Source organism: Mustela lutreola, chromosome 8 (assembly GCF_030435805.1).
Source record: "Mustela lutreola isolate mMusLut2 chromosome 8, mMusLut2.pri, whole genome shotgun sequence".
NCBI lineage: Eukaryota > Metazoa > Chordata > Mammalia > Carnivora > Mustelidae > Mustela > Mustela lutreola.
Window position 1 is genome coordinate 11,958,911 of NC_081297.1, and position 70,770 is coordinate 12,029,680.

Here is a 70,770-nt window from a genome sequence, read left to right on the forward strand (position 1 = left end):
TGGTTTTAATTTGAATCTCCCTGTTGGCTAGTGATGATGAACATTTTTCCATGTGTTTGATAGCCTTTTGTTTGTCTTCATTGGAGAAGTGTCTGTTCATATCTTCTGCCCATTTTTTGTTATGATTGTCTCTTTTGTGTGTGTTGAGTATGAGGAGTTCTTTACAGATCCTGGATATCAACCTTTTGTCTGTACTGTCATTTGCAAATATCTTCTCCCATTCTGTGGGTTGCCTCTTTGTTTTCCTGACTGTTTCCTTTGCTGTGCAGAAGCTTTTGATTTTGATGAAGTCCTAAAAGTTCATTTTCACTTTTGTTTCCTTTGCCTTTGGAGACATATCTTGAAAGAATTGCTGTGGCTTATATCGAAGAGATTACTGCCTATGTTCTTCTCTAGTATTCTGATGGAGTCCTGTCTCACATTGAGGTCTTTTATCCATGTAGAAGAATGAAACTCGACCATTCTCTTAAACCATACACAAAGATAAACTCAAAATGGATAAAAGACCTCCGTGTGAGACAGGAACTTCTCTTTTTAAATAGAACTAAATTATCTTTTTTTTTTTTTAAATTAGAAATTAACAATGTTTTTATTGAACATACCTAAATTTGGAGTAGGGTGGGGTCACAGAGTGGGGTCAGGGCACAGGGGACACGGTGCTACAGAAGGGACGGGTGCAGGCCAGGCCTCACTCTCGGGGGTCCGTTAGGACTCCTCGCTCGGCCGCGGCGCTGCCTAAGATGAAGCCCAGGGCCAGGGACACGGTCTGGTCGAAGGAGCCGCACAGCTGCTCCACGTGCTGGTTCAGGGTCAGCAGCTGGTCGCATAGGAGGCCCAGGATGGCCACGATGTCGCCCAGGTGCCCCAGGGTCTGCAGAAGGGCTGCGTTCAGCGACGGGGTCGCGGACTGCGGGGGCGCGTGGTCCTCGGGGCGGCTGGGCAGCGAGTCTGGGTCCTCCCGGGCGGGGTCCAGGACCGGCGGCGGCGGGGATCCCGGAACGCGGAAAGGCTCGCGGTCCTCGGGCCAGCCCGGTGCGGGGCTGGCCGTGGAGAGCGCCGTAGGGGAGCCGGGAGCTCTAGGGGCGTCCGCAGACTTGGGCGGGGTCGGGCTGAACCTGAGCGTCGAGGCCGGGTCCGCGACGGGGCCGCGCGTGGACCGCGGCGGCGGGACGTCTGGCTTGGCGGGCGAGAAGGGCACGGCGGGGGCCGGGCGGCGTCCGCGCGGGGGGCTCCCGGGCCCTGGGGAGCGGCGGCGGCCGCCGCGCGGGTTTCCGTTGTCGCCCAGCAGCCCCATGAGCTCGCGGATCTGTGCGTCGAAGGGCCCGGGCGGCTGGCCCTGCGCGTCACGGAGCTTGTCCTTGAGGAACTTGTAGCGGCGGCGGCACTGCGCGGGCGTGCGGCGCACCTGCTGGCGGGCCAGCGCGGCCGACACGCGGCGGTAGGTGGGCAGCGCCTGGCGGGGGTCCAGCAGCAGCGCGGGCCACACGGCCGGCTGCAGCAGCGTGCCCAGCAGCAGCAGCTCCGTCTCGCGGGCGCTCCAGGGCGTGCGCTGCGCCGAGCCCGGGGACTCGGGCGACCCGAGGAGGCCGGGGGACCCGGGGGACGCGGACGCCGCCAGCGCGCCGGGTGAGGTGGGCCGCCCCGGCGGGGTTCCCGGTGCGCCCCCGGCCGGCTGCGGCTCGGGGTCCGGGCTGGCTGGCGATGCCGGCGCGGGGGGCGCGGGGGGCGCGGGCGGGGGCGGCCGCCGCGGCCGGAGCAACATCCCGGGGCTGGCGGAGCTCGCAGGGTCGCGGCGGCGGCCGGCCTAAATTATCTTTTCTAATGGAGGAGTAATTACTAGTATGTGGAAAAAACAATAATTTTCCATTCTTTCTTGAATAATTTCAAAATTCCTTTCCCTACAGTATCTCCCAGAGATGTCTTCCAGAGATACTAGTACTAAGCAGCATAATGCTTTTTCATTGCTTCTTTTCAACTATGTATGTCTTTTGGAAGAGATTGAAGTGAGAAATTACAAACATGAGCCCGAGAAAGGAAAATAATTGAGAACATAGAAATTTCATTTGGATAATAAACCAGCATATGTGGCACCAGATCATAACATGAGCTTTTTATTGTTTACAGAACAAATTTTAAAATAAGCACATTTATTTGCAGATTTACTCTAAAACAAGAAAAACAAAAAAGAATAAATGCTGAACACTTATATGGAAGAATTCAGGAGGAACTAACAAAAAGAGAAGAGCAGTATAAGAAAGAAGTTGAAATGAAACAAGAACTTGAATTTAATCTTAGAGCACTAGATGTGGAATTGAGGACTCTAAGAAATAATGTCAATCAGGTAAGTCTTTGATAAAAATTGCATATTTCCATCACTATTATTTATAATATCCCTTTGATTTAATGTATATTACTTAGGTATAAAATAGATAAAAAATTTAGTTTTATACTAATAGGAACTATGATATTTATAGCTAAAATCATTAATTTATTGGAATTCTTGGCTTCTCATATAAACCCTATGTGTATTTTCTGAATGAAGGGATGGAGGGTAAATTGAAATAAATATGCATGTTGGCTATTTTTAAAAAAATATTTCATTTATTTTTAGAGAGAGAGAGCATGAGTAGGGGATGTGTAGAGGGGGTGGGAAAAGGAGGGATAAGAATCTCAAGCAGACTCTGAGTGCAGAGCCTGACTCAGGGTTGGATCTTAAAACCTTGAGATCATGACCCGAGCTGAAACCAAGAGTAGGACACTTAACCAACTGAGCTACCCAGGCACCCCAGTTTTGGATCTTTTATATTAAAATATAGGTTAAATCACCTTGAGACTATGATGGAATTAGTTAAGTGTTTTGTAAAGAAATTTTATTTCACATACTATATCTACCTGTATATCTATGACAAATTTAGCTGTCATTTTTATTAAAATTTGTGTTATTCATGTAGGATAAAAATCCTTGTATTTAAAAAGGCTACTTCTTTTGAACATTTTTTTAAGTTCTCTTAAACTTTTACTTTTTTAACATATATTTATAAAATATAAAATAAAAATATATATTATATATAAAATATATGTATATATGTATATGTATATATGTATATATGTGTATATATGTTTGTATATATATATATTTTCTCCATGTATATATGTATATATATTTTAAAAGCCAACACTGCAAACATAGAGGATTTTTAAAGCATGCATATTTTGAAATTGAGATACAATTAAGTGGATTAACTTGACAGTTATCTCCAGATTTCCCAAGTGAACTGAATAAAAAGTACCGTATCTCAGTACTTTTTATACATATATACAAGTATATATTTATAAGTATAAATATATGTATATATGTATATACATATATACTTTAATATATGTATACATTTATGCAAACTATACATAGTACCTTTATATACATTTTAGGTTGGCTCGATTTTATTCTTATTTATATAAATTTGAATTTTTAGTCTGAAATCGTGTATCCTTATGACCTTTCAGTCCTTTGAAGGCCCTTCCTTTTCATTAAATCATAATTTGGGGCAATTATGATGAGCTTTAGCAAAACTATATTTGATTTAATCTTCCCACTGCTATTTATAATTTTTTAAGCAATTTTACAAATAATTTTCTCATTTCAAATCTCAGTTACTATCATTTGGGCCTAAGTTTATCCAACAGAAAGAGAATTGTATCTCTGTAATTTATTAATTGGGCATTGGATCTCCATTTTCAGATTAATGAGGGGTGGCAGGATTCTTGTGTAGCAGGAATGGAGGTCAGGGAGAGAGGTGAAAGCCAGGTCATCTAGGGTCTTGAAGGCCATTAGAATGACTTCACTTATGTTCTGAGATAGTTATCTATTAAAAGGATTTGAGCAGAGGATTGAACATGTGAGGAACTCTGACATTAATTGAAGCCTCTAATAAAAAAGAAGGAAAACATTTCATACTGTAGAATTTACCAATGCTAGTCCCACCTATATACCCATTTCTTTTTGAGACTTCAGTCGATTGGGAAGCTTTGGGAAAATTCACCTACAAGGAAAGGATAGTGGGGCTGAATTAATTAACTAAGTAACATAATACTGACTAGGCAGATAACATCTTTTTGTGTATTTAACCAAATTCATTAAACAGCCATAATGTGTACATGTTAGGAAAAGGAGATGAATCGATGTTTGTAGTGAAATTTTCCAGGTACATAGGTTAAAGTTATATATTGTTAACATATCTTAATAGTAAGATGATTTATAAAACCAGTAACAGAAATGTCTTATTAGTTTTCTGTGAGACAACTTCAAGAAGAACTGGCCAATACCCTAAAAACACTGTCTATGTCAGAGGCTTCACTGGAGGTGAAATCACGTTGTTGTACGAATTTAGAAGATGAGGTAAAAGACTTAAAGGAAAAACTGGCTCAGAGTAAGAATCAGGTATGTATGAAATGTAACATGTCAAGTTAATCTGTAGTTGGTTAAATAATATGAAGTGTTTTAGGATGCTTATTTCCATGGACCACTTCCTTCTCTTTTTCATTATAATTAATTTAGTATAATTTTAATATCTTCACAATATACTTATTTCTTAAACTTTGACTTTCATTCTGTTATTTGTTTTATACATTTTTTTCTTATGGTAGTTACCCTTAGGAAAGTTAAATCTTATACATTATTCTTCACAGAAATTGGGACTTTTTTTCCTACTAAATAATTTTTTTAAAAGACTTATTTATTCATTTATGGTGGGGGCGGTTGGAGAGGCATAGGGAGATGGAGAGAATTTCAAGCAGACCCCTGCCCAGCAGAGAGCCCCAAGCTGGCTTGATTCCATGACCCATAAGATCATGACCTGAGATAAAATCCTGAGTTGGATGCTTGACCAACTGAGCCACCCAGGTGTGCTAAATAATGTTTTTTTAATGATCTCTCTGTTACCATCATGAGCTAAGCCATGTAAAAGCAGAAGATAATGTTTAATAGAATGTTTCAGAAAATTGTCTTATTTCTCATCTTCTTTTTTTGAATGGATACAGAATCTGTACTGATTTCAGGATAACTTGTACAGAAAAGTGATTTCACAAACCAGTTGAACTTAGGCATTTCCTTCATTTTCTTTTCCTTTTCAATATATAATAATTGCACAGAAATATTTAGATCATGTATACTATATACACCCAAAAGAGAGAATTAAGAAAATTATCTTGGCCTTGCCATTGGATTTTTTTAAAAGCTGTATTGAGATGGAATGCACATTCCATACAGTTCACCCATTTAATATTTGTAGTTCAATGTTTGGGTATATTGATAGAGTTGGGCAACCATTACTGCCATCAAGTAGAACATTTTAATTACCCTGAAAAGAAACCCTTAATCCTTGCCCCCAGGCTCAGGCAACCACCAGTCTACTTTCTGCCTCTATAGAGTTGCCCATTCTGAATATTTCATATATGGGGAATCACACAATGTGTGGTCCTTTGTGACTAGCTTCCTTCGCTTAATGTTTTTGGGGTTCATCTGTGTCATAGCATATATCAGTGCTTCATCCCTTATTATCAAACGGTACTCCATTATGGGACAAAACCCTTGTTCATTCATCATTTGATGCACCTTTGGGTTGTTTCCACTTTTTGGCCATTAATAATGCTGCTGTGAACGTTCATTTAGTTATTGTCTGGACATCTCTTTTTATTTTCCTGCCATCACATTTTATCCTCTCAGTTATTTGGGTTGATTTCACCATCTCTCAGTCCTTTTTTTTTAAAAAAAAGGGGTACAGGTCTATGATTCATTAGTCTTACAGAATTCACAACATCCAGCATAGCATATACCCTCCCCAGTGTTCATCACCCGGCCACCCCATCCCTTGCACCTCCCTCTTCACCAGCAACCCTCAGTTTGTTTCCTGAGATTAAGTTTGTTTCCCTCCCTGGTCCCATCTTGTTTCATTTTTTCCTTTCCTATTCCCCAAACCCCCCAAGTTGCCTCTCAAATTCCTCATATCAGAGAGCTCATATCATAATTGTCTTTCTCTGATTGACTTATTTCACTCAGCATAATACCCTCCCTCTAGTTCTATCCACGTCATTGCAAATGGCAAGATTTCATTTCTTTTGATGGCTGCATAGTAGTCCACTGTGCGTATATACCATATCTTCTTTATCCATTCATCTGTTGATGGACATCTAGGTTCTTTCCATCATTTGGCTGTTATGGACATTGCTGCTATAAACATTTGGATGCACATGTCCCTTTGGATACCTACATTTGTATCTTTAGGGTAAATACTGAGTAGTGTGGTTGCTGGGTCATAGGGTAGCTCTATTTTCAATTTCATGAGGAACCTCCATGCTGTTTTCCAGAGTGGCTGCACCAGCTTGCATTCCCACCAACAGTGTAGGAGGGTTCCCCTTTCTTTGCATCCTTGCCAACACCTGATGTTTCCTGACTTGTTAATTTTAGCCATTCTGACTAGTATGAGACGGTATCTCAGTGTAGTTTTGATTTGTATTTCCTTGATTCCAAGTGATGTTGAGCACTTTTTTATCTGTATGTTGGCCATTTGGGTGTCTTCTTTGCAGAAATGTCTGTTCATGTCCTCCGCCCATTTCCTGATTGGATTATTTGTTCTTTGGGTGTTGCATATGATGAGATCTTTATAGATTTTGGATACAGCCCTTTATCTGATATGTCATTTGCAAGTATCTTTTCCCATTCTGTCAGTTGTCTTTTGGTTGTGTTGACTATTTCCTTTGCTGTGCAAAAGCTTTTGCTCTTGATGAAGTCCCAATAGTTCATTTTTGCCCTTTCTCCCCTTGCTTTTGGGGAAGTTTCTAGGAAGCAGTTGCTGTGGCTGAGGTCAAAGAGGTTGCCGTCTCTGTTCTCCTCAAGGATTATGATGGATTCCTGTCTCACATTGAGGTCTTTCATCTATCTGGAGTCTGTTTTTGTGTGTGCTATAGGACGATGGTCCAGTTTCATTCTTCTGCTTGTGGCTGTTCAATTTTCCCAACACCATTTGTTGAAGAGACTGTCTTTTTTTCCATTGGACATTCTTTCCTGCATTGTCGAAGATTAGTTGACCATAGACTTGAGGGTCCATTTCTGGGCTCTCTATTTTTTTTCATTGATCTGTGTGTCTGTTTTTGTGCCAGTACTACACTGTCTTGATGATGACAGCTTTGTCATAGAGCTTGAAGTCTGGAATTGTGATACCTCCGGCATCAAGCCCTGCATTAGGCTCCCTGCTCAGCAGAGGGCCTGCTTCTCCCTCTCCCTCTGCAGCTCCCCCCTGCTTGTGTTCTGTCTGTCAAATACACAAACAAAATATTAAAAAAAACCCACAAAAACTTAATTATGTTGAGCATGTCATCTTTTTATGTGTGTTATTATCCATTTCTATATCTTCCTTATAGACTGAATCAATTATTTTGCCCATTTCTTTATTGGGTTGTCTTTTCATTATTGTAAGAGTTATTTGCGTATCCTAAATACAGATCCCTTATCAGATATAAGATTTTCAAATCTTTTCTCTTATTCAGTAGCTTGAGTTTTCACTTTATTGATTGTGACGTTTGAAGCAAAGACGTTTTTAATTTTGATGAAATATACTTAATCATTTTTTGTCTTTTGGTGTCATATCTAAGAAACTGTTGCCAAATCCAGTCACAAATGATACACCTATGTTTTTTTCTGAGAGTTTTATAGTTTTAGCTCTTATGTTTTGAGTTAATTTTGTATATATGTTATGAGGTAGAGTTCTAATATTATTACTTTGCATGTGGATATCCATTTGTCCTAGTACCACTTGTTAAAAAGACTATTCTTATTCCATTTAATTGTTTTATACCCTCATTGTACATCAGTTCACCATAATGTAGCATTTTCTTTTTAGATGGTCTATTCTAATACAATGATCTATATGTCTATCCTTATGCCACTGTCCAATCAAATTTTATGAGACATCTTCCCTAGTCCTCTTGCAAATTACCACTCACTTATGTAATAATAAAAAATCACTGTAGTAGAACTTAACCTTACTCCTGTAGACATTTTTTGCTTCTTAAAAAGGAGAATTTTACCAACTTATGCCTTGCTGACTCCATGATCCGATGAGAAGTTAGGCTCAGAAAGCTAGAGTCTTGTTTCTTTTCTCCATTCATATCTTCAGTCTCTCATTCAGTGCCTCCCATATGCATTTTCATCAAATCTTGGTTGTAGGATCTGCTGTCTACTATTTACTTCATTACGTTTTATGAACTTGTTATAATGTGTAGACTCATCCATAAATTTCACCATCTAGGAAGGAAAAGATGAACTCTGGGCCTTTAACTTTCCTGTTTTGAAATCTTGCTAATCCAAAATTGCAACTCACAATTAGATACTCTTTTGACCTGGTTCTTGTGTATAACACTGGTGTTGATCCTGTTCTCGGCACAGATCCTACATTCTCAGAAAACACAGTTGCCTTTACCCGTCTTCTTTTAGTTTAAATAGAAAGATATGTACTTTAATAGCTCAATACATAATTAATGGAATAAACATTTATTACATTATTTCAGGATAGAGCTGTAAATTATCAGGTTTTATTTAATGGAGTTCTCAGGGACAAATAGTAGATAATCAGTTTGAATAATTTCCAAGCCTGTTTGTTTTATATGGGAAAGCTTTGTGGCACAACATAAAGATGAGATGGTCTTACTTACCTCCCCACATAAATAAGCTTGGAGTAAGATAAAGGAGAAGTTATACTCAATTTAAATAAAGCCAAAGGACAGTACCTTTGGTTTTCTACTGAAAAGATTAAAAATGATTCCATAATGTTCTCTTTATTTCCTCACTGATGAAAGAAGAATAAAGATTGAGTATTAGATCGATTAAAAACTACTCAAAGCTGTCTATTTCTTTTAGAATTTCAGTTAATGGAAATCAGGTAAAAGGTCAAATTTTGGTTACTGAACCATTTCTAGTTTTTCAGCTATTATACTTCAAATCATATCGTCTCTCTGCTTGCGAGTTTTTCTTTTCCCCTAACTTGAGGGAGAAATCTGAAAAGGTGTTCCTGCCAGTTGTAATAATTTGTAATTGATGGGAAACTTAGAAAAATATCTCAAGAGAAAAGAAGATGGTGGCAGAGTAAGAGAAGCCTAGGTTCACCTAATCCCTGAAGACTAAGAGAACAAAGTCCACTATTAGAGAGGAGGCCACACCAAAGAAGGTAGGAAGTACAGAAATGTGGTTTAGGAGAGAAACAGATCCTGGCTGCTGCAGAGGAGAGGGAGTCATGGTCATGGAGAAAAGCAGGAGGGAGACACGGGACTGTGCAAAAAGAACACTTTCCTGTAGCCACTGGCTACACTGGAAAGTGAGAGGAGCTTAATTTCATGAGTTCTTACAACTAGGGGGGCTTAAAACCTGGAATTCTACAGGTCATTGGGCTTGGCTGTGATAGAGCTTGTAGTGCACTGTGATGCTCTTGGAGAAAAGGCAGGCAAACAACTCGGGAGCATACAGCATGGAAATAATGATCTGAACAGTGTCTGGGGCATACGGTAGGGAAATTACTCACTCTTTTCAGAGCATTTCCCTGAGAGGAAGTGTTCACAGAGACAACTCTCTAGTAACAAAGGAACCAGTTGGTACCATTTCCCTCCAGTGCCCCTCAGCACAAGCACAAGAGCCACCTGAGCGAAGCAGTGCAGCTCTTACACTGTGCTCTGCCTACACTGAGCACCATCCCCTTGCATTCCAGTGGAACTGCCCTGCTCAATCATTCTGATTGAAGTGAGGCAAGCCTCAGTTCCACCACAGCAGGCCTTTCCCCCAGAAAATCAGCACAAGCCCCTGCCCACACCTCATCTGACCAGATTCAGGAGGGCCTCAGTACCAGTGGAGGTGGTGACAGGTCTCATTTCACAAGCACACCAGGGCACACCTAGGTAAAAGTTGCTACATTCAGGCCAGGTACAAAACACTGCCCACAGCAGTGAGGGAGAGCCTCTGCAGATATCTGGCCTGAAGGATAGAGCAGCCAGAACACAACATCAGAGTGCATGCTGCACACACTAGATATACTCCCCTAAGCACGAGACCCTGGGTGCTACATGACGTCTTCTGTCATAAGTCCATTACTTTTGGGAGCAGATGACATAACTGGCTTTTCTAACACAGAGAAGCTGGTAGAGACTTAGATAAGATGAGAAAACAGAGGATTTTATCTCAAATGAAAGAACAGGATAAAGCCACGGGTCCAGAGATTGAAGTGAGACAGATGTAAATATCACGGCTGATGGAGGATTTAAAGCAGTGATCATAGGGACACTCACCAGACTTGAGAAAAGAACGACAACATCATTGAGACCCTTACAACAGAGATAAAAGAGTTAAAAAAGAATCATAGTTGAAGAGTAGAATAAATGAGTTAAGAAACACACCTAATGCAATGAATAGCAGGCTGGAAAAAACAGAGGAACAAATTAACAACTAAGAAGTCAAAGTAATGGAAAGCAATGAAGCCAAAGAAGGGGGAGAAAGAAGAATTATGCAGAGACCAGACCTAGGGAACTCAGTGACTCCATCAAATGTAATAACATTCATGTTATAGGAGTCCCAGTAGAAGAAGACAGAAAAAAGGTGTAAGAAATATAGCTGAAAATGTCCCTAATCTAGGGAAGACAACAGACATCAAGATCCAGGAGACACAGAAAACTATCAACATCAACAATAGTAGACTAACACCAAGACCTATTGTAATTGAATTTTCTAAATATACTAATAAAGAAAAACATCTTAAAAGCAGGAAAGCAAGTCAGTAACTTCCAGGGGAAACCCCTTAAGGCTAGCAGGAACTTTTTCAGCAGAAACTTTGCAAGCCAGAAGGGAGTGGTATTATCTATTCAACGTGGTGAATGGGAAAAATCTGTAGCCAAGAATACTCTATCCAGCAAGCCTATTACTCAGAATAGGAGAGATAGAGTTTCCCAGATAAAAACTAAAGGAGTTTGTGACTACTAAACTAGCCCCACAAGAAATATTAAAGGGGACTCTTTGAGTGGAAAGAAGAGACCAAATGTGACACTATAAAGGCAGGAAACACAAAAGTAGCAAAAATGAACATTTATATAAAAAATAAGTTTAGGAACTCAAGAAAAACGGATATAAAATATAATACTTTACCTAAAGCATGGGGAGAAGAAGTGAAAAGAATGGGCTCAAACTTAAAGACCAGCAGCTTAATATAGACTGCTATATGCAGAATAGGTTATATACAAATTATATATCAAAACCCACTAATAGTGGTGCCTGTGTGGCTTAGTTGGTTAAACATCTGACTTGATTTCAGCTCAGGTCATAATCTCAGGATTGTGAGATTGAATCCTGCACTGCACTCTATTCTGGCCATGGAGTCTGCTTAAGATTCTCTTTCCCTCTCCCCACTCCACTCATGCCCTCTCAAAAAAAAAAAAAAACCCACTGATAAACACTCAAAGAGGAGAAAGAAATCCAAATATATCACTAAAGAAAATCAGTCAAACATTGAAGACACAAAAATGATCAGAGAAAATCTCCAGAAACAACCACAAAGCAAGTAGTAAAATGACAAATACATATCTATCAATAATTACTTTGGATATAAATGGGGTAAGTGCTCCAATCAAAATACATAGGATGTCAGAGTGGATTAAAAAAAGGAAGAAGAAGAAAAAACAAAAAAAACAAGACCCATGGTATAAGCCACTTGCAAGAGTTTTATTTTTGTCATAAGGACACCTGCAGATTGGAAGTCAGGGGATGGAAAAAACATGTATCCAGCAAATGGATATAAAAAGAAAGCCAGAATAGTAATACTTATATTGGACAAAATAGAATATAAAAGAACGACTGCAGTAAGAGACAAGAGCACTATATCATAATGAAGAGGACAATCTGACAGGAAGAAGAACTATCGTAAATATTTATGCATCCAACATGGGATCACCCATGTACATAAAACAATTAAAGACTAACATAAAAGATAATAATACAATAATAGTAGGGTCCTTTAATTTTATTATATATGTTTTAAATGAAATTCATTTCTTTTATTCCCACTTGCAAAAGTATCCATGAAGACAATGTACAATTCGGATATTTTAGGAAGTAATAGAAATAATCAATAGTTGGGTACTTTAACTCACCACTTACATCAATGGACAGATCAGAAAGTCAACAAAGAAACAGTGGCTTTATATGATGCACTGGACTAGATGGACTAAGGAGATATATTCAAAATATTCCATCCTTAAACAACAGAATAACACATTCTGGAACATTCTGTAGAATAGATCGCATGTTAGGCAACAAAACAAGTCTTTTTTTTAAATTTAATTTTTTTTTCAGTGTTCCCAAATTCATTGTTTATGCACCACACCCAGTGCTCCATGCAATACGTGCCCTCCATAATACCCACAAAACTGGTCTTAATAAATACAAAAAGACTGAAGTCATACCATGCACCATTTCTGATCACAATACTATTAAATTTGAAGTCAGCCATAGGTAACAATCTGAAAGACCACAAATACATGTTGGTTAAGTAACATTCTACTAAACAATGAATGGACCAACAAGGAAATAAGAGAATAAATTTTTTAAAATACATGGAAGCAAATGAAAATGAAAACACAATTGCCCAAACTTTTGAGATACAGTAAATATGGTTCTAAGAGGGAAGTATATAGATAGCAATGCAGGCCTACCTCAAGAAATAAGAAAAATCTACAACAACCTAACCATCACCTAAAGAAGCTAGAAAAAGAACAACAAATGAAGCCTAAAGGCAGCAGAAGAAAGGAGATAATAAAAATTAGAGCAGTAGTAGTAGTAGGTAGCTCAGTTGGTTAAGCAGCAGACTCTTGATTTCAGCTCAGGTCATGATCTCAGAGTCCTGGAATTGAACCCTGCTTTTGTCTCTGTGCTCAGCAGGGAGTCTACTTGAGGATTCTCTCACTCCCTCTCCATTTGACCCTCTCCCCACTTTCTCTCTCTCTCAAATACATTTTTTTTTAAACTAGAGCAGAAGTAAACACTATAGAAACCTTAAAAGGACAAAAATAGGAGAGATCAATGAAACCAGGAGCTGGTTCCTTGAAAAAATTAATAAAACCGATAAGGCTTTAGCCAGAGTTATCAGAAAGAAGAGAAAAAGGACCCCAATAAAATCACAGATGAGAGAGGAGAAATAACAATCTACACCACAGAAATGCAAACAATTATAAAAGAATATTATGAACGACTATATGCCAACAATTTGGATGATGTAGAAGAAATGGATAAATTCCTAGAAACATATAAATTACCAGAACTGAAACAAGAATAGAAAATTTGAACAGACTGACAACCAGCAAAGAAATGGAATCATTAATCCAAAAACTATGAACAAACACAAGTCCAGGACCAGAGGCAAATTCTACTGAGCATTTTAAAGGAAGAGTTAGTACCTATTCTCAAACTATTCCAAAAAACAGAAAAGGAATCTGAGAGTTTTGAAGTGGCGGGGGGTGAGGTGGGAGGTTGGGGTACCAGGTGGTGGGTATTATAGAGGGCACGTATTGCATGGAGCACTGGGTGTGGTGAAAAAATAATGAATACTGGTTTTCTGAAAATAAATTAATTTAAAAAAACCTTCAAAAAGTAGGTTTAGAAGGAATATACTTCAACATAATAAAGGTCATATATAAAAAATGCATGGGTAATGACATCCTAAATGGGGGAAAACAGAAAGAAAAACTTCTTAGGTCTTGCTTCTAGTTATGGGCGTCTTCTCATTAGCACTGTTTGTCATTATTAAATTAATCTTAGGGTCACTTCAGTGACTAAGATGGTTAAGTGTCTGCCTTCGGCTCAGGTCATGATCTCCTGGTCCTGGGATGGAGTCCTATTTCAGGCTCCCAGCTCAGCAGGGAGTCTGCTTCTACCTCTCCTCTGCCACTCCCCCTGCTGGTTCTCTGTCTCTCTGTATCTCTCCCAAATGAATAAATATTTTAAAATTAAAAAAAAAATTAATCTTAACCTTTTTTACTTCCCACTTAAATGGAGACCAATTTCTAATATATAAATTATGTATCTTATTAACTCTTTTTGTCATCCATTTTTCTATCTGTTTGTTTTTTCTTAACAAACTTCCCAAAGTTTAGTGGCTTAAATAAATAACATTTATTTTGTTCACAAATCTACTGTTAGGAAAAGTGTGGCTAGGACGGCTTGTTCTCTTCCCCTAGCTTCAGGTGGGGCAGCTGAAAGGCTTGGGGCTGGAACTGTTTGAATATTTGTTCACTCACATCTGGTGGTGTTGATGCTGGCTATTGTCTAGGACTATAGTTGGGGCAGGCAGCCAAAACACTTACACGGGCACACCTAGACACTTTGTGGCCTGAATTTTCTTACAAGATGGGGGGCTAAATTCCAATCCAAAAAAGCTGCCTGAGCTGCAGAGCAAGGCAGAAGCTCTATTGTCTTTTGTAACCTACCCTTGGAATATACAGAGCATCACATTCACCATATTCTGTTAGGAGAAAGTCACAAAGGTAGGCCCATGGTCTTTTTTTTTTTTTTTTTTTTAAATGGGATGAATATTTAAAAACCTATGGACACATTTTAAAAGCAGCATGAATTACCCACTGGCCACAATTTTTTGTATTCCTCCCACATGAAAAATACACTCGCCTCCCCCCTCCCATACCTCCCACAAATCTCAGTTCTCCATTGGGTTTGGACTTGAGTCCAAGATCTTACCATCTTAATCAGGTACAGCAGGGATAAGGTGCCTGAAGTAGAGTCCCTTGAGTGCAAGTCCCCTCCATCTGAACACTTGGGAATTAAGGAAGACAGTTCTCTACCACTCAAAATGGAACACTCTGGTAACCTGCTAAGGACTCTCCCATTGAAAGAAGATGGGAGGCACACTAGTCCATAGCAGTTTTGAAACACAGCCTGCAGCATGCTGTCAGTTCTTCAGTGAGGACTTAGTCCTAACCATGGGAATGCTTCTCCATGTTGTTTGCTTTACTTTTTGAGCTCTTGGTTCTGTCCTTTTCATGAGGAATGACCTGTGTTTGTAGCTGCTTTTTCAGCCTGCTTCCTCCTGGTGGGAATTCTAAGACTCAAGGCCTATTTTTAGTTTGTACTATCTTGGTCTCTTTTAGTCCAAGCTCGCAAACAGTGTTTTTGCTACTATAATTCTCTTAGTTTTTTGAGTTTTCCATGAATATGATTTGATTTCATGCCATTAGAAAAGCCATTCTCCTGGGTCTTTTTTTTTTTTTAATTTTTTATAAACATATATTTTTATCCCCAGGGGTACAGGTCTGTGAATCACCAGGTTTACACACTTCACAGCACTCACCAAATCACATACCCTCCCCAATGTCCATAATCCCACCCCCTTCTCCCAAACCCCTTCCCCCCGGCAACCCTCAGTTTGTTTTGTGAGATTAAGAGTCACTTATGGTTTGTCTCCCTCCCAATCCCATCTTGTTTCATTTATTCTTCTTCTACCCACTTAATCCTCCATGTTGCATCACCACTTCCTCATATCAGGGAGATCATATGATAGTTGTCTTTCTCTGCTTGACTTATTTCGCTAAGCATGATACGCTCTAGTTCCATCCATGTTGTTGCAAATGGCAAGATTTCATTTCTTTTGATGGCTGCATAGTATTCCATTGTGTATATATACCACATCTTCTTGATCCATTCATCTGTTGATGGACATCTAGGTTCTTTCCATAGTTTGGCTATTGTGGACATTGCTGCTATAAACATTCAGGTGCATGTGCCCCTTTGGATCACTACATTTGTATCTTTAGGGTAAATACCCAATAGTGCAATTGCTGGGTCATAGGGCAGTTCTATTTTCAACATTTTGAGGAACCTCCATGCTGTTTTCCAGAATGGCTGCACCAGCTTGCATTCCCACCAACAGTGTAGGAGGGTTCCCCTTTCTCCGCATCCTCGCCAGCATCTGTCATTTCCTGACTTGTTGATTTTAGCCATTCTGACTGGTGTGAGGTGATATCTCATTGTGGTTTTGATTTGTATTTCCCTGATGCCGAGTGATATGGAGCACTTTTTCATGTGTCTGTTCGCCATCTGGATGTCTTCTTTGCAGAAATGTCTGTTCATGTCCTCTACCCATTTCTTGATTGGATTATTTGTTCTTTGGGTGTTGAGTTTGCTAAGTTCTTTATAAATTCTGGACACTAGTCCTTTATCTGATATGTCATTTGCAAATATCTTCTCCCATTCTGTCAGTTGTCTTTTGATTTTGTTAACTGTTTCCTTTGCTGTGCAAAAGCTTTTGATCTTGATGAAATCCCAGTAGTTCATTTTTTCCCTTGCTTCCCTTGCCTTTTGCGTTGTTCCTAGGAAGATGTTGCTGCGGCAGAGGTCGAAGAGGTTGCTGCCCGTGTTCTCCTCAAGGATTTTGATGGATTCCTTTCGTACATTGAGGTCCTTCATCCATTTTGAGTCTATTTTTGTGTGTGGTGTAAGGAAATGGTCCAATTTCATTTTTCTGCATGTGGCTGTCCAATTTTCCCAGCACCATTTATTGAAAAGGCTGTCTTTTTTCCATTGGACATTCTTTCCTGCTTTGTCGAAGATTAGTTGACCATAGAGTTGAGGGTCTATTTCTGGGCTCTCTATTCTGTTCCATTGATCTATGTGTCTGTTTTTGTGCCAGTACCATGCTGTCTTGATGATGACAGCTTTGTAATAGAGCTTGAAGTCCGGAATTGTGATGCCACCAACGTTGGCTTTCTTTTTCAATATCCCTTTGGCTATTCGAGGTCTTTTCTGGTTCCATATAAATTTTAGCATTATTTGTTCCATTTCTTTGAAAAAGATGGATGGTACTTTGATAGGAATTGCATTAAATGTGTAGATTGCTTTAGGTAGCATAGACATTTTCACAATATTTATTCTTCCAATCCAGGAGCATGGAACATTTTTCCATTTCTTTGTGTCTTCCTCAATTTCTTTCATGAGTACTTTATAGTTTTCTGAGTATAGATTCTGTGTCTCTTTGGTTAGGTTTATTCCTAGGTATCTTATGGTTTTGGATGCAATTGTAAATGGGATGGACTCCTTAATATCTCTTTCTTCTGTCTTGCTGTTGGTGTAGAGAAATGCAACTGATTTCTGTGCATTGATTTTATATCCTGACACTTTACTGAATTCCTGTATAAGTTTTAGCAGTTTTGGAGTGGAGTCTTTTGGGTTTTCCACATATAGTATCATATCATCTGGGAAGAGTGATAATTTGACTTCTTCTTTGCCGATTTGGATGCCTTTAATTTCCTTTTGTTGTCTGATTGCTGAGGCTAGGACCTCTAGTACTATGTTTAATAGCAGTGGTGATAATGGACATCCCTGCCGTGTTCCTGACCTTAGCGGAAAAGCTTTCAGTTTTTCTCCATTGAGAATGATATTTGCGGTGGGTTTTTCATAGATGGCTTTGATGATATTGAGGTATGTGCCCTCTATCCCTACACTTTGAAGAGTTTTGATCAGGAAGGGATGTTGTACTTTGTCAAATGCTTTTTCAGCATCTATTGAGAGTATCATATGGTTCTTGTTCTTTCTTTTATTGATGTGTTGTATCACATTGACTGATTTGCGGATGTTGAACCAACCTTGCAGCCCTGGAATAAATCCCACTTGGTCGTGGTGAATAATCTTTTTAATGTACTGTTGAATCCTATTGGCTAGTATTTTGTTGAGTATTTTCGCATCTGTGTTCATCAAGGATATCGGTCTATAGCTCTCTTTTTTGGTGGGATCCTTGTCTGGTTTTGGGATCAAGGTGATGCTGGCCTCATAAAATGAGTTTGGAAGTTTTCCTTCCATTTCTATTTTTTGGAACAGTTTCAGGAGAATAGGAATTAGTTCTTCTTTAAATGTTTGGTAGAATTCCCCCGGGAAGCCGTCTGGCCCTGGGCTTTTGTTTGTTTGGAGATTTTTAATGACTGTTTCAATCTCCTTACTGTTATGGGTCTGTTCAGGCTTTCTATTTCTTCCTGGTTCAGTTGTGGTAGTTTATATGTTTCTAGGAATGCATCCATTTCTTCCAGATTGTCAAATTTATTGCCGTAGAGTTGCTCATAGTATGTTCTTATAATAGTTTGTATTTCTTTGGTGTTAGTTGTGATCTCTCCTCTTTCATTCATGATTTTATTTATTTGGGTCCTTTCTCTTTTCTTTTTGATAAGTCGGGCCAGGGGTTTATCAATTTTATTAATTCTTTCAAAGAACCAGCTCCTAGTTTCGTTGATTTGTTCTGTTGTTTTTTTGGTTTCTATTTCATTGATTTCTGCTCTGATCTTTATGATTTCTCTTCTCCTGCTGGGCTTAGGGTTTCTTTCTTGTTCTTTCTCCAGCTCCTTTAGGTGTAGGGTTAGGTTGTGTACCTGAGACCTTTCTTGTTTCTTGAGAAAGGCTTGTACCGCTATATATTTTCCTCTCAGGACTGCCTTTGTTGTGTCCCACAGATTTTGAACCGTTGTATTTTCATTATCATTTGTTTCCATGATTTTTTTCAATTCTTCTTTAATTTCCCGGTTGACCCATTCATTCTTTAGAAGGATACTGTTTAGTCTCCATGTATTTGGGTTCTTTCCAAACTTCCTTTTGTGGTTGAGTTCTAGCTTTAGAGCATTGTGGTCTGAAAATATGCAGGGAATGATCCCAATCTTTTGATACCGGTTGAGTCCTGATTTAGGACCGAGGATGTGATCTATTCTGGAGAATGTTCCATGTGCACTAGAGAAGAATGTGTATTCTGTTGCTTTGGGATGAAATATTCTGAATATATCTGTGATGTCCATCTGGTCCAGTGTGTCGTTTAAGGCCTTTATTTCCTTGCTGATCTTTTGCTTGGATGACCTGTCCATTTCGGTGAGGGGAGTGTTACAGTCCCCTACTATTATTGTATTATTGTTGATGTGTTTCTTTGATTTTGTTATTAATTGGTTTATATAGTTGGCTGCTCCCACATTGGGGGCATAGATATTTAAAATTGTTAAATCTTCTTGTTGGACAGACCCTTTGAGTATGATATAGTGTCCTTCCTCATCTCTTATTATAGTCTTTGGCTTAAAATCTAATTGATCTGATATGAGGATTGCCACTCCTGCTTTCTTCTGATGTCCATTAGCATGGTAAATTCTTTTCCACCCCCTCACTTTAAATCTGGAGGTGTCTTCGGGCTTAAAATGTGTTTCTTGGAGGCAACATATAGATGGGTTTTGTTTTTTTATCCATTCTGATACCCTGTGTCTTTTGACAGGGGCATTTAGCCCATTCACATTCAGGGTAACTATTGAGAGATATGAATTTAGTGCCATTGTATTGCCTGTAAGGTGACTGTTACTGTATATGGTCTCTGTTCCTTTCTGATCTACCACTTGTAGGCTCTCTCTTTGCTTAGAGGACCCCTTTCAATATTTCCTGTAGAGCTGGTTTGGTATTTGCAAATTCTTTCAGTTGTTGTTTGTCCTGGAAGCTTTTAATCTCTCCTTCTATTTTCAATGATAGCCTAGCTGGATATAGTATTCTTGGCTGCATGTTTTTCTCGTTTAGTGCTCTGAAAATATCATGCCAGCTCTTTCTGGCCTGCCAGGTCTCTGTGGATAAGTCAGCTGCCAATCTAATATTTTTACCATTGTATGTTACAGACTTCTTTTCCCGGGCTGCTTTCAGGATTTTCTCTTTGTCATTGAGACTTGTAAATTTTACTATTAGGTGACGGGGTGTGGGCCTATTCTTATTGATTTTGAGGGGCATTCTCTGAACCTCCTGAATTTTGATGCTCGTTCCCTTTGCCATATTGGGGAAATTCTCCCCAATAATTCTCTCCAGTATACCTTCTGCTCCCCTCTCACTTTCTTCTTCTTCTGGAATCCCAATTATTCTAATGTTGTTTCGTCTTATGGTGTCACTTATCTCTCGAATTCTCCCCTCGTGGTCCAGTAGCTGTTTGTCCCTCTTTTGCTCAGCTTCTTTATTCTCTGTCATTTGGTCTTCTATATCACTAATTCTTTCTTCTGCCTCATTTATCCTAGCAGTTAGAGCCTCCATTTTTGATTGCACCTCATTAATAGCTTTTTTGATTTCACCTTGGTTAGATTTTAGTTCTTTTATTTCTCCAGAAAGGGCTTTTATATCTCTCGAGAGGGTTTCTCTAATATCTTCCATGCCTTTTTCGAGCCCGGCTAGAACCTTGAGAATTGTCATTCTGAACTCTAGATCTGACATATTACCGATGTCTGTATTGATTAGGTCCCTAGCCTTCGGTACTGCCTCTTGTTCTTTTTTTTGTGTTGAATTTTTACGTCTTGTCATTTTGTCCAGATAAGAGTAAATGAAGGGGCAAGTAAAATACTAAAAGGGTGGCAACAACCCCAGGAAAATATGCTTTAACCAAATTAGAAGAGATCCAAAATCGTGAGTGGGGAGAAAGGGGATAAAAAGAGGTTCAAAAAGGAAGAAAGAAAAAAAAAACAAAAAGAAAAGAAAAGAAAAGAAAAGAATTTTTTAAAAAAGAAAACACCTAAGAAAGATGTAAATAAGAAAAAATATATATATATTAGATAAACTAGTAAAAAATCGTTAAAAAAGAAAAAGGTAACAGTTAAAAAAAAATTTTACCCGAAGGCGAGAAAAAAAAAATGAAAAAGAAAAAATTAAATTAACTGCAAGACTAAAAAAAAATCACAGGAAAAAAGCCATGAGTTCCGTCCTTGGCTTTCTCCTCCTCTGGAATTCTGCTGCTCTCCTTGGTATTGAAACCGCACTCCTTGGTAGGTGAACTTGGTCTCGGCTGGATTTCTTGTTGATCTTCTGGGGGAGGGGCCTGTTGTAGTGATTCTCAAGTGTCTTTGCCCCAGGCGGAATTACACCGCCCTTACCAGGGCCGGGGTGAGTAATCCGCTCGGGTTTGCTTTCAGGAGCTTTTGTTCCCTGAGCGCTTTCCGTAGAGTTCCAGAGGACGGGAATACAAATGGCGGCCTCCTGGTCTCCAGCCCGGAGGAGCCGAGAGCCCAGGGCCCCACTCCTCAGTGCGCCCTCAGAGAACAGCGCCCAGTTACTCCCGTCTGCCTGACCTCCGGCCGCGCTCCGAGCTCACCGAGCCTGCGACCGGTTCAAGGTAACACGGAGCTGCGAGCTTACTGTCGGCTCTGTCTCTGTAGCCGGCTTTCCCGTTCCAATACCCGCAAGCTCTGCGACACTCAGACACCCCCGATCCTTCTGTGACCCTGCGGGACCTGAGGCCACGCTGACCCCGCGTGGGCTTCGCCCCGGTTTAGCCTCTGGAGCGATGTCCCTCAGCGGAACAGACTTTTAAAAGTCCTGATTTTGTGCGCGGTTGCTCCGCCGCTTGCCGGGAGCCGGCCCCTCCCCCCGGGGTCTATCTTCCCGTCGCTTTGGATTCACTTCTCCGCCGGTCCTACCTTTCAGAAAGTGGTTGTTTTTCTGTTTCCAGAATTGCTGTTCTTCTTCTCTTCGATCTGCCGATGGATTTTCAGGTGTTTGCAATCTTTAGATAAGCTATCTAGCTGATCTCCGGCTAGCTGAAGCAGTCTCAGCTTGCTACTTCTCCGCCATCTTGACTCCTCATCCCACCTGGGTCTTTTGAAATAAGCTTTCACCTCAGGTTTCCTGTGCAGCTCTCATTTGACAATGCCTTTCAAATCCTCACACTCTTTAGATCCTTAAAGAAATTTGAGGCACACCTTAAGTCCTTCTCAAGTCTTAATAAAGGGTTTATAGTTTTGGTTTCATCCATAGGCCATGTCTACCTGAATTTGCTTTTAACCCAGAAGCCATTTTTAATTTTAGCATTATTTGACAATACAGCATGTGGAGAGGCTGTAAATGAGGAACAGATAGATGAACCCAGTAAGTCCTGGTTCCTTCATATTGAATCGTCTTTCTTTAGCTTATCTCTCTTACCAGTTTTACTTTCATGTGGTTTGTGGCACGAGTTCCTTTTCCCTCTAGTGTCATTTTCTTCACTTGTCTAGAAACCTTTGCTGTAAGCCCCTTCAAGGGCCATCAGGTTTCCACTCACAGTCTCTTGGAAGCCCTTTTGGTTTTCATTCTTACTCTTCTCTACTTCTCACTCTTACTCTTCTTTCAGGTTCCACCCACCTCCTGGTTCAAAGAAGGTTTAGTTTCAGTTTTTTGGTTTTCTTTTTTAATGGCAGCACCCCAATTTAATGTCAGTATCTGTGCCCGTTATTTATTGCCATATAATAAACCATCTCAAAACCTAGTGGCTCAAAACAGCATTTATCTTGTTCACAAATCTTTGGACAAGGCTGAGTAAGACCAACTCATTTCTTCTTCATTTGGCATCACCTGGGATGACTGGATGCTGGGAACTAGAATCATCTAAAACCTTGTTCATGCACATGTTTGGCTGTTGAGGCTGGCTTTTGGCTAGGATGTTAGTGAGGGCAGTCTCAGCTGGAATATTTGCATGAAGACTCTCTAGGTACCCTGGGCTTTCCCACAACAGCTGGATTCTAAGGGTGAGGTTTCCTAGAAGAAGAAAGTCAGATGGAAGCTATATCACATTTTCTAACCTCACCTTAAAAGTCACACAGCAGCTCTTCCATATTCTGTTCACTAGGAAACAGTTACTAAGGCCTGCACATATGAAGGGGAGGGATTGTCATGGGAGAAGTGTCAGTTTATAAACCCACCACATCCACTTGTCTTTCTAGTCATATTTAAAGGAAAGGAGTTCTTCCCAACTCAGCATCACTGAAACTCCAGCCAGTTTTTTGGTTGTTTTCATTGCTTAGTATATTCTCTTAGTTTGTGGGAAGTAACAAAAGATTGTAACACTGTTGAGTTAAAGAATATTTTTTAATCCAAAAATATATGAGTCATCTCACTAAATTTTTCCTCACTACTATTTTTCTTTTTTTACTGAGAGATGTGATTTCTTAATCTTGTGAATCATTTCTCCTCAGAATGCAATTCAAATTAGCATAAGACATTTGTAATTCAGAAAAAGGCTTATGGCAATAGAATCAGCATTTATAGATTCATTAATTAGTCTTATTTTCAATGTCTTATTTTGGTAAGCATTTATTGGCTCAGACCTACATAAGTCAATATGGTATTCCTAAAACTTCTTTAAAAATTATGGAGTACATGGGCACCTGGGTGGCTCAGTTAAGTGCCTTTGGCTTGGGTCGTGATCCTGGGATGCTGGGATTGAGCCACATGCTTGGCTTCCTGATCAGTGGGAAGTCTGCTTCTCCCTCTCCCTGCTCTTGTGCTCTTGCTGTCTTGCTCTCTCTCCCTCTCAAATACAGATATAAAATTTTTAAAAATATTATGGAGTGTTAAGATGAGGGAAGGGTTAAGAGACTTTCTACTAAGACGTGACTTACAGTTATCTTATGGAGGAAAAATCTGAAACAATCAGAAAAATAAAAGTATAACAATTAAATAGAAATGTGTGGCAAAGAGGATGACAGCAGAGATCGATTTTAGCAACTCTTAGTGGTTTGAATTTTGTTCTTCATTTTCTGAGTTATTTGAGTTTCTGCATTCCAAGACTGTACTACAATATAGATAACGTTTTGTTGAAAATGAACTTATTTTAAGATTTGAGCACCTGCCCGGAGCAGTCAGTAATGTATGTGACTCTTGATCTTGGGGGTGTGAGTTCAAGCCCCATATTTGGTGCAGAGATTTAAAATCTTTGAAAAAATTTTGGGGTCTTAGTTTTGCATTAGACTCTTTTCACTTTACTTCCAAACTGTATTATTTTATTCATGCAGGTGGATGATCTGACAGCAAAACTGGAAACTGTGTCTTCAAGAAACCAGGTTCTTATTCAGGAATTATCATCTATGAAAGAAATACAAATGAAATGTGAAGAGCTAGAAAAGGATAAAAAGAAGTTGGAACAACAAGTAGTAAAGCTCAGAAGTTGTGTAGAAGTCAACATGTTAAAATATAGTGAAATGGAACAATATAAACGGGATTTTGAAGAAACTACAAGATTGAACGTAGCAGAAAAATTAAAAGAAGTTGATCTATTTTTAGAGGTTAATTTATTTGTCTATAAAATGTTTTAATTCATTTCACTGCAAATTACATTTTGGTTATATGCAGTGTAGAGTTTTCCTCTACTTCCTTTATAGCAATTTGGTAAATTTCTGGAAGCATTTGTTCCTTCCCTTTAAAAATTTCAGTTTTCATTATTATTCACACTAATTGATCTTTCAGAATGATTCACAGTAGAAAGTCATTTTATTTTTTAAGACCAGTTAGTATAAAACAAGGCTATTGAGAGGAAAAGAAAAAACTGTGCTTTAAAAATTTTGATCATGTGGTACAGGGGTGGCTCAGTCAGTTGCTTGTTTGGGCTCCATTCTGGGCATTCCTACATAAAAGAAATGGTACCGTACTTGGATTATTCATTTTTTAAAATATTAAATATCTTATTTATTTATTTGGAAAGCAGGAGTGGGGCATGGACAGGTAGAGAGAAAATTCCAGGCATATTTCATGATGAGTAGGACACAGGGCTTTATCCCAGGACCCTGAGAACACTATCTTAGCAGAAACCAAGAGTCAGGCACTCAGATGACTGATTCAGCCAAGCACTCCAGGTACCTCGATTATTCTTAAGTTGTATTGTTCACTTTTTAAAAATTTAAATGATTTTATTATTCTTTGAATTATCAGATTGCATGAGCTCTAATGTAAGAATGAACATTATTCACATTTAATTCAGGTTCACATTAGTGATAAATATTTTACATTTCAGCTTTCTTTTTCACTTTAAAAATTGCTCTCTGAATCATTGATACAAAACTAAAAGAAAGAAATATACTGTAATTACCAAAGTTGTAACAATTTTAAAACTATGCTTTTGATTTGCTTTAGATGCAAGTAGCATTTCAAGAAAGCTTAGCACAGGCAAGAGAAAAAAAATATGCTTCAGGAAGAAGTCAAATGCAACTCAGAATTAAAGAGCTGGAATTTGAATTATCCAAAATGAAAAATTCTCAAGATGCTACTAAAACAGAATTGGACCTATACAAGCACCTCTACCAAGAAGAAGTAACACATCGAATGTCATTGACAAATGAACTGAACAAGTAAGTTAAAACAATCATAAAGTAGAGTTAGCTTATTAATTTACCTCTAAACCATAATTTTTATGGAGCCACGTTCATGAGATCAGTAGTAAGTGAAAGCCAACTAGATAGTATAATTTTGAAAAATGATGTTTGTAAATGAACTTATTGTCGAAATGCTAGTCCAAGTCAGTTTGCATTTCTCTCTCTCTCTTTTTTTTTTTTTGGTTTTAAATGATTTTATTTTTTTCCCTTGCATATTTTCAGTTAATCTGATCTCCTAGTCTTTAAACTAATTGTTGGAAGGTTTATAATTTAGACAGCATATTATTACAAAATTGTCAGAATTACCCTAAATAGAAATGAGTTTATTAATAATTATTTATTAATGTTAGTTTATTTTTGGAAGAGTACATCTTTAACCCAAAATGTCAAGATGGAAATGGTAGATTCCACCCCCAGTACCTTGGTATTTGTGTTATAACCTATTTGCTGTTTCAGTTCTTTCTGATCACAACTCTGCCATCTACTTGTCCTCTAGCAATTGTTCGTCTAAATTTTTCCTCAGTCCCAAATGCTCAATCTCTCTGAGGTAATGTGTGAAATGTACAAGAGTGGTGAAAGCCAATGCTTGAAAAATGTCTTTGAGGGATTTTTAAAATTTTTATTTTCCTTTAAAGATTTTACATATTTATTTGACAGAGAGAGAGAGAGAGCGAGCAAGGGAGCAGAAGCAGAGGGGAGCAACAGGCAGAGGGTGAGGGAGAAGCAGGCTTCCCTCAAGCAGGGAGCCCAGTGTGGGGCTCAATTCCAGGACTGTGGGGTCCTGACCTGAGTTGAAGGCAGATGGTTAACTGACCGAGCCACCCAGACCCCCAGGATAGTTTATTTTTGCAGCTCTAAACTGGTTTACTAAATATAAGTATGTATCATGGCATCCCCAAGAATCTTTTAAGTACAACCATTCCAAAAGGCAGCAGGTATAACCTGTTAGGCCATGAACATCACTGATAGCCATTTCTCTCCCTCCTTAATTTGAATTACTTGTTAGTTAGGAACCCTAGAAATATATGTACTTCTTTAGAACAGTTTTAAACCTATAATTATACATAGTGGGTCTTCTCTGTCACATTTACCATGTTAAAATACTATTTAATGTCACATTCTGTTTACTATTATGGAAACTTAAAAAATGCAAGTAATTTAGGACTGATTTGGGGAGAAATGAAATACTAAGCATTGTGTTTTGTTATCTGAACAGGACTAGTGCGGCCAATATGAGGCCAGCCCCAGATCTGCCTTATGGTATAAATGTTAATAATAATAGCTCGCTATTCAATAGAGATGTTTCTCTAAGAGAAAACATGGTGATTCGTACCTCAAACTCAAGGCGTTCAAGTAATGACATCGATACTTACATCACCAAGGTTAGTTATATTATTTTTCCTTTTTTTCCTTGGGTTTCAGATTCCTGATATAATTTTTGTTTTTAATTTGGTAAAATTCTGAGTTGTTTAGCTAACTAATACACACTAAGTAAAAGTCATACTTATTTGTGCTAATAAAGAAATGAGACAGAAATTTTGATTTTTTTTCTTAGATCCTGGAACTCTTACTTTCAAGAGATACCTATTATAACCTTTATCAATAAATATAACTAAACTGACATATTTTATTATTTTTTTCAAGATTTTATTTATTTTAGAGAGAGAGTGTACAAGAGGGGGAGAGAGTGTGAGATTCTCAAGCAGACTTCCTGCTGAGTGTGGAACCCTACATGGGGCCCAGTCTCACAATTCTAAGATCATAACGTGAGCCAAAAACAAGAGTCAGACACTTGACTATGTTACCCAGGCACCCCAAAATGGACACATTTTAAATTTCTTAAAAACCTACATCTAAATTCGATTTTAGAAAGTAACTTTTATTGCTCACTAATGAAATGTATACTTAGATGCTTTGATTAATTTCCTTGTTGGCAATGGTTCATAACAATTTTAAAGTTCGCCATTATTCCCACCCCTATGTATAAGTGAACAATAAGAATCCAAACACTTAATCACATATGGATATTTATTATTTAAAAGAGCCTATGATGAGTCCTTTTTATAAATAAAATAAAATAAAATAAAACAAGAGATTAATTTTTCTTTTTCAGTTGTGATTGCTGTCATTTTCTCACCTGAGAGTACATCCTTAATTGTTGTGTTACTTGGAGCATTTTTTAAAACTTATAACACTTCTATTTCAATTTTTACAAAATGTCCTGCTGAGCAATTGGTAGAGCATTTTCTAAATCGCTAAATCAAATAAAAAAGATACAGGATTCTTCTTCTCTCTCTCTCTCTCTCTCTCTCTCTCTCTTTTTTTAGAGAGAGAGTGAGAGGGTGAGAGAGAGTATGTGCAAGCTGGCAGTGGGGGGTGAGGTGCAGAGGGTAAGCAGGCTGCATACTCAGTGCAGAGCCTGATGCAGGGCTCAGTCTCAACAATCCCAAGATCATGACCTGAACCAAAGTCAAGATCAGATCCTTAACTGACTGAGCCACCCAGGTGCCCCACAACTGGAATTTTTAAAATGAAGTTCACATATATCTACCTTGCCATCACTTGAATGACTGATGACTAAGATGGGAATAATAGGGAGTCTTTAAGTAGCAGCTGGTTTCCATTGTGTATCATTGTTATTAAAATATCCATTTCAATCAATGTACATAGGTTTATGGTTTTGAAAGTATATTCATGGTCTTACTAATGTAGACAAAAGTAGCATAGGCTTATGGTAAGTGAGGCCTCAATCTTGTTCTTTCATTTGGTTTCCTTATTGTCTTGCTCTCTTCCCTCCTAATTTGAGGACTTTCTTTAGTGTTATGATTGGTTGCCTTTCTTTTTCTTTTTTATATATTATAGATTTTTGTGATCACAATGAAGTTCATATATAACATCCCATGTATATAGAAGTCTACTTTAAGTTGATGGCTACTTAAGTTCAAACACATTTTAAAACCACTATATTTTTCCACCCCACCTTGTTTTATGTATTTGATGTCTTAGTTTACATCTTTTTATTTTGTGTATCTCTGAACTAATTACTGTAGATACAATTGTTGTTACTACTTTTGTCTTTTAACATTCATACCGACTTTATAAAACTGATCTATTACTTTTATTGTATGTTTGCTTTTACTAAGAAAACTCTTTCTTTCATAATTTTCTTATTTCTAGTTATGGCCTTGTCTTTCTTTCTTCTAATCTATTTTTGAGAGCAAGCAAGAGAGAACACAGATGGGAGGGGAGGGCCACAGAAAGAGGGAGAAGCAGACTCCCTGAGCGTGGGCCTGGTGTTGGGCTTGATCCTAGGAGGTCTCTTAACCTGTCCTCATTTTAAATTTTTTTGTTTGTTTTTTGGCTTGGATGACTTCTGCGGCCCTGTCCCGTAGATCACTGATCTGTTCATCTGCAGCTTTTAATCTGCTGTTGATTCCCTCTGGTGTATTTTTTCATTTCAGTTATTGTATTTTTCAGCTCTGATTGGTTCTTCATTATATTTTCTCTTTGTTGAGGTTCTCACTGAATCCATCCATTCTCCAAAGTTTGCTGAGCATTTTTATGACCATTTCTTTGAACTCTTTATCAGGGAGATTAGTTATCTCTGTTTCATTAGTTATTTTTCTGAAGCATTATATTGTTCTTTCATTTGGAACATATTCCTCTATCTCTTCATTTTGTCTGACTTTCTGTGTTTATTTCTGAAATTGTTCTTTTCAGCTTTTTTCCCTCTTTAAAGTATGTTGCTTTGAATAATGAATGTTAGGTATAAAGTCAAGGAAGAAGAAACCATTTCTATGTATTGTCTGATCATTTTTCTTGTTGGAACTATGGTGGAGTAGGTGGCAGATGACATTGCTCTTCTTTTTCTGAGTTGAGAACACAGGAGTCAGGCAGCTGGAGATAAGCTTAGTGACTTGAATACATAGTAACAACTTGGAGGATGTGGCTTAGGTATGTAGCCACAGCGAACTTCCTAATACTTTATTTCAAATTAGGCACTTCCACACCGAGTTGTAAATGGAAGGAACAGATGTTTGATGCCCATCCCACAAAGATGAAAGCAGACCTCAATTCATGTTACTATGGCAGGCATAGTTTTACAAAGAAGAGATTTGGAAGCACATAGCATTGCTTAGTGCCTTCTCCCAAATTCACCCACTAGGTAAATCTCCTTTCCTGTCATGAAGAAGGTAGAGAAGTGTTCTCACATGGAAATGAAGGTTTACCTATAATTTCTGAGTGGATTTAATTTATAATTAAAGTTAATCATGTCTTTTGTACATATGGACTAATGGAGAAGCTAGATGGCAAAGAGAAATCTGTTCAGTGTTTTAAATTCTGCTATAAATAACTCACAACATAGGTAACTCATTTGTTGATTGATTTTGATAAACCAAGTTTTATTTGAAGGAAATGAATAATTCTTTCAATGAAGAATTTCCTCAGTTTCAGGTTCTTTGGTTCAATTAAAGATTTTCTTCTTCAAGTTCTCTGTCCCTTCAAGTTAAAAAAAAATGTGCTTTTAGGGCACCTGGGTGTCTCAGTGGGTTAATCCTCTGCCTTTGACTCAGGTCATGATCCTAGGGTCCTGGGATTGAGTCCCACACGGGGCTCGTTGCTCAGCAGGGAGCCTGCTTCTTCCTCTCTCTCTGCCTGCATCTCTGCCTACTTGTGATTTCTCTCTGTGTGTCAAATAAATAAAAATCTTTAAAAAAATTTATGCTTATAAATTGAATATATTGACTGTTACTAATAGGAGTTAAGGTAACTTCCTTCCTTTATTACTGTTCATGACTGTAAAAATTTATGGTTAGAAAGCTGTTTTCTGCCTAATGCCTTAACTTTATTGAACCACACGACAAATGTTTATGTATTCATTTTCTTTGAGTTCTAGTTAAAAATGCATGTATTTTTCCTGAATATGAGGAAGTAACTCTCATAAAACACTAGGCTCAGTAAGACCTAAAACACATGCCTGGCTTGCAATGAGATGGTTTTTTGACCTCAGGCAAACTACAGTCTTTCTGAAGCCTTTTTGTCTCTTATGTAAAATTAGGGACTTTGACTAAGTTAGTGACTTTTATACCGCTGGGGGAAAAATTTTTTTTTTTTAAAGATTTTATTTATTTGACAGAGAGAGATCACAAGTAGGCAGAGAGGCAGGCAGAGAGAAAGGAAGGGAAGCACGCCCCCTGCTGAGCAGAGGGCCCAATGCGGAACTCAATCCCAGGACACTGAGATCATGACCTGAGCTGAAGGCAGCAGCTTAAAACACTGAGCCACCCAGGTGCCCTGGGGAAAATTTTTTTTTCCAAAGAATAGAACTTAGCTTTTTTAAAAAAAATTTTATTTCTTTTCAGCATAACAGTATTCATTGTTTTTGCACCACACCCAGTGCTCCACGAAATCTGTGCCCTCTCTAATACCCACCACCTGGTTCCCCCAACCTCCTACCCCCCACCCCTTCAAAACCATCATATTGATTTTCAGAGTCCATAGTCTGGGTATTTACCTTAAAGATAGAGATATAGTGAAAAGAAGGGCCATCTGCACCCCAATGTTTATAGCAGCAGTGGCCACGGTCGCCAAACTGTGGAAAGAACCAAGATGCCCTTTAGTGGACGAATGGATAAGGAAGACATGGTCCATATACACTATGGAGTATTATGCCTCCATCAGAAGGATGAATACCCAACTTTTGTAGCAACATGGACGGGGCTGGAAGAGATTATGCTGAGTGAAATAAGTCAAGCAGAGAGAGTCAATTTTCATATGGTTTTACTTAGTTGTGGAGCATCGAGGACAAGGGGAGATGGAGAGGAGAAGGGAGTTGAGGGAAATTGGAAGGGGGGGTGAACCATTTTGCATTAAACGGTATTATATAAAACAGAGACAAGTAGAGCTGTTTAGCTAAAGGAGAAAGGAGACTACACCTATAGACTTCCTTGTCCCTCAATCCTGCTATGTCCCATTGGACCCTTAGATTTCTATGAGCCATAGTTTGAAAACTAACAGTTATGGGAAAATCCTTCTAGTTAATAATTCTTTGAATTAAAATTTGCTGATACATTGAACATTGTTTTTCTGTGTATAATTTTCTTACCCTCCTAATTTTTTGATAAATGGAAAAGTATAAATAAAATTGCAAATGCGTTCTCCTTATTAGTGGACTTCAAGCTATTTCTACATCTAAACACAGTTCTCTCCTGGAAATAAAGGTCACAGAAGTAAATATTTAGTAAATTATGGGGGAAAAGATAGTAACATTACATTGGTAATTCCTTAAGTCATGTCATATAAAAATATTTTATATTTTACATAAATATAATGGTATTATAAAATTGCTTCAATAAAAGTTTTTCCCATCAAGTGGTATTGAGTTATTAGTTTTAAAAGGCTGTCTAGTAATATTGTCAGATTATTAATTTTATAAGGCCTGAATAGAATGGTATTGTCAAAAAATGTTATGATTCCTCAAAAAATTAAAAATAGAAATGCAGTACAATTCAGTAATTCCACTACTGGGTATTTACCCAAAGAAAATGAAAACACTAATTTGAAAAGTTATATGCACCCCTATGTTTTTTGAAACATTATTTACAATAACCAAAGTATGGAAGCAACCTCAGTGTCCATCAATAGATGAATAGATGAATAAAGAAGATGTGATATATATATATATATACATATAAAAAAGCTATAAAAAAGAATGGGATCTTGCCATTTGTGACAACATTGATAGACCTAGTATTATGCTAAGTGAAATAATGCAGAGAAAGGCCTATATCATATGATTTTGCTTCTGCATGGAATCTAAAAAAACTATACTACTAATAGCCTACTGGTGACTGGAAGCCTTACTTATAACATAAATAGTTCATTAACACAGGTTTTGTACATTACATATATTATATACTATATTCTCACAATAAAGCTAGAGAAAAAATGTTAATGAGAAAAACATAAGAGAAAATACACTAAAATACAGTATCAAAAAAAGTCCGTGTGTAAGTAGACCTGCACCATTCAAACCCATGTTGGTCAAGAGTCAGCTGTATATTATAAGTATTCCCATTTAGAATTTTCTTACTCATGAAAGGTATCCTCTCACTGAATGCCCAAAATGGGGTCTAATGTAGGGTACCAAGTGGTGCCTGGGTGGCTTAGTTGGTTAAGTGACTGCCTTCAGCTTAGCTCATGATTCCTCGGTTCTGGGATAGAGCCCCACTTCAGGCTGTCTGCTAAGTGGGGAGTCTGCTACTTCCTCCCCCTCTGCCTCTTCCCCCACTCATGCTCTCTATCTCTCATTTTGTCTCAAATAAACAAATAAATAAATAAATAAAATTGCTGGCATAAACATTGGTGTTCAGGTGCCCCTTTGGATCAATATATTTATATCTTTGAGGTCTATCCATAGTAGTGCAATTGTGTGTCTTTGGGTATCTCTATTTTCAGCTCTTTGAGGAACCACCATACTGTTTCCAGAGTAGCTGTATCAGCTTATATTCCCACCAACAGTGTAAGCGGTTTCTGCTTTCTCTTCATGCCTGACAACATCTGTTGTTTCCTGACTTGTTCATTTTAGCCATTCTGACAGGTGTGAGATGATATCTCATTGTGCTTTTGATTTGTATTAATTTCCCTGATGCCAAGTGATGTTGAACATTTTTTTCATGTCTGTTGCCCATTTGTGTGTCTTCTTTGGAGAAATGTCTGTTCATTTCTTCTACCAATTTCTTGACTGGATTGTTTGTTTTTTGGGTGTTGAGTTTGATAAGTTCTTTATAGATTTTGGATACTAGCCCCTTATCTGATATGTTCAATTGCAAATATCATTTTCCATTCTGTACGTCATCTTTTTATGTTGTCATGTGCTTCCTTTGCTATGCAAAACCTTTTTATCTTGATGAAGTCTTTGTTTCCCTTGCCTTTGGAGATGTTTGTAGCAAGAAGTTGCTTTGGCCAGAGTCAGAGAGAATACAACCTGTGTTCTCTTTTAGGATTTTTTTTAAATTTTTTCAATTTATTTATTTTCAGAAAAACAGTATTCATTATTTTTTCCACCACACCCAGTGCTCCATGCAATCCATGCCCTCTATAATACCCAACACCTGGTACCCCAACCTCCCACATCCCCGCCACTTCAAACCCCTCAGATTGTTTTTCAGAGTCCATAGTCTCTCATGATTCACCTCCCCTTCCAATTTACCCCAACTCCTGTCTCACATGTAGGTCTTATATTCATTTTGAATCTTATTTTTGTGTGTGGTGTAAGAAGATGGTCCAGTTTCATTCTTCTTCTTGTGGTTGTCCAGTTTTCCCAACACCATTTGTTGGAATGACTGTCTTTTGTTCCATTGGACATTCTTTCCTGATTTATCACAGATTAGTTGACCATAGAGTTGAGGGTACATTTCTGGGCTCTCTATTCTGTTCCATTGACCTGTGTGTCTGTTTTTGTGCCTGTACCATACTGTCTTGATGATGACAGCTTTGTCATAGAGCTTGAAGTCCGGAATTGTGATGCCACCAGCTTTGGTTTCCTTTTTGACATTCCTTTGTCTATTTGACGTGTTTCCTGGTTCCATACAAATTTTAGGATTATTTGTACCAGCTCTGAAAAAAATGCTGATGGTATTCTGATAGGGATTGTGTTGAACGTATAGATTGCTCTGGGAAGCATAGACAATTTAACAGTATTTGTTCTTCCAATCCATGAGCATGGAAGGTTTTTCCATTTCTTTGTGTCTTCCTCGGTTTCTCTCATGAGTGTTTGATAGTTTAATGAAGAGGCAAGTACTGATCCCTTGCCTCTTTGGTTGGGTTTATTCCTAGGTATCTTAATGGTTTTTGGTGCAATTGTAAATGGCTTTGACTCCTTAATTTCTCTTTCTTCTATCTCATTGTTGGTGTATAGATATATAACTGATTTCTGTGCATTAATTTTATATCCTGCCACTTTGCTGAATTCCTGTAGGACTTCTAACAATTTTAGGGTGGAGTCTTTGAGGTTTTCCACATAGAGTATCACATCATGTGCGAAGAGTGAGAGTTTGGCTTCTTGCTGATCCAGATGCCTTTATTTCTTTTTGTTGTCTGATTGCTGAGGCTAGGGCTTCCAGTACTATGCTGAACAACAGTGGTGAGAGTAGCCATCCCTGCCGTGTTCCTGACCTTAGGAGTGAAGCTCTCAGTTTTTCCCCATTGAAAAATGATACTCGCTGTGGGCTTTTTGTAGATGGCTTTATGATATTGAGGTATGTTCCCTCTATCCCTGCACCATGAAGAGTTTTAATCAAGAAGGTATGCTGTAAGTTGTCACGTGTTTTTTCTGCAACTATTGAGAGTATCATATGGTTCTTGTTCTTTCTTTTATTAACATATTGTGTCACATTGATTGAGTTGTGGATGTTGAACCACCCTTGCAGACCAGGAACAAATCCCACTTAGTCATGGTGAATAATCCTTTTAATGTACTGTTGGATCCTGTTGGCTAGTATCTTGGTGAGAATTTTTGCATCTGTGTTCATCAGTATTGGTTTGTAATTCTCCTTTTTGGTGGGGTCTTTGTGTGGTTTTGGGATCAAGGTAATGCTGGCCTCATAGAAGTTTTCTGTCCATTTTTATTTTTGAGACAGCTTCAGAAGAATAGGTGTTCATTCCTCTTTAAATGTTTGGTCGAACTCTCCAGGGAAGCCATCTGTCCCTGGAGTTTTCTTTGTTGGGAGATTTTTGATGACTGCTTCAGTTTCCTTGCTGGTTATGGGTCTGTTCAGGTTTTTCTGTTACTCTTTCTTCCAGATTGCCTAATTTGTTGGCAAATAGTTGTTCATTATAGGTTCTCAAAATTGTTTGTGTTTCCTTGGTGTTGGTTGTGATCTCTCTTCTTTCATTTGTGATTTTGTTAATTTGGGTACTTTCTCTTTTCTTTTTGCAAAGTCTGGCCAGGGGTTTATTGATCCTATTCTTTCAAAGAGCCAGCTCCTAGTGTTGTTGCTGCATTCTACTGTACTTTCCGTTTCTATTTCATTGATTTCTGCTCTGGTTATTATTAATTCGCCTCTCCTGCGGGATTTAGGCTTTCTTTGCTGTTGTTTCTCCAGGTCCTTTAGGGGGAAGGTTAGGTTGTGTATTTAGGACCTTTCTTATTTCTTGAGAAAGGCTTGTATTGCTCTATACTTCCCTCTTCAGGACTTCCTTGGCTGTATCCCAAAGATTTTGAATGGTTGTGTTTTCAAATTCCTTTGTTCCATGAATTCTTTTACTTGTTCTTTAACTTCCTGGTTGACCCATTCATTCTTTAGTCGGATGCACTTTAACCTCTGTGTATTTGAGTTATTCCCAAATTTCCTCTTGTGATTGAGTCAAGCTTGAAGCGACTGTGTTCTGGAAATATGCAGGGAATGATCCCAAACTTTTGGTACTGGTTAAGACCTGATTTGTGACCCAATATGTGATCTCTACTAAAGAAAGTTCCCTGTGCACTGGAGAATATGTATTCTGTGGCTTTGGGATAGAGTGCTCTGAATTTATCTGTGAAGTCCATCTGGTCCAATGTGTCATTCAAACCCCTTGTGTCCTTGTTTACCTTCTGCTTAGATGACCTATCCATTGCAGTGAGTGAGGTGTAGAAGTCCCCTATTTATTGAATCATGCTCGATGTGTTTCTTTAATTTTGTTATTAGTTGGCTTATGTAATTGGCTGCTCCTATGGTAGGAGCATAAACCTTGACAATCTTCTTTTTGGAGAGACCCTTTAATTATGATAGTGTCTTTCCAAATCTCTTATGATGTCCTTCGGCTTAAAATCTAATTTATCTGATAGAAGGATTGCCACCCTGGCTTTCTTTTAATGTCAATTAGCATGGTAAATGTTTTTCCACCCCCTCGCTTTCAATCTGGAGGTGTCCTTGGGTCTAAAATGAGTCTCTTGCAGATAGCATATTGATGGGTCTTGCTTTTTTATCCAATCTGATACCCTATGTCTTTTGATTGGGGAATGTGGCCCATTAATTTTCAGGGTATTATCGAAAGATATGAATTGAGTTGCCATTGTATTACCTGTAATGTCATTGTTTCTGTATATTGTTTCCTCTCTGGTCTGTCTCACTTCGAGGCTCTCTCTTTGCTTAAAGGATCCCCTTTAGTATTTCTTGCAGGGCTGGTTTGGTGGTCACAGATTTTTTAGTTTCTGTTTGTCCTGGGAACTCTTTATCTTTCCTTCTATTTTGAATGAGAACCTTGCTGAATAAAGTATTCTTGGCTGCATATTGTTCTGGTTTAGCACCCTGACTATACCTTGCCAGTCTTTTCTGGCATGTCCTGAGCTGCTTTCTGGATTTTCTCTTTGTCTCTGAAATTTGCAAGCTTCACTACTATATGTCGAAGTGTTGGCCTATTCTTATTGATGTTGAAGGGGTTTCTCTGTGCCTCCTGGATTTGAATGCCTTTTTCCTTCCCTGGATTATGGAGGTTCTCTGCTATAATTTCTCAGATATACCTTCTGCCACACCTCCTTTCCTCCTCTCCTGGGATCCCAGTTATTCTAATATTGTTTTGATTTATGGTGTCACTTATTTCTTGAATTCTCCCCTCGTGATCCATTAATTATCTATCCTTTTTCCTCAACTTTTTTATTCTTCATCATTTTGTTTTCTATCTCACTAGTTCTTTCTGTTTAGTTTATCCTACCCGTTAGAGCCTCCAATTTTTAAAATTTGAAATAGTTAATATTTATTAGTTAATTATAGCTCAGTAAGTCTATAAAAGATAAGAAGTGTTTTATTTCACCATTACCCATTATGTATGTGATGAATTTTTTAAAATTTCTATTCAATTAGCTGATACATGATATATCAGTTTCAGATATAATGTTCAGTTAACCATCAGTTGTATATAATACCCAGTGCTTTACACATCACATACCCTCTTTTATGCCCATCACCCAATTACCTACCCCATCCTACCTCCTCTTTAGCAAACATCTGTTTTTTTTTCCTATAGTTAAGAGACTCTCATGATTTGTCTCCCTCTTTGATTTCTTCTATTTAGTGTTCCCTCCCTTCCCTTATGATTCTATGCACTTTTCTTATATTCCCCATATGTATGAAACAATAAGATAATTGTCTTTCTGTTATTGACTTATTTCTCTCAGTATAGTGACCTACATTTCCATCCACATCAATGTAAATTGTAAGAGTTCATCCTTTTTGATGGCTTTTTAATATTCCATTGTATTTATATATACACCACATATTCTTTATCCATTCATCTGTTGATGGACATTTGGGCTCTTTCCACAGTTTGGCTATTGTGGAGATTGCTTCTATAAACATTGGTGTCCAGGTGCCCCTTCAGATCAGTATGTTTGCATCTTTGGGGTAAATACCTTGCAGTACAATTACTGGGTCATATTTTTAACTTCTTGAGGAAACTCCATACTGTTTCTGGAGGCAGAGCCTTCATTTTTTTTATTGCATCTCCTTAATAACCTTTTGATTTCAACTTGGTAATATTTTTGTTCTTTTATTTCTGCAGAAAGGGATTCTCCAGTGTCTTTTGTGCTTTGTTCAAGCCTGGCTAGTATTTTCATAGTTGTTATTCCATGTTCTAATTCTGTCATCTTACTTATATCCATACTGATTAGGTCCCTGACAGTCAGTAGTACCTCCTGTTCTCTTATTTCAGGTGAGTTTTTCCATCTAGTCATTCTCTCTAGAGAAGAACAGAAAATGAGAGAACAAAATACTAAAATAATAACAACCCCAGAGGAATAAAATTTTACCAATCAGAAGAGACCAGAAACCAAAATAAATAAATAAATGAATAAAATAAAAATTAAAAAAGAGAGAGAATATAATCAGGTGATGAGAACAGAACAATACACTAGATTCTGTGTATATTTTGGTCTGTTTGCTGGAGGAAACTACATCCCAAAATTGTAAAGAAAGAAAAAAAAATATAATCAAAAATAAAGTTAAACACTATGAAAGGATAGAATGTAGCTATAAAAATTGAAATAAAAAAATTTAAAAACCCGAGTTGATAAAATGAGAAATTAGTTGAAATGGGGAAAAAAAAGAAAAGTAAACTAGAAAGATTAAGGAGCCATGATTCCTATAGAGTATTTTCCCCCAGCACTAGAGTTTTGCAGTTCTCTAGGATTGGTTAAAGTTGATCCTAGTGCTAAGTTCTTGCTGATTTTCTTGGGGAGGAGCCTTTGAGCTTTAGCTGATTCTTGGAGGTCTTCACCCTGGTGGTATTGCACTGCCATTGCCAGGGGGGCAGGCTAAGTAAGGGCTTCCAGATTCCTCTTTGTGGCTTTTGTTCCCTGACGGTTTTCCACACCACTTGAGAGGATTAAAATGAAAATGTGAGCCTCCCAGTGTCCGGCCCTAGAGCTGAAAGTGGGCACATTCCACTCTTCAGTGTGCCCTCACAGAAAATCTGTCAATCACTCTTGTCTCCCTGGTTTCTGTATGCACTCTCTGCATGCTCAACCTTTGAGCATTTTTATCTCAGCCATGCTACCCCCTTTGGAGTTTCCAAACTTTGCAGTCTCCTGTGGCAAGCATTCATGCTGCTCCTCCAGGGGAAGGGAGGGATGTTTTGCCCTGGCTTTTCTGTGTGTTGGGCCTTTACTCTAAGAGCAGTTACCCAACGGGATGTGGTTTGTGGTTAATGGCAACACTGAGCTGAAAGCCCCCTCCTCTGCTCTTTGATTGCAACTGGCTTCCCTGCTGAAACACCTGGGAACTCTCCCATACTCAGGCACCCCATTCTTTCTGTGACCCCAGGGATCCTGAGATCAGGCAGTTCTACCGAGGATTCCGACCTACTTCTCCACCTCAGTGATTTTCAAACAGGGATGTCTCTCATCAGATTAGATTTATAAAAGTTTCAGTTTGCATGCCACTGCTATATCACTTTCTGATAGGCGGTTTATGCACCCCACCCCACCAACAGTTTATCTTCCCATGTATCACCTTGGATTCACTTCTCCATGCCACACCTCCTACCTTGCAGAACATGGTCACTTTTCTATTTGTAGAATTATAACAGTTCTTTTCTTAGATCTCAGGTTGAGTTCACAGGTGTTCAGAATGATTTGAAAACTCTAGCTGAATTCCAGGGACTGGACAAAACTATGGTCCCCTACGCCTCAGCCATATTTCTCCTCTTCCAGAAATTTTGTATATTTAATAGACCAGTATTAATTGTACTTTTTATCAGATTTATCTAAATAGCATTACTTGTATTTCTTCTGTTACCTAAGATTAAAATAATTAGGGGTTTATTTTACTTATGTGATTATCTTTCTATTTAAGCAATCCCTAACAGTCTCTAGTAGTGGTTTTTTTTTTATTAAAGTTTTTTTATTAATTTCTTTTCAGTGTAACAGAATTCATTGTTTATTCACCATACCCAGTGCTCCATGCAATCCATGCCCTCCATAATACCCACCACCTGGCTCCCCCAACCTCCTACCCCCAGCCCCTTCAAAACTGTCAGATTGTTTTTCAGAGTCCATAGTCTCTCATGGTTCACCTCCCCTTCCAATTTCCCTCAACACCCTTTTCCTCTTGAGAGTCCATTATCATATGGTTTCACTTATTTGTGGAGCATAACAACATGGAGGACATAATAGTGTTATTTTAAGTTCACATTTCATAAGATATATGTAATTCCTACAGTAATGTCTCTTGTTTAACTTGAACATTATAAATAATATTTGACTAATTTCAGGCGCAGAAGGAGTTGGAAGAAACTCTAACTAAAGCAGCAAAGGAAGGTATGTTGCCAAATTTCTGAATTAAGGTGGTCATTGATTTCTGAAGTAAACTATGAATACTAAATGGCATTGCTTTCCATTGTTTGGATAATGGTACTATGTTAAAATTTTTAATAGATATCTAATAAAAATGTAAAACATAAACATAATGAGATATATACTTATTCCTCATTTATTCATTGTTTCAGACTTAAAAAAATCTCCAAATGCCTATTTATCTGTTATTTCAAGCTGTAATCTTCCTTCACCTCAGCCATCCCTCTGGAACTGTAACCTAAATATGTGGGCTTTCTCAAATCCTTGTTTCTGCTAATGATATAAATACCCTTCCCCCCAAAAAAAGAAGTCTTGTATTAGGTAATAGTTAAGCAATTATAGTTCAAATAGCTGTCACTTGACAGGTGACATTTAAATCTCCAGTCATTGATTTTGTCATTGATTTACCATTTGACATTAGGTAAAATTCCAAGCTCCATACATGGAATAAAAACACCCAAATCAGTTTGGTTCTTGCCAGATTTTTCAGCCTTCTCTATTTCTAACATTTACCCTACTCTGCAGCTTTGCTCTCCCACCTCTTCAGCATCAACTACTTGCAATTGCACAAGTGTTCTTTCTCACTCTCTGTGTACATTCTTTGTATATGCATCTTCCCCCTACCTACATGCTTCTTCCCTGTCCTTCAGGTATCAGCTTACATATCCCCTCCACCAAAAAGCAGACAATATTGATAGAAAACTAGGATTTTCCTTCTGTGAGTTCTTATGTTCAACGCTGAAACTTGCTTGCTTGATTTTTCAGTCTGTCCTATATGATTGTTCATGGGTGGGCTCTGTTATCATCTTGTAATGAGAAAAACAGAAGCTCTGATATTTATCCACAATAGTAATTACCTCAGTGGGCAACCATGAGCAAAATATATTTAAAAGTGATCTTGTAGAAACAATCAGGTGGCTTTTTGGTCTGGAAGGTTCCCCTCTCTTCCTAAAGACAAGAGACTTTTCTGCTGGTCTTGACCATAAAAATCCAACGGGTCCAGCCATACTTGACCACAGAGATAAGAATAGATGAATGAGGTAAGCAGGATGGCTGGGAAGTAGGAGTAGGCGCCGTTTCAACCTGTATCCTAAAGTGAGCTGATTACCTTCCAAAGAACTCCAATCACCCACAAAATCAGCCTGATATCAGAATTATACACATCTGGATCTCTACCGGAGCAGAAGACGCCAGTGGGCAGTCTTTTTGTTTATCTGTTTTTGTTTGTATACTTCATCAATCTTCCCTTGGGGCCCATTTGGGCTGAACCTTCTCTTTTATCTTCCATTTCTTCCCTGTCTCTCTCTCTCTTATTTTTCTTTTCTTTTCTTTTTTCTCTCATTTGGGTGGGGAACCCTGATTGCTCAGAAGCGTTCCAGGGTGCACCTTGACTGCACCACGGTTGATACATCCAGCTACATCCATTCAGCCATCTCTCACCAAAATGACTAGGAGGAGTAATGCTCAACAGAAGAAAAATATAGAGGATGAGCCTTCTGCAACAGAGCTAACAGCTATCAACATAGACAATATGTCAGAAAGAGAATTCAGGCTAACAATTATCCAGGCATAGTTAGGTTGGAGAAAGCCATGAATGACCAAACGGAATTGATTAGGGCTGAACTGAAAATGACCAGAGATCATGTTTTCAATGTTAGGGAAGAGCTGAAAGCTACCAGGAATGAGCTTCACAATGCGCTCAATGAGTTCCAATCTAATCTAAATTCTCTCTAAAGCTAGGGTAACTGAGACAGAAGATAGAATTAGTCATCTGGAGGACAAACAGAGAGAAAGGGTCAGGAGGAAGCCTGGAACAAACAGCTTAGAAGCCACGAAAAGAGAATCAGGGAAATAAAGGATGCCATGAAACATTTCAGTGTCAGAATTATTGGAATCCCTGAAGGGGAGGAGAAAGAAAGAAGTCTGGAAGATATAGTGGAACAAGTACTTCATCAAAATTTTCTCAATCATGCTAATGGAACCAGCATTCATGTACTAGAGGCTGAACAGTCTCCATCCGACTATAGATTCCAGAAGAACATCAAGGCACCTGATAGTTAAATTGAGGAATCATAATTGTAGATATAATCTCTTGAAAGCCACTAGGTCAAAGAGGCTCCTTACGTACAAAGGAAAGCCGATTAGAATAACGTCAGACCTGTCCTCAGAGACCTGGCAAGCCAGAAAGGGCTGGCAAGATATATTCAGGGCACTAAGTGAGAAGAACATGCAGCCAAGAATACTTTATCCAGCAAGACTGACATTCAAAATGGATGGAGAGATAAAGAGTTTCCAAGACCGGTAAGGCTTAAAAGACTATGCAACCACCAAGCTGACACTGCAGGAAATATTAAGGGGGGTTCTATAAAAGTGGAATGATCCTAAGAATAGCATTGAACAGAAATATAGAGACAATCTACAGAAAGAAAGTCTTCAAAGGTAACACAATGTTAATAAAAATGTACCTATCAATAATCACTCTCAATGTGAATGGCCTAAATGCGCCCATAAAATGGCACAGGGTTGCAGATTGGATAAAACAATAGGACCCATCCATATGTTGTCTACAGGAGACCCATTTTGAACCTAAAGATACACCCAGACTGAAAGGGAAGGGATGGAGAAGTATCTTTCATGCCAATGGGGCTCAAAAGAAGGCCGCGGTAGTGATTCTCATATAAGACAAATTAGATTTTAAACTAAAGACTGTAGTCAGAGATACAGAAGGACACTACATCATTCCTAAAGGGACTATCCACCAAGATGATCTAACAATTGTAAATATCTATGTCCCCAACATGAGAGCAGCCAATTACATAAGAAAATTGTTAATAAAGATAGTCAGATTGATATAAATACACTAATTGTAGGAGATCTTAACATGCCTCTCTCAGAAATAGATCATCAAAGTGGAAAATCAATAAAGAAACAATAGCATTTAATGACACATTGGACCAGATAGACCTCATAGATATATACAGAACATTTCACCCTAAAACAGAATAATACTCATTCTTCTCAAGTGCACATGGAACCTTCTCAAGAATAAACCACATACTGGGTCACAAATCAGGACTCAACTGATCCCAAAAGACTGAGATTTTCCCCTGCACATTCTCAGATCACAATGCTTTGAAACTGGAGATCAATCACAAGGAAAAGTTCAGAAGGAACTCAGACACCTGGAAGCTAAAGACCACCTTGATTAAGAATGTTTGTGTCAACCAGGAGATCAAAGGAGAATTGAAACAATTCATGGAAACCAATGAGAATGAAGACACTTTCGTCCAAAAGCTATGGGATACAGCAAAGGCGGTCCTAAGGGGGAAATACCTAGCCATTCAAGCCTCCCTCAAAAAAACTGAAAAATCCAGAACACAGCAGCTGTCTCTACACCTCAAAGAACTGGAGAATCAACAACAAATCAATACAACTACACACATAAGAAGGGAAATAATCAAGATTAGAGCTGAGATCAATGAGGTAAAAACCAGAGATACAGTAGAACGTATCAATGAAACTAGAAGCTGTTTTTTTTTTAAGATTTTATTTATCTGACAGAGATCACAAGTAGGCAGAGAGGCAGACAGAGAAAGAGGAGGAAGCAGGCTCCCTACTGAGCAGAGAGCCCGATGTGGGGCTCGATCCCAGAACCCTGAGATCATGACCTGAGCAGAAGGCAGTGGCTTAACCCACTGAGCCACTCAGGCTCCCCTAGCAGCTGGTTTTTTGAAAGAATCAATAAGATCGAAAAACCATTGGCCACACAAATCCAAAAGAAAAGAGAGAAAGCACAAATTCATAAAATTATGAATGAAAAGGGAGAGATCACAATGACCACCAAGGAAGTAGAAACAATTATCAGAAGTTATTATCAACAGTTATATGCCAATAAGCTAAGCAACCTAGATGAAATGGATGCATTCCTGGAAAAATATAAACTCCCAAAATTGAACCAGGAGGAAATCGAGAACCTGAACAGACCAATATCTAGTAATGAGATTGAAGCAGTGATCAAAAACCTCCCAAAAAACAAGAGCCCAGGACCTGACGGATTCCCTCGGGAATTCTACCAACTTTCAAAGAAGAAATAACCCCTCTTCTCCTGAAGCTGTTTCAAAAAATTGAAGCAGAAGGAAAACTTCCTGACTCTATGAAGCCAGTATTACCTTGATCCCTAAACCAGGCAAAGACCCTACCAAAAAGGAGAATTTCAGACCAATATCACTGATGAATATGGATGCTAAGATTCTCAACAAGATCCTAGCCAACAGGATCCAACAGCACGTTAAAAAGATTATCCACCATGACCAGGTGGGATTCATCCCTGGGCTACAAGGATGGTTCAACATTCTCAAATCAATCAATGTGATACAACAAATTAATAAGAGAAAAGAGAAGAACAACAAGGTCCTCCCAATTGATGCAGAAAAAGCATTTGACAAAATCCAGCATCCGTTCCTGATTAAAATGCTTCAAAGTATAGGGATAGAGGGAACATTCCTGAACTTCATAAAATCTATCTATGATAGACCTACAGCAAATATCACCCTCAATGCGAAAATGCTTGTAGCCTTCCCTTTGAGATCAGGAATAAGACAAGGATGCCCACTCTCACCACTCATGTTCAACATAGTATTAGAAGTCCTAGCAACAGCAATCGGACAACAAAGAGAAATAAAATTTATCCAAATTGGCAAAGAAGAAGTCAAACTCTCTTTGCAAATGACAAGATTCTTTATATGGAAAACCAAAAGACACCACCCCCAAACTACTTGATCTCATACAACAATTCAGCAATGTGGCAGGATACAATGTCAATGTACAGAAATCAGTGGCTTTCTTATACACTAACAATGAAAATACAGGAAGAAAAATTAGAGAATCGATTCCTTTTACTATAGCACCAAGAACCATAAGATTCCTGGGAATAAACCTAGGCAAAGAGGTAAAGGATCTGTACTCGAGGAACTACAGAACACTCATGAAAGAAATGGAAGAAGATGTAAAAAGATGGAAGACCATTCCATGCTCTTGGATCAGAAGAATAAACATTGTTAAAATGTCTATACTGCCTAGAGCAATCTATACTTTTAATGCCATTCTGATCAAAATTCCACCAGTATTTTTCAAAGAGCCGGAGAAAATAATCCAAAAATTTGTATCGAATCAGAAGAGACCCCGAATCGCTAAGGAAATGTTGAAAAACAAAAATAAAACTGGGGGCATCACATTACCTGATTTCAAGCTTTACTACAAAGCTGTGATTACCAAGACAGCATGGTACTGGCATAAAAACAGACACATAGACCAGTGGAACAGAGTAGAGATCCCAGATATGGACCCTCAACTCTTTGGTCAAATAATCTTCAACAAAGAATGAAAAAGTATCCAGTGGAAAAAAGACAGTCTCTTCAATAAATGGTGCTGGCGAAACTGGGCAGCTATATGTAGAAGAATGAAACTCGACCATTCTCTTACACCATACACAAAAAAAACTCAAAAAGGATAAAGGACCTCAACGTGAGACAGGAATCCATCAGAATTCCTAGAGGAGAACATATGCAGTAACCTCTTCGATATCAGCCACAGCAACTTTTTTCAAGATAAGTCTCCAAAGGCAAAGGAAACAAAAGCGAAGATGAAGTTTTGGCACTTCATCAAGATCAAAAGCTTCTGCACAGCAAAGGAAACACTCAACAAAACAAAGAGGCAACCCTCGGAATGGAAGAACATATTTGCAAATGACAGTACAGACAAAAAGTTGGTATCCAGGATCTATAAAGAACTCCTCAAACTCAACACATGCAAAACAGACAATCATATCAAAAAATGGGCAGAAGATATGAACAGACACTTCTGCAATGAAGACATACAAATCGCTATCAGACACATGAAAAAATTTTCATCATCACTAGCCATCAGGGAGATTCAAATTAAAACCACATTGAGATATCACCTTACACCAGTTAGAATGGTCAAAATTAACTAGAGAGGAAACATGTGTTGGATGGGATGTGGAGAAAGGGGAACCCTCCTACACTGCTGGTGGGAATGCAAGTTGGTACAGTCGTTTTGGAGAACAGTGTGGAGATTCCTCAAGAAATTAAAAATAGAGCTTCCCTACGACCTGCAATTGCACTGCTGGGTATTTACCCCAAAGATACAGATGTAGTGAAAAGAAGGGCCATCTGTGCCCCAATGTTTCTAGCAGCAATGGCCACGGTCGCCAAACTGTGGAAAGAACCAAGATGCCTTTCAACGGACAAATGGATAAAGAAGATGTGGTCCATATACACTATGGAGTATTATGCCTCCATCTGAAAGGGTGAATACCCAACTTTTGTAGCAACATGGACGGGACTGGAAGAGATTATGCTGAGTGAAATAAGTCAAGCAGAGAGAGTCAATTATCATATGGTTTCACTTATTTGTGGAGCATAACAAATAGCATGGAGGACAAGGGGAGATGGAGAGGAGAAGGTAGTTGAGGGAAATTGGAAGGGGAGGTGAACCATGATAGACTATGGACTTTGAAAAACTATCTGAGGGTTTTGAAGGGTTGGGGTTGGGAGGTTGGGGGAACCAGGTGGTGGGTATTGGAGAGGGCACAGATTGCATGGAGCACTGGGTGTGGTGCAAAAACAATGAATACTTGGGCGCCTGGGTGGCTCAGTGGGTTAAGCTGCTGCCTTCGGCTCAGGTCATGATCTCAGGGTCCTGGGATTGAGTCCCGCATCGGGCTCTCTGCTCAGGAGGGAGCCTGCTTCCTCCTCTCTCTCTCTCTGCCTGCTTCTCTGCCTACTTGTGATTTCTCTCTGTCAAATAAATAAATAAAATCCTTAAAATAAATAAATACTGTTAAGCTGAAAAAAATTATTTAAAAAAGTAAGCAGAAAAAAATAAAAATAAAAGTGATCTTGTATTTTATATTGTAGTTGTATTAGACATTTTTCATTCTTCATAACACCCATTAGGCTTCAACTTTGTTTTTTTAGTAACTTTTAGTTAAAAATTAATTATAGATAAAGACTGTAATTCTTTTTCTTTTCAGCTGCTACTGAATTTGAATTAGGCTTATCTGGTGAGGCCACCTCTTTAGGACCTACTTTTGAAAGACGTACAGATTGTGACAGCATAATGAAAGCACACAGAGAGTACTCAGAGTTTCTGAAGCAAAAGTATAGCATCTGAAAGATAAATAGTAAAAATTTATTTACTGGATGTCTACACAACATTTTAATTGTTTCCTGTTAAATGGATGATATGCAAAAATCTTTATTAAAGGAAAATATTTCTGGACCATGTGTGTAATGAAAGTTTATATAATATTTTAAGCTATGTTTCTCGGCAGCTAATTAACTTTTAAGCAGATTTTTTATGTGGAAATCAGCATTATGGGTTTTACATGCTTCAGGCTGCCCAAATACAATCTTTCTAAACAGCACCCAACCAACCAAGTTTTCATGAATACTTCAGTCATGTTAATTGATAACTTCTTGGTATTTTCCAATTTTTATTGCTACATATGAATGTAGAGATTTAGACAGACATTATTTTGATATATTGCTGCTAAGTTTATTGTCAATGTTTACACGTATTCTAATTTTTATAGTACCATAATACCTATGTATAATTTTAATTTTAAATACTGATTCTGGGTTGCCTGGGCGGCTCAGTGGGTTGGGCTTCTGCCTTCAGCTAAGATCATGGTCTTATGATCCTGGGATCGAACCCCACATCAGGAGCTCTGCTCAGCGAGGAGCCTGCTTCCATCTCTCTCTCCATATATCTCTCTGCCTACTTGTGATCTCTCTCTCTCTCTGTGTCAAATAAATAAAATCTTTTAAAAAATTTAAAAAGTAGATAAAAAATAAATACTGATTCATAGCTCTTCCCTCATGTTGAAATAAGAATTGCTTAAGGCTTTTCACCTTTTCTGTTTATTTTTTACTTTTATAGAACAGTCTTAAAATTAGAAGAAAAAAAGGAACTTTTACCCCAGAACCATTTGCAAGATAATTGTTAAATTATGTCTGATTACCATAGCATTTATATCCTGCAAGTCAGTACATTCCACATAACTACTGTACCACCTTGACAATCAGACAATGAATTCTAATACAGTTGACCCTTGAATAATGCAGGGGTTAAGGTCACTGACCCTTTGCAGTTTGGAATATGTGAATAACTTTTGACTCCCCAAGCACTTGAGTACTAATAATCTGCTGTTGGTCAGAAAACTTACGTGTACAAAAACAGTTACTTAACCTGTGTTTTGTGTTATATGTATTCCATACTACATTTTTACAATAAAGTAAGTTATACAAAAGAAAATGTTATTAAAATCATAAGGAAGAAGTTCCAAAAGTTCATTTTTGCTTTTGTTTCCTTTGCCTTTGGAGACTTATCTTCAAAGAAGTTGCTGTGGCTGATATCAAAGAGGTTACTGCGTATGTTCTCCTCTAGGATTCTTATGGATTCCTGTCTCATGTTGAGGTCTTTTATCCATTTAGAGTTTATCTTTGTGTACAGTGTTAGAGAATGGTCGAGTTTCATTCTTCTACATATAGCTGCCCAGTTTCGCCAGCACTATTTATTGAAGAGACTGTCATTTTTTCCACTGGATACTTTTTCATTCTTTGTCAAAGATTATATGACCAAAGTGTTGAGGGTCCATATCTGGGATCTCTACTCTGTTCCACTGGTCTATGTGTCTGTTTTTATGCCAGTACCATGCTGTCTTGGTAATCACAGCTTTGTAGTAAAGCTTGAAATCAGGTAATGTGATGCCCCCAGTTTTATTTTTGTTTTTCAACATTTCCTTAGCGATTCGGGGTCTCTTCTGATTCGATACAAATTTTTGGATTATTTTCTCCAGTTCTTTGAAAAATACTGGTGGAGTTTTGATCAGAATGGCATTAAAAGTATAGATTGCTCTAGGCAGCATAGCTATTTTAACAATGTTTATTCTTCCGATCCAAGAACATGGAATGGTCTTCCATCTTTTTGTGTCTTCTTCAAGTTCTTTCATGAGTGTTCTGTAGTTCCTCGAGTACAGATCCTTTACCTCTTTGCTTAGGTTTATTCCCAGGAATCTTATGGTTCTTGGTGCTATAGTAAATGGAATCAATTCTCTAATTTTTCTTCCTGTATTTTCATTGTTAGTGTATAAGAAAGCCACTGATTTCTGTACATTGATTTTGTATCCTTCATCAAAATCAAAAGCTTCTGCACAGCAAAGGAAACAGTCAAAAAAACAAAGAGGCAACCCATGGAATGGGAGAAGATATTTGCAAATGACAGTACAGAAAAAAGGTTGATATTCAGAAACTATAAAGAACTCCTCCAACTCAACACACACAAAAGAGACAATCATATAAGAAAAAAATGGGCAGAATATATGAACAGAAACTTCTCTAATAAAGACATACAAATGGCTATCAGACAACTGAAAAAATGTTCATCATCACTAGCCATCAGGGAGATTTAAATTAAAATCACATTGAGATACCACCTTACACCAGTTAGAATGGCCAAAATTAGCAAGACAGGAAACAACATGTGTTGGAGGGGATGTGGGGAAAAGAGAACCCTCTTAGACTGTCGGTGGGAATGCAACTTGGTGCAGCCTCTTTGGAGAACAGTGAGGAGATCCAAGAAATTAAAAATAGAGCTTCCCTATGACACTGCAATTGCACTGCTGGGTATTTACCCCAAAGATACAGATGTAGTGAAAAGAAGGGCCATCTGTACCCCAATGTTTATAGCAGCAATGGCCACGGTCGTCAAACTATGGAAAGAACCAAGATGCCCTTCAACGGACTAATGGATAAGGAAGATGTGGTCCATATACACTATGGAGTATTATGCCTCCATTTGAAAGGGTGAATACCCAACTTTTGTAGCAACATGGACGGGACTGGAAGAGATTATGCTGAGTGAAATAAGTCAAGCAGAGAGAGTCAATTGTCATATGGTTTCACTTAGTTGTGGAGCATAACATAACATGGAGGACAAGGGGCGATGGAGAGGAGAAGGGAGTTGAGGGAAATTGGAAGGGGAGGTGAACCATGATTGACTATGAAAAACAAACTCTGTGAAAAACTATCTGAGGGTTTTGAAGGGTTGGGGTTGGGAGGTTGTGGGAACCAGGTGGTAGGTATTGGAGAGCGCACAGATTGCATGGAGCACTGGGTGTGGTGCAAAAACAATGAATACTGTTATGCTGAAAATAAATTAATAATTAAAAAAAAAACATAAGGAAGAGGGGTGCCTGGGTGGCTCAGTGGGTTAAAACCTCTGCCTTCGACTCAGGTCATGATTCCAGGGTTCTGGGATGGAGCCCCACATTGGGCTCTCTGCTCAGCAGGGAGCCTGCTCCCTCCTCTCTCTCTCTGACTTCCTCTCTGCCTACTTGTGATCTCTGTCTCTCTGTCAAATAAATAGATAAAAATCTTTTCAAAATCATAAGAGAAAATACACTTACAGTACTGTCATGTGTTCATTGAAAAAATCTGCATATAACTGCACCCATTTAAACCATGTGAACTATACATTTTTTTTTTTAAGATTTCATTAATTTTTTTGACAGAGAGGGACAGTGAGAGCACAAGTAGGCAGAGTGGCAGGCAAAGGGAGATGGAGAAGCAAGCTCCCTGCTGAAAACAGGGAGACTGATACAGAACACCATCCCAGGACCCTGGAATCATGATGTGAGCCCAAGGCAGTTGCTTAACCTACTGAGCCACCTAAGCACCCTATACATTCTATCATTTAATCATTTAGTCCTCATGCTCTTTTTAAGTTTTGTCACTTGTCTGTAATATCCTTTATAGCAAGAAAGTTCCTGTTCAGAGCCATGTATTTAATTCCGATGTTGTGTCTCTTAGTCTCTTTCAGTATTGAACAGTTCCTTAGTCTTTCCCGAATTTTCATGACTTTTAATTTTTTGAAGAGTTAATTCCAGTAACGTAGAATGTCTTTCAGTGTAGGTTTTTCTTATGTTTCCTTATGATAAAATTCAGATCTGGGATGCCTGGGTGGCTCAGGCCATTATTCCAGGGTTCTCGGATTGAGTCTTGCATTGGGCTCCTATCTCATTGGGGAGCCTGCTTCTCTCTCTGCCTGCTGCTCACTCTGCTTGTGTTTTCTCTCTCATAATACTGAGTTTTCCAAACATGATTTTAATTGATTAACTCTCAATGTTTAAAAAATTTCCTATAAAGGTCTTGCATATATTTTTTAGATTTATTCCCAGTTATTTGATACTTTTGATCCTACCATAAATATTATTTTAAAAAATCAATTTCATTTCCTGTTGCTAGGTTATAGAAATAAAATTATTTTGCATATTGAGCTTAGATTCACCTATCTTGCTAAACTATCTTATTATATTGTTTCTCACAGTTCAGGAGGATGGGAAGTCCATATTCAAGGCACTGGCAGATTCAGTGTCCAGTGAGGACCTGCTTCCTGGTTCATGGGTGGTGGTCTTCCTCCTGTTTCTTCATACTGCACAGGACCATGGGAGCTCTCTCTGGACTCCATTATGAAGGCACTAATCCCATTCATGACGGTTCCTCCTTCATGAATAATCAATTCCCAAAGTCTCCACCTCCAAATACAATTACATTAAACACTACGGTTTAACACACTAATTTGGGAGCTGAAGGAACAGAAATATTCATTCTATAGCAAGGCTCTTCCTTCTTCTTTGCCAGGTAGACCTCTCCAATACGGCTTTTTACTTCATGAGTCCAGTAAGAATTTCCCTGCAGAGAGGGCTCAGTCGTCTTGTAAGGATTTCACCTGCTTCAATCAGGCTTACATAGAATAACCCCTTTTTGATTAACTCAGAATTAACAATTAATTATATCTGCAAGATTCCTTTACAGTTGCCATGTTCTAATGGCTAGAGTCAAGTCACAGATCTTGGCTACACTTAAGGGAAAAGAATTATAAAAGGTGAAAACACCAAAGAACATTTATTATGGGGTCACCTAGGGTCTTTATTTGACAATTATAATAACAGATCCCTTATACTACTAGCTTTCTAAGTTTTATCATGGATGAATGTTGAATAAATGAAGGGTTTTTTGCATGTATTGATATTTTTAAATTTTTTTAATTTTTAATTTTTTATAAACATATATTTTTATCCCCAGGGGTACAGGTCTGTGAATCGCCAGGTTTATACACTTCACAGCACTCACCAAAGCACATATGTCCATAACCTCCCCAATGTCCATAACCCCACCCCCCTTCTCCCAACCCCCCTCCCCCCAGCAACCCTCAGTTTGTTTTGTGAGATTAAGAGTCACTTATGGTTTGTCTCCCTCCCAATTCCATCTTATTTCATTTATTCTTCTCCTACCCCCTTAAGCCCCCATGCTGCATCACCACTTCCTCATATCAGGCAGATCATATGATAGTTGTCTTTCTCCGCTTGACTTATTTCGCTAAGCATGATATGCTCTAGTTCCATCCACGTCATCGCAAATGGCAATATTTCATTTCTTTTGATGGGGGCAGAGTGACTAAAAAAAAAAAAAAAAAAAAAAAAGAATTGATAAAATAAGTTGGTTGAAAAAAAAAAGAGGAAAGAATGTGAGCAGGCTGGAGACTAAAACAAAGCCATGCACTAGATTTAAGATATATTTTGATCTGTTAGAAGAAACTGTATCCCAGAAGGAAGAAAAGCCTATATGTATACAAAAAATAAGGTTAAATATAATGAAGGGATAGAATATAACAATGAAAATTTAAAAAAATTTTTAAAAACGTATAGATAAGATAAAATAGTTTAAAAAGTTTAAAATAGGAAAGAAGAAAATTGCATGGAGGACAAGGGGTGTTAGAGAGGAGAAGGGAGTTGGGGTAAATTGGAAGGGGAGGTGAATCTTGAGAGACTATGAGCTCTGAAAAACAATCTGAGGGGTTTGAAGTGGCGGGGGTGGGAGGTTGGGGTACCAGGTGGTGGGTATTATAGAGGGCACGGATTGCATGGAGCACTCGGTGTGGTGAAAAAATAATGAATACTGTTATGCTGAAAATAAATAAATTAATTAAAAAGACATTTATTTTCTATGATTTTCAAAAAAAAAAACCCAAATAAGAAGAAAATAAAATTAAAAATATTTAACTTTGAAAGACAAAAGAATCATGGGGGGAAAGCCATGAATTCTATGTGTTGTTTTCCCTAGCTCATGTTCTACAGTTCTCACTGATCTGTTAAGGTGGTCTTGGTTGGATGTTCTTGCTGGTCTTCTGGGGGAGGGGCCTGTATCCAGGATTCTCAAATGTCTTTACCCAAGCCAGAATTGCACTGCCTTGCCAGGGGCCAGGCTAACTAATCTGCACAGTTTTGGTCTCGGGAGATTTTGTTCCCTAAATGCTTTCTGTAGAGCTTTGGAGGACAGAAATAATGATGCCAGTCTCCCAATCTCTGGCAGGAGGAACCAAGAGCTCAGGGCCCCACCCCTCAGTGTGCCCTGAGAGAAAAGCAGTCAATCTCTCATATCTCTCTGGTCTCCATCCTGTGTCCAAGCATTTCTATCTCTGGTGCAGGGCTCTGTTTGGAGTCTCCAAACCCAGCAGATTCCTGCCATCCTGTTCCTCCCAGAAGAGGAAGGTGAGTTTCCCTGGATCAGCGACTTGTGGTGTCCATGCTCTTTGAGATCATAGTTTAAGGTAACCCCGAGCTGAGAGCCCCCTCCTCAGCTTCATCTCTGCTGTCAGCTTCCCTGCTCCAATACCTGGGAGGTCTGCCACACTCAGACACCCCTGGTATTTCTGTGACCACACTGTTCCTGCGAGGGCTCTAACCCCTGCTTAGCCTCTGGAGTGAGGTCCCTCGATGGAGCCAACTTCTAAAAGTTCTGATTTTGTGCTCTGTTGCTCCGCTGCTTGCTGAGAGCTACCTCCCCCCACAGTCTATCTTCCTGTATATTGACTCGGATTCACTTCTCCACATATCCTACCTTCCAGAAAGTGGTTGCTCTTCTGTTCCTAGAATTGTTGCTCTTCTTCTCTTCGATCACCTGATGAGTTTGTATGTGTTCAGAATGCTTTGAAAACTATCTAACTGGACTCCTGGGACCCGATGATATTTAGGTCACCTCCTCCCTGACATCTTGTTCCTTCTCCCTCTATACACCCTCATTCTCTCTAGTTTTAACCACGTTTGTTCTTTTTTTATGTTCTTTATCCATTCCTCTATCAATCGTCACCTCGGTTGCTTCCATATCTTAGCTATTGTTAAATAATTCTGCAGTAAATATAGGGGTGCATGGATCCCTTTGAATTAGTGTTTTTGTAATCTTTGGTTAAAAACTCAGTAGTGCAAAATCAAAAACAGGAACAATCCCCCCCCCCAAAAAAAAACACCCAGTAGCACAATTACTAAATTGTAGGGTATTTCTATTTTTAACTTTTTGAGGAACCTCCATAGTGTTTTCCACAGTGGCTGTAACAGTTTGCATTCCCACCACCAACATTGCAAGACTTCCTTTTTTTTTTCACATCCTCACCACTCCTAATCTGGTGTTTTTTATTTTAGCCATTCTGACAGGTGTGAGGTGATATCTCATTTTATTTTTTTTTAATTTATTTTTTATTTATTTTCAGCATAACAGTATTCATTATTTTTGTTCCACACCCACTGCTTCATGCAATCTGTGCCCTCTATAATACCCACCACCTGGTACCCCAACCTCACTCCCCCCCCCAACACTTCAAACCCCTCATATTGTTGTTCAGAGTCCATAGTCTCTCATGGTTCACCTCCCCTTCCAATTTCCCTCAACTCCCTTCTCCTCTCTAACTCCCCATGTCCTCCATGGTATTTGTTATGCTCCACAAATATGACAATTGACTCTCTCTGCTTGACTTATTTCACTCAGCATAATCTCTTCCAGTCCCGTCCATGTTGCTGCAAAAGGTGGGTATTCATCCTTTCTGATGGAGGCATAATACTCCATAGTGTATATGGACCACATCTTCCTTATCCATTCGTCCGTTGAAGGGCATCTTGGTTCTTTCCACAGTTTGGCAACCGTGGCCATTGCTGCTATAAACATTGGGGTACAGATGGCCCTTCTTTTCACTACATCTGTATCTTTGGTGTAAATAGCCAGGTGTGCAATGGCAGGGTCATAAGGAAGTTCTATTTTTTAATTTCTTGAGGAATCTCCACACTGTTTTCCAAAGTGGCTGCACCAACTTGCATTCCCACCAACAGTGGAAGAGGGTTCCCCTTTCTCTACACCCCCTCCTACATGTATTGTTTCCTGTCTTGTTAATTTTGGCCATTCTAACTGGTGTAAGGTGACATCTCAATGTGGTTTTAATTTGAATCTCCCTGATGGCTAGTGATGATGAACATTTTTTCATGTGTCTGATAGCCATTTGTATGTCTTCATTGGAGAAGGGTTTGTTCATATCTTGTGCCCATTTCTTTATATGATTGTCTCTTGTGTGTGTGGAGTTTCAGGAGTTCTTTATAGATCCTGGATACCAACTTTTTGTCTGTACTGTCATTTGCAAATATCTTCTCCCATTCTTTGGGTTGCCTCTTGTTTTTTTGACTGTTTCCTTTGCTGTGTGGAAGCTTTTGATTTTGATGAAGTCCCAAAAGTTTATTTTCACTTTTGTTTCCTGGGAAAGCTGGGCAGCTATAAGTAGAAGAATGAAACTCGACCATTCTCTTACACCGTACACAAAGATATACTCAAAATGGATAAAAGACCTCAACGTGAGACAGGAATCCATCAGAATCCTAGAGGAGAACATAGGCAGTAATCTCTTCGATATCAGCCACAGCAACTTTTTTTAGGATATGTCTCATTGTAGTTTTTATTTGCATTTCCCTGATGATATATGATAATGAGCATCTTTTCAAATGTGTGTGTTGACCATCTGTAAGTCTTCTTTGGCAAAATGTCTGTGTCTTCTGCATATTTTAAAACTGGATTATTCATTTTGTGTGTGTTCAGCTTAGTAAATTCTTTATAGATTTTGGATTCTAACCCTTTATTAGGTATGTCAACCCTTTATCAGGTGTGTTATTTATAAATTTCTCCTATTCTATAGTTTGCCATTTAGTTTTGTTGATTGTTTCTGTCACTGCACAGATGCTCTTTATTTTGATGTAGTTCCCATAGTTTATTTTTGCTTTTGTTTCCTTTGTTTCAGGGACCTATCTAGAAAAAAAGTTGCTATAGCCAATGCCAAAGGAATTATTGTCTTTGTTCTTTTCTATGATTTTTGTGGTTTCGGGTCTCACATTTAGGTTTAATCCATTTTGAATTTGAATTTATTTTTGTGTATGTTGAAAGAAAGTAGTCTAATTTCATTCTTTTGCATGTCGCTGTCTGGTTTTGGACACCATTTGTTGAAAGGACTTTTAGCCGTTGGTATTCTTTCCTGATTTGTCAGAGATAATTTAATTGGCCGTATAATTGTGGGTTTATTTCTGTGTTTTCTACTCTGTTCATTTGATCTCTGTGTCTATTTTTGTGCGAGTACCATATTGTTTGGATTACTACAGCTTTGTAATAAAACTTGCATTTCAGAATTGTGATGCCCCCAGATTTGCTTTTCTTTTTCAAGATTGCTTTAGCTATTTGAGGTCTTTTGTGATCCCATACAGATTTTAAACCTGTTTGTTCTGGTTCTGTGAAAAATACTATTGTTTTTTTGATAGGATTGTGTTAAATGTGTAAATTGTTTTGGGTATCAAAGGCATTTTAATAATATTTGTTCTTCCAATCCATGAGTGTGGGATGTCTTTCCATTTCTTTGTGTCATCTTCAGTTTTTTTCATCAGTTTTTTTTATAGTTTTCAGAGTATAGACCTTTCATCTCTTTGGTTTATTTCTAGGTATCTTCTTATTTTCGTTACAGTTGTAAATGGGATTGTTTCTTAAATTTCTCTTTCTGTTGCTTCATTTTTGGTGTATAGAAATACAACAGCTTTTTGTGAATTAATTTTGTATCCTGCAAATTTACTGTATTTGTTTATCAGTGCTAGCAGTTTTGTGGGGAGTCTTTTCAGTTTTCTACATATAGTATCATGTCATCTCCAAATAGTGAGTGTTTTGCCTCTCCCTTACCAATTTGGAAACCTCTTATATATTTTTGTTGTCTCATTGCTGTGGATAGAACTTCCAGTAATATGTGGGATAAAGGTGGTGAGTGGACATCCTTGTCTTGTTTCATAGCTTGCTTTTGCTTTTGTTGTGGTTTTCTCTGCTGCATGGAGATTTTTCTTGTTTAATTTTTTAGAAAAGATTTTATTTTTAAGTAATCTCTGTACCCAAAATGGGGCTCAAACCTACAACCCCAAGATCAAGAGTTGCATGCTCTACTGGCCAAGCCAGCAAGGCATCCTTGCACAGAGTTCTTTAGTGTGATGCAGTCCCATACATATATTTTTCATTTGTTGCCTTTGTTTTTGGTATTAAAAAAAAAGTAATTGCCAAGATATTAAAGAGCTTACCTCTTATATTTTCTTCCAAGAATTTTGTTGTTTCAGGTCTTAACTTCAAGTCCTCAATACATTTTGTGTTGATTTTTGTGTATGATAAAATGATTCTAGTTTTGTTCTTTTGCATATGGATATCCAATTTTCCCAGTATCATTTATTGAAGAGACCATTTTCCCCTATTATATATTCTTGATGTTTTGTCTAAGTTAGTTGACTCTAAGTGTATGGGTTTATATCTGGGATTTCTTTTCTGTTCCATTTAAATGCCCGTTTTTATGACAATACTACACTGTGTGACTACTATAGCTCTATTACCACATATAGTTTAAAATCAGAAAGTATGATGTCTCCAGCTTTTTTCTTTCTCAAGATTGCTTTGGCTATTCATAATCTTTTCACCTCCTTAGTTAAGTATATTTCAAAGTATTTTACTGTGCTTGATGTTATTGTAAATGGGATTTTTAATTTCTTTTTCAGATAATTTGTTTTTATTGTATAGAAACACTACTGATATCAGTATGTTGATATTGTAACCTGCAACTTTCCTGAATTTGTTAATTACATCTAACAGATTTTGGTGGCATGTTTAGGATTTTCTATATACAAAATAATGTCATCTGCAAATAGACAGAACTTGCTTTTTCCTTTCTGATTCAGAAAACTTTTTGTTTCTTTTCTGATAGCCCTGAGTCAGTGTGGTGAGAGTGGGCATCCTTGTCTCGTTCCTGAGCTTGGAAGAAAAGATGTCAAGCTTTCTTCATTGAGTATGATATATGGGTGCTTGTCCCATATGGCTTTTATTATTATGTTGAGGTATGTTTCTTTATCTTATTTGTTGAGAGTGTTTATCATGAATGGATGTTGAATTCTGTCAATTGCTTTTTATGCACCTACTGAGATTATCATATGATTTTTATCTTTTATTCTATTAAAGATGTTATTTATTACCTATTCTTCTTATTATTTTTTTTATTGATTTGTATGTATTGAACCATCCCTGTATCACAAGGATGAATCCTGCCTGATCATAGTGTATGGTGCTTTTATTGTGATTTGAATTTGGTTTGCTAATATTTATTGAGAATTTTTCATCTATGTTCATAGAGGATATTGGTCTGTGGTTTTTTGGTTTCTTTGTTTTTTTTTTTTTCCTTATAGTGTCTTTATCTGGCTTTGGTATCAGAGCAATGCTGGGCATGTAAAATGAATTTGGGAGTGTTCCTTCCTTTTCAATTTTTTGGAAGAGTTTGATAAGGATTGTTGTTAATGCTTCTTTAATGTTTAGTAGAATTCAACCTATATAATTATCTGGTCCTGGTCTTCTTGTCATAGAGAGGTTTTTGATTAATAATTCAATGTCTTTACTCATTGTTGGTCTGTTCATATTTTCTCTTCATGATTCAGTCTTTATAGGTTATATGTTTCTACAAATTTATATATTTCTTTTTGGTTTCCAGTTATTGCATGTAATGGTTCACAGTAATCTTTTATGAGTTCTAGCCAGAAGGCTTGAGATGACTTCAGAATGTCTCAGACCTGGCAGGACTGACATAAGCCATCAGGTAGGCAATAGGGATGAATAGGCCTTCCCTAGCCCAAAGGCCAACTGCAAGAAGGCCTCAGAGACTCCTTCTGAGGCCCATAGTATGAACTGTATCCCCTCAACTGACCTTTGCTATGTGAGATGTGGACAGAGTCACCTCTGGGCTCCTGGGTGGCTCAGTCGGTTAAGTGTCTGTCTTTGGCTCAGGTCATGATTTCAGGGTCCTGGGATCAAGTCCCATATCCAGCTCCTTGTTAAGCAGGAAGCTGGCTTCTACTTCTGCCTGCTGCTCCCACTGCTGTGCTCTTTCTCTCTGACAAATAAATAAATAAAATCTTAATAAAATCTTAAAAAAAATAAAAGAGTCACTTCCCAGGTTGCATTTCAGGGAAGCTCAGGCTGAAAGCCCCTGAGCAGCCTGGTGCCAGTGGGATTTCTGGCTCTGATATTTATTAGCCCTGGGAAAGTCACTATTTTGGGGGGGGGTAGAAGGAGAAAGAGAATCATTAGTAGGATCCCATGCCCAGCACAGAGCCTGATGTGGGATTTGATCTCACGACCTGAACCAAAGTCAAGAGTCAGATGCTCAACCAGCCGAGCCACCCAGGCGCCCTGCAAGTCATGACTTCTTTGTGACCCTCTTCCCTCTCCTGTGAAATGAGATTAATAAAAATACTCCATGGGCATTTTGTGAGGACTAAATGAGATCGTGTATCTGTGAAAGTACTTTATACGTAATACAGCAGTAACCACTCAGTAATAAAGCTGATTTTTACTGGACATGTGCTCTGTGCCAGACATTGTTCTAAGTCTAAGTCTGAAGCTTTACATGCTTTCTCTCATTTAATCACACATACAAGTACAAGGTCATTGCTGGTCAACACTCCCCCAAAATAATCCCTCTATGTTTTATGCCCTAATATGTGGTACAAAGACAAAGGGGTACAGGCTTAGAATAGGAGACTTGGATTTCAGTCTTGGTTCTGGCTTGGCTGGCTGTGTAACTTTAAGAGAGCTACCTGTTGGGGCCGATTCCACATTAAGACCTGTTAAACCCCTAGGGCCTGCCTGGGCCTACTTAGCCATAGTGACTCCATGTTGCCTAGGTAGACATTTTGTTGTTTAATAAATGCCTCAGCAGTTACTGATATCAGTTCCAGGTAATTGTTGCTAAAAACATACCTAAAACAAGGCCATTTTTGTTGTTTAATAAACACTTCAGCAGTTACTAGTATCATTTCCGGGTAACCATTACTAAAACACACAGATAGGAGACATCCAATCAGCCAAACCCACATACATAGAGGTCTGCGGTTGTGCTCTATAAAACTAGCCTGTAAGACCAAAGGGGGGTTGGCTCTCTTTGGAGGCGGCCCAGCCGGTCAGTCTGACTTCTAATGCTTGGCATAGAATAAAGCTTTACATAACTTTCACTTTGTTTCAGTCTCATTCCCCTGGCCGGTCAGTCTAACTTCCAGTGCTTGGCATAGAATAAGGCTTTGCATAACTTTCAGTTTGTCTCAGTCTCGTTCCTTTGATAATGGACCCGACAGTACCCACCCTCTCTGAGCCTCATTTGCCACATCTGAAAAATCTTGCTTACCACTCACTGAGAAGCAAATAAAATAAATACCTGTGATTGCACTTCACATGTCCTATTTATCCTTATAATAACCTATGATGTGGGTTTGGTTATTATATCCAATTTATAGTTGAGGAAACCAAGGCCCAGAGATATTTAAGAGCATTAAGCTAAATAGGATTATCATCGCTATTGTCATACAACAATAAGTCAACAATAAGGCAAAGGAGAGGTCGTATTTGCTTTATTTCCCTATAGGCTGATAGCCTGATGTATTTCCAGTCCTGGCAACAGTATACATAAGAAATATGTGTGAGCCAGGAGAACTTCTGTTCACCTATGGGGCTTTGTTGCTGTTCGGCCCAGAGACAGAGAGCTAGATGAAACGATCCTGAATGCCTGGTCCAGGGGTTTAGAAGCCATCACATCTGGGCAGAAGCAACTGCCACTATTCCCCCCTACCCTCCCCTGCCTGTCTGGAGAACTGTCCAATTAAAGTGAGGTGTGACATCTGTGGACCTTCCATGCTGATGGGAGAGGATTTCCCACCAGGGTCACGCAGCCTGTGGGCAGTGATCCTCAGTTCTTGTCAAATAGGTGGGGAAGAAGAGAGGTACCGACCGAATCCATACCCTGAACCAGAAAACCAAATGCCTTTCTGCTATTCCTGCAGGGAGCCATTGGCCATCAAAGGCATCATTAATATCCCTTCTGCTTCCATAAAATTGCCCTACAATTATGACCTTACAGATGTATATGTCATAGTTAGGGGGAAATGTAGAAATGGCTTTGTTCTACAATCGTTTTTGAACATTACATAGATGCATGTAGAAAAGTACACACACACACACACACACACACACACACACACACACACAGTATAACCAAGGCACCACGACGTCATTTTAAAAGAGAGACATCTGAGGCCCAGAGGGGTAAAGTGCCATTTTCTATGGCTGAATTCTTCCCTACAACTAAGTATAATTGCTCATTAATCTCTCTCCCCACCACCACACTTCTTTTATTAAACATATATTCTTTGAACATCCATTGTGCCCAAGGCCCTGGGATTAGTGTAGGTAGGTACATGGGGTGGGTGCTCAGATTTATAAGGCACTATAAGTGGGTGCTCAGATTTATAAGGCACTAACTTTCTTTAAATTTTATCTAAATGTAATTAATTAACATATAGCATATTATTCATTTCAGAGGGATATTAACTCTTCCTCTTCAGAGACTTCTGTGTAGGAGGAGAAAACACCTATATGGTAACTATGTAACAAAGAGAGTAGCGAATTCCAGGGAAAGATACATAGATAAGGTGCTTTGAGAATTTAAAGAAAGAAGGACAAATGGGAGATACTCATGGAATAAGTGGCATTTTTACTGAGCCCTGGTGGGACAGGATTTGGACATGTAGGGACTCAGGGTGAGAAAGCCACTTTAGCTGGAGTAGAAAGTACAAGAAAGATAGAGGAGTTTTGTTGGATTTCAGAAGGAGTAAATAGTCCAGTCTGGCTGGGACCTAACAGAGAAATGATGGGACCTAATGCTGGAAGACAGGCTAGAACGCAGTGGCAGAGGAAGAACAGCCTGAGCACTGGAGAGCAAACAGACGGCATGGTTTAGGGAAAGGTAAGCCCAAGCTTACTCTTAGGCTTGTCTTTTCCAGGGCTTCTCTCTTCTCACAACGTATGGGAGACGAGTCTATGCGTTAGGTTCTGAGGAGTAGAATTCCAGCTCCAGCTGTCCTATATACCAACAGTGTTATGGAATCACAACATTTTTGGGCCTCAAATTTTGTACCCTAGGAAGGGAATTATAATCCCACCCCTTCCTTCTTCAGACAGTAGATGTGAGCATTAAATGATATTGCATAGGAAGGGGACTTGCAAGCTGGAAAATGCCACACAAAAGTAAGGCATTACTTTTATTTCCCTCTGCCAGTTCTCCACATTTAGAATATATCAGAATTACCTGGGTGCTTATTAAAAATGTAGTTTTTTTTTGTCTTCTGGCCAATTTTTAAGGCCAGAAGCCAAAATTGGGACTGCACTTGCCCTCCTATATCAACAACTAGAAAATTGTTATATTCTAATATAAACATCTATTTAAATACCAATTTCCAGGGCTGCTGGGGTGGCTCAGTTGGTTAAACATCTGCCTTAAGCTCAGGTCATGATCCCAGCATCCTGGGATTGAGCCTGCATCAGGCTCCTTGCTTGGCAGTGTGCCTGCTTCTCCCTCTCCCTTTGCCTGCCACTCCCCCTAATTTTACTTTCTCCCTCTCTGTCAAGTAAATTAAAATATCTTTAAAAACAATACAAAATAATTTCTGGAATTGGAAAACTATCAGCACAATATTATGATTCTTGAGACAAGGAAAACAGACTAGGGAGCTCTACAATCACCTTGGCTCACTGCCTCGAGAAAGCTTCAAGATTCCAGGGCAGGAAGAGGGAGCCAAAGCAGAACATAATGGTCTCTCTGAGTTAAGGACACAGCAATTGGAGGAGGCTGAGGTGGCTGGATTTATAGGACAGAATATCAGAAAAGAAAGAGTTATATAAAGAAGCTCTAGGAATCTGCAGATAACCCTCCTTGAGTCTGTTGCTGAACACTAAGCCATATTTATAGAGAGAGAGTGAAATTCTACATGACCGAGTAAATAATGACTGTGGGGCTTTAAGATGAATAAGTTCAGGGCTCACACAGGCTGGAAAAGATTAGAGTTCTGACCCATCAGACTGCAAAGATCTTGATGACGTTCAATCAGATGACAAAATGATCTCGCCATAGTAGTAAGGATAGATTAGACAAGAGTGGTAACTATTCTAGACTTGCCCTATAAAAAGCTTAAAACAAACCTTAAAAGCATCGATGGATCCACAAGTAACTTAACTACCTGCAAAAATACAGTTCCACACTGTTGAAGGCAAAACAAAAGTCAGCACTCAACAGACAGCACTCAAACTGTCTAGTATAAAATGAAAAAATTATTAGACATGTGAAGAAGGTGGGGGGGGAGTAAGACCCCAAACTAGAAGAAAACGTAAACATAATGAGGTGAGAAATGGAATATATAAAAGGAATTAAATGGAACTTCTAGAAGTGAAGCTATCTAAACTGAAGCATGGAGAGAAAAAAGACTGGGAAAAAAATCCTGATGCTCAGGAACATGTGGATTGATATTAATCAGGTTAGAGTTTCTGTTGCTGTATTGCTAAGCTTACCAATTTTTAATTCTGCACTGTACATATGCTGTCAGTCCCACCGTGTAAAACTTTCATTTTGGTTATTTTATTTTTATCTCTGGAAGTTCCATTTAGTTTTTCCATATTTCCATTTCTCTCCTCATTGTATTCTTATATTTCTGTAAATCCTTACACATATTTATGACAGTTGTTTTAAAATCCTTGCTAACTTCACCTTTAATTTCATATCTTGTTTTACTGAATATTTTTCTTCTCATTTTGGGTTATAATAATGAGAAGATTGATCACAGAGTTCTTTCCAGAAAATGCAAGCCAGAAGATACTGGAATGATATCTTTTAGTGCCTAAAAGAAAGCAAAGTAAAATATTCTATATTCGTGAAAAGGAAATTTTTAACAATTGAGGAGATAGATATGGAGGTGCCTGGGTGGCTCAATCAGTTGAGCATTTGCCTTTGGCTCAGGTCATGATTCAGGGGTGTTGGGATCAAGCCCTACATCAGGCTCCCTGCTCAGTGGGAAAACTACTTCTTCTCCCCCTGACAATCCCCCTGCTTGTGTTCTCTCTCTCTCTCAAATAAATAAAATCTTGAAAAAAAAATTGGGAAGACATACTTTGTCAGACAAAAAGAAAAAACCTGACAGAATTTGTTACCAACAGACCTGACTATAACAAATGTTAAAGAAAATTCTTCAGGTGGGAGGACAATGATACCAAATGGAAACCTGGATCTATATAGAAATGCAAGTGGCCAAAATGGTTTGTGTGTGTGTGTGTGTGTGTGTGTGTATGAAAATAAAAAAGATAATAAAATTTTAAAAAATTAAAAAAGATAATTGACTTTTTAAGGCAAACTGATAATGATGTATTGTGAAATTTACAATAAATATAAAAGTAAATCTATGATGATAATAGCACAGACGATGGGAGGAATGGAAATAAACTGCTATAATGTTTTTATATTATATATGAAATACAACTTTTGGACATAGACAATGAGAATTTAACAACAAATATTGGAAACCCAAAGCAACTGCTAAATAGATAAACAGGTGGTGTCAACAAGACACTAGTGGATGTGAGATGGACCAGAAAAGCTAAAAAAGCTATTCAAGCAAAAAGAAGGCAGGAAAAGGTGAAAAAGAACAGAAAACAAATGAAACAAATAATAAAACAGCAAGATGGCAAATTTAAATCCAAACATATTTATAAATAAATTAAATGTAAATAATCTAAGCACTCCAATTAAAAGAATGTCAGGCTGGATTCTTTTTTGTTTGGTGGGGGGAGGATGAGGGAGGGGTTGAGAGAGGATCTTAAGCAGGTTCCATGCCCTCACAACTATGCGATCATGACCTGAACCTAAATCACGAGTCGGATGCTCAACATGGTTGGAACTGGAGGGGATTATGCTAAGTGAAGTAGGTCAAGCAGAGAAAGACAATTATTATATGATTCTACTCATATGTGTAACATAAGCAATAGCATGGAGGATCATAGGAAAGGGAGGGATATCTGAAAGGGGAGAAATCAGAGAGAGAGTTGAACCATGAGAGACTATGGACCCTGGGAAAAAAAACTGAGGCTCTCAGGAGAGGGAGTGGGGGGAGGGGGTAGCAGGATGATGAGTATTAAGGAGGGCACATGTTGTGATGAGCACTGGGTGTTATACATAACTAATGAATCACTGGACACTACATCAAAAATTAATGATGCACTTACTATATAGTGGCTAACTGAACATTAAAAAAAAAAAAAAAAAAAAGAGTTGGATGGTTAACCAACCAAACCACCCAGTTGCCTCTCAAGCTAGATTTTTAAAAAGTTAGATCCAACTAAATGTATTATATAGGAAAAAAAAAACCAAACTTTAAATTTAAAGACATACATAGATTAAAAGGAAAAGAATTAGGAAAAACGTAACATGTTATATTGGTTTTCTGTGGCTGCCATAATGGATGATTACAAATGTAATGGCTTAAGCCATTCAAATTTATTATCTTACAGTTATGTAAGTTAGAAACTTAACATGGGTGTCACTAGGCTAAAGCGATGTGTCAGTAAGGCTGCCTTCCTTTCTGAAAACTCTAGGCAGGAATTGGTTACCTTACTTTTTCCATCTTCTAGAGACCACTCACATTCCTTGGCTCATGGTTCCTTCCTCTATCTTCAAAGCAAGCAAAGCAGGTCTAGTCCTTCTCACATCACACTAACCTGACCATTCCTTTGTAGTCCTACCTCCCTGTGACCACAGCCACAAATAGTTCTCTGCTTTTAAGGAATCATGTGGTTAGAATGGGCACAGGTGTGCTGAGGACAAAATCCAGGACAATCTCCCCAATCTCACTGTTCTTAATTTTAATGGCATCTGCAAAGTTTCTTTTGCTGTGTAGGGTAATACAATCACAGTTTACTCAGACAGTATATGGATGTTTTGGGGAGCCATTGTTCTGCCTACCACAAAAGCAAATATTAATAATGGGAAAGCTGGAATAGCTATCAGACAAGTGCACATAGAACATTCATCAAAATAGACCATATATTAGATCCTATAAAAGTTCCAAAAATTTCAATTAATCTTACAAGATTGAACTTATATAGATATGTTCTCTGATCACAAAGGAATTAAATTAGAAATGAATAATAGAAAGATTTGCCAATACAAGGAGAAATTTAAAAATATTTTGCACTAAATAAATATGAGAAATTGGTATGCAGATAAAACAGTGCTTGGTGGGAACTTCAGAGCTTTAAGTACTTATACTAAACAAGGAGTAAGTTTCAAGGTCAATAGTGTAAGCTTCTATCTTAAGAAGCTAGTTTAAAAAAGCAAATGGAAACAAAAATAGAAGAAAAGAAAGATAAGAGAGCAAATCAATGAAATAGCAAATGGACAAACAATAGAGAAAAATCAATGACACTAAAAACTAGTTATATGAAAATATAAACATGGATAAATATTTAGCCAGACTGAGTTTTAAAAACACCCAAATTACCAATATCAGGAATGAAAGAGGAGACATCACTACATAGCCTACAGACATTAGAAGGCTAATAGGAACATATTATAAACAACTTCATGCCAAAAAGTTTGGCAACTCAGATGAAATGGATACATCATTAGATTACGACACACATACTGACTTGAAAAAACACAATTCATTATCTTATAGTTCCACAAGCCAGAAGTCCAAAATGCATTTCACCTGGCTAAAATCAAGGTATTGGTGGGATTGCATTTCTTCTGGAGGCTCTGGAGGAGAATCTGTTTCCTTCCTTTTTCTATTTTTTATATGCCACCTGCATTTTCTGAATTTTGCATCCCAGATAGCAATTGCTTCATTCTGACCTCTGCTTCTGTTGTCACATCTCCATTCTGACATTCTCACATCCCCATTACAAAGACTCTTATAATTACATTGGACCCATTCAGATAATCCAGTATACTCTTTCTATTTCAAGATCCTTAAATTAGGGCACCTGGGTGGCTCATTTGGTTGGGCAACTGCCTTCAGCTCAGGTCATCGTCCTGGAGTCCTGGGATGGAGTCCTGCATCAGGCTCCCAGCTCCATGGGGAGTCTACTTCCCTCTCTGACCTTCCTCCCTCCCATGCTCTCTCTCACTCCTCTCTATCTCTCTCAGATAAATAAATAAAATCTTTAAAAAAATATCCTTAACTTGATCACATATTTAAAGTTACTTTTGCCACATAAGGATTCACAGGTTTTGGAGACTAAAACAGACTATAGCACATTCACAGGTTTGGGAGACTAAAACAGATATCTTGGGGTGATCATTCTGCCTACCAGAGACACAAATTACCAAAATGGATACACAAAGAAATAGAATGGATGAAAAACCCCCTATATATTAAAGAACTTGAATTTGTAGTTAAATATCTTCTCACAAAGAAACCTCCAGGTTGGAATGGCTTCAGTGATGAATTCCGTCAAATGTTTAAGGAAAAAAATGAACTTCGACTCTTCATACCAAATACAAAAATTAACCTAAAATAGATCACAGATCTAAACATAAAAACAAAAATGGTAACACTTCCAGAAGAAAACACAGGAGGACATGTTTTTGACTTTGATATAGGCAAGGAATTTTTAGATAGGACACAAAAAGCATGAGCTAGGAAAAGAAAAAAATGATAAGCTTTTCTTTATCAAAATAAAAACATTTGCTATTCAAAAGACAATGGTAAGAAAGTAAAAAGGCAAGCCACTGACTAGAGAAAATATTTATAATATATGCATCTGACCAAGACTGCTTTCCAGAATATATCGAGAACTCTTACAATCAATAGATAAGAAAAACAATTCAATAGAATGAGTGGGCAGAGAAAACAGGTAAATGGCCAACAGCACCTGAGAAGAAACTCAACAGTGTTAGTCAACAGAAAAATATTTGGGAAATCCATATTAATATACTATTACCCACTCAGAGTGATAAAACTTAAAAAGCCTAAAAATACCAAGTGTTAGTGAGGATGTAAAAACACCTGAACCTCTCATACACTGCTGGTGAAGATAAAAAATAGTACAACCACTTTGGGAAACAATTTGAGAGTTTCTTATTATGTTAAATATATATTTAGTATATGACTCAGCAACTCCAATTCCAGAGTTTCTCCCCGCCAAATAGGTCGACACTAAGACTTGTCCGTTATGCTCATCCACAACAACATTTTTCAAAATAACCAATACCTAGAAACAACCAAAATGTCCACATTTAGGTGAATGGGTAAACTACGGTTTTTATCCATACCACACAAGACTACTCAGAAAAAAAAAAAGAACACACTATTGATATCATAATAGAATAGATGAATCTCAAAAGCATTATGCTGAGCAAAAAAAGTACACAAAAGAGTACATATTTTATGATTGCCATTTATAAGAAATTCTAGAATAGGCAAAACTAATTTATCTTGACAAAAAATAGATTAATGGTGTACTGAGGCTGAGGCTAAAAGCAACTGACTGCAAGGGGCATGAGGTTACTTTTCTTTTTTTCTTTTTTCTTTTTTTTTTTTTTTAGAGAGATACCACAAGCAGATGGAGAGGTAGGCAGAGAGAGAGAGAGAGAGTGAGGCAGGTTCCCCGCTGAGCAGAGAGCCCGATGCGGGACTCAATCCCAGGACCCTGAGATCATGACCTGAGCAGAAGGCAGCGGCTTAACCCACTGAGCCACCCAGGCGCCCTGAGGTTACTTTTTATAGTGATGGAAATTTGGATCACATGGGTATATGTATTTGGCAAAACTCTTTAAATCTTGCATTCAATGTGGATGCATATTATTACATTTAAGTTGTAACTCAATACAATTGATTTTTTTAATAAACAGGAAAAAAGCACCAAAAAAAAAAAAATGAAAGTACTTGGGCCCCATTCCTAGTGATTTCAACATAGCAGGACTAACATGGGTCCATGAAACCTGCATTTCAAACAAGTCCTATGGATAATTATGCTGCAGGTTATGTTATTTGTAGAAATAGTATTGTCTCTATGGGCACCCAACTCATGGAAAACAAACTGACTAGGCGAGCAAAGAAAATTCAGAAGAAAAGTGTTTGAATTTTTGTGTGCCCTCATTCCATCCCCCAACCTTCATTTTTTAGTTGGAATACTGATCACTACCAAAGGATCCTCTCCCAACTGTTGGCTCAGCTATGGATAGGTTCTTTCACTCATTCTTTATAGAAGGAGGTATCCTCAGAAAATAAATGGGAGAAAAACAAAATAAAAACACACACTGGTACAGAGAAACCAATGTATTTGCAGAGCACATCTCCTTTCCCATAAGGGCATTATAGTCTGGCACCAGATGTACTTGGCTAACCCAGCTCGCTGGACACGTGGTATCCACAGATACACCTACCCTGGGGAAACAACAACCATGTGGAGAATAGAACAGGAGAATAACAGATAATGGTAAGAGCACTCACAGCCCAGAGGAAAAGGCCATTCTCCTGTCAAATTAGATTAAATCAAAGTTCTCTATTTCCATCCCTTAGTCTTGTCCTTCTGTCTGACATATCTTCTTCATCTTCTGCTCTCCTGTTCTGTCTACCTGGTGAAATTTTCCATCCTTCAGAACCTAGCTTGAGTAACACCTCTCCTGATCAGACCATCAGAGTCAAACAACTGCTCCCTCCCCTGAACTCTTATGAAACTTGGCTTGAAAAGCTCTAACAGAAATTCTGATTTGCATTTTAGCTATTTAGGTGCATGCCTATCTACTGTACTAGATTATAATCTCCTTGGTTATGGAAATCATAATTTATTATCTATGCTGGGTATAGCCTGCCTAGTTCCTAGTACATTACTTAGCAATTAGTGGGTGTTACACGTACATTTGTTGTAGTAATTAATGAATGATTCAGTCCATGCTGATTCATATCTCTGATCTTTTGCTCCTGCTGTTCCTCTTTCCAGGAAAATCCTTTCCACTTCAAGTGTTACTTTCCCCAAAAGGTCTTCCCAGATCCCAAGCTGCTGGGCCCCTGTAATACTCTGGGCATATTTCTATCTTATAACACACAACCAGAACCATATATCGAAGTTAAATATTTACTACCTGTTTCACCTACTTAATTGTAAGCTTCAAGAACCCAAAGATTCCATCCTAGTCATCTCGATCTTACCACCACCTAGCCCAGTGTTTGTAGGAGAATGCACTGCATAAATGTTGTGTGCTTTTTTTTTTTTTTTTTTAAAGTAGAACGATTTCTTCAGAAGTTTCTGGAAGCCTGAGCCACGACACACGGTGTAAGGTTTTACAGGCGAGATAAACACGACACCAGGCGAGGTAGGCACAAGGCAAGATTTATCAAAGGCGCTCTCCTGCGAAGTTTCAGGGCTCAAGAGAAGGGGAACCAGAAAAGTTGCATCCGGAGGAGGTGGGCACCCTCAGGG

The 70,770-nt window shown here is 38.3% G+C and overlaps 3 protein-coding genes across 3 annotated transcripts; 2 read left to right on the plus strand and 1 right to left on the minus strand.

Moving 5' to 3' along the window:
- Positions 1 to 688: 688 nt before the first annotated feature.
- On the minus strand, positions 689 to 1,765 carry LOC131838110 (undifferentiated embryonic cell transcription factor 1-like). The gene has a single exon (XM_059183813.1). The coding sequence runs from the start codon at positions 1,760 to 1,762 to the stop codon at positions 689 to 691; it is 1,074 nt and encodes a 357-aa protein (XP_059039796.1). The 5' UTR covers positions 1,763 to 1,765.
- Positions 1,766 to 2,185: 420 nt separating this feature from the next.
- LOC131838109 (ankyrin repeat domain-containing protein 26-like) lies at positions 2,186 to 25,330 on the plus strand. Its single transcript, XM_059183812.1, has 4 exons — positions 2,186 to 2,341; positions 4,286 to 4,438; positions 23,839 to 24,108; positions 24,953 to 25,330. Exons 1-4 carry the CDS (start codon positions 2,267 to 2,269, stop codon positions 25,169 to 25,171), a joined length of 717 nt encoding a protein of 238 aa, XP_059039795.1. The 5' UTR covers positions 2,186 to 2,266; the 3' UTR covers positions 25,172 to 25,330.
- A 1,079-nt stretch (positions 25,331 to 26,409) lies between these two features.
- On the plus strand, positions 26,410 to 47,317 carry LOC131839882 (ankyrin repeat domain-containing protein 26-like). Its single transcript, XM_059187612.1, has 3 exons — positions 26,410 to 26,573; positions 39,940 to 39,985; positions 47,076 to 47,317. The coding sequence occupies exons 1-3, from the start codon at positions 26,424 to 26,426 to the stop codon at positions 47,213 to 47,215; spliced, it is 336 nt and encodes a 111-aa protein (XP_059043595.1). The 5' UTR covers positions 26,410 to 26,423; the 3' UTR covers positions 47,216 to 47,317.
- The last annotated feature ends 23,453 nt before the right edge of the window (positions 47,318 to 70,770 follow it).

Bases quoted from the DNA above. Each gene is read 5' to 3' on its own strand.
- LOC131838109 (XM_059183812.1), top strand. From the start codon at position 2,267: ATGAAACAAGAACTTGAATTTAATCTTAGAGCACTAGATGTGGAATTG. The intron at 2,342-4,285 runs GTAAGTCTTTGA...ATGTCTTATTAG, and splicing joins TAAGAAATAATGTCAATCAG to TTTTCTGTGAGACAACTTCA. The intron at 4,439-23,838 runs GTATGTATGAAA...TTATTCATGCAG, and splicing joins TGGCTCAGAGTAAGAATCAG to GTGGATGATCTGACAGCAAA.
- LOC131838110 (XM_059183813.1), bottom strand. From the start codon at position 1,762: ATGTTGCTCCGGCCGCGGCGGCCGCCCCCGCCCGCGCCCCCCGCGCCC.
- LOC131839882 (XM_059187612.1), top strand. From the start codon at position 26,424: ATGAGGCCAGCCCCAGATCTGCCTTATGGTATAAATGTTAATAATAAT. The intron at 26,574-39,939 runs GTTAGTTATATT...GACTAATTTCAG, and splicing joins TCGATACTTACATCACCAAG to GCGCAGAAGGAGTTGGAAGA. The intron at 39,986-47,075 runs GTATGTTGCCAA...TTTTCTTTTCAG, and splicing joins AACTAAAGCAGCAAAGGAAG to CTGCTACTGAATTTGAATTA.